This window comes from Homalodisca vitripennis, chromosome 4 (assembly GCF_021130785.1).
Source record: "Homalodisca vitripennis isolate AUS2020 chromosome 4, UT_GWSS_2.1, whole genome shotgun sequence".
Taxonomy (NCBI): domain Eukaryota; kingdom Metazoa; phylum Arthropoda; class Insecta; order Hemiptera; family Cicadellidae; genus Homalodisca; species Homalodisca vitripennis.
The window spans coordinates 125581832-125653920 of NC_060210.1; the positions used below are offsets into that span (position 1 = coordinate 125581832).

The window sequence follows — 72089 nt, forward strand, 5'->3', positions numbered from 1 at the left end:
AAACTGTATAAGGATTGGAGATTTTTGTGGTTTCTAAGTTGATAAGATAGCAATAAAATAAAATAATTTTATTGTATTTCTGGCAAAAACAAGACCTCTTTGTGTGCTGAGGAGGAGGGTTAGTTGTTTGCCTTGTACCTTCATGCGATGGACACCTCCCTAACTGTGTTAACTCGTTAACTCTCACTTGGCTATCATCCACTGTCTATATAAACTGGGATGATTTTCAACTTGATGTGTTATCATATCACTTAATATTGTCTATATATAGCAAGATAAATGGGTTTGGACTTATGGATTACACGTGATACATCTTATATTCACAAGATTTATTGCCAACTATTTTAAAACTCAAGTTTTATTATGATTATTAAAGTCATTGTATTCAGATTAATCAGTTAAATAATCAGCACTAGTCCCAATCATTATGGAGATAGGATTATGTTAATCAAGGATTGTCTTGGAGAGTGCATATTGCTGCTGTTGAATATCCTGTATACACTGGTGGTAAGTTTTTTTTCACATTAGTATAATATCAAAGTGTTGTCAAACATCTGTGAATGGTGAGCTCATTACATCATAATGTCAGACATATACTGGATGGTCGTTTACAACATTATGTCTCTGATATTGATCACTATGTTGATCTAAATCAATCAATCAATCAGTCCCTTGGCTGTTACAATTACACCCACATATAATCAGGTGTAACATATAACATGACTCATTCAGTCATGTTGTAAAGACTAACTGAGGAACTTGTAGCATTTAGCATTTGTGAAATAAACTTGGCTGTGGAGGGGGTGAATCTGATTTAAGAGCACATCAAACCAGAAGTATGGAAATTGGAGTAAATCTAAATAAGAAAAAATGATATTGTTCAAAATAAAACATTTAGCTGCTGTATTTGAAAAAAGTTGGGTTACTGTTATATGAATTTTTAAAATTTTGAAGGCTCTTGGGCTTGTGGGAGGGGAGTTTTATCTCATACCATCACAGTTACACTACTGAAATGTCATAAGATTATTATACTCAGTTTGTTTACTAATTTGTTTATTATATGACTGTCTTGTTGCCATCATGGTTATTCATAAGACCAATATAAAAATGTTCATTAACACTCAGCCAAATATACCCAAAAATACTTATGTATCACCTGACACTAAGTAGTATATTAAATTAAATAACTTATTAGTTACATGTGTACTATTTCAAACATTTCAGAATGTTTGGTTATCCATTGATGTATGTAAGCTTAAGCAATCCAATTACCAAGATATTAAAAAATGTATAAAAATTGATCAGGAACTATGAATAACAAAATTCTTTATTTATATGAACATTGAGTACATTGATGGCATTTTGAAAGAGTCAGGCATTTAAAAGTTTTTCTGAAGTATAAAAGAAATTCTGTATCAGCCAGGTCTCAAGTGATTTCTTGTCTTCTCTGCACCTTTTTAGGTCATCTGGGAGTTGATTGAACAGTTTTCTTTCCATGTAGGTCAATTTCTTTTTAAAGAAGATCAGTTGGTGTGTAGATAAGGAGTATTCATAGGAGTTTCTAGTGTAATAGCCGTGTTTGTCACCTATGTGATCAGATTTCAGCTATTGTGAAGGGGGTGGCCTCACAGATGTAAAGCGAGACAACTATCAAGTAATAGTGAGGTTTATGATTACTGCTGGTATGGCTTAAATAAAAAAAAAATTAAATTCTTACCAGAATTAATAATTTACTTCTCTAAGTCTTCCATTTTGGTGGGTGTATAACTCTACTTCCACATCTTGATAACTCTATTGTGCAAGGGTTAATGTACCAATCCAACACAAGACACTGCATATATTTTCAAAATGGCAGAGATGTGAGTATGAAGTTTGCTAAAATACTTTAAAGAGTTGAAGGGTATCATTAACTTTAAAGTTTGAAATACATTCAAAGTACACTATACTTTTCAGAATTTTATAAAATAATCTGACAAATGTTAATCTTTACAGTGCAAGGTTGTCAGTATCTAAAAATATTCAAAACTCTCAATTTCTTCTCCGGTTGTAATATTTCAGTTTTATGTTCTTATTTATGTTGTAAATTTTTAGTGGATTTCAGCAGTCTATTTAAGTTGTAAATTTAACGTAATATTATCTGTATGTTATAAAAACAATGCCGAATCCTTCAGCTTTTTTCTGTACCCATTAATTTGAGCCCTTTTACAGTAAATTAACTATTTATATCAATTGTTTAGTTTTAGTATGTAAAAAAGTATCATCAAACAATTTTTAAGTTATGAGATCAATTAGATCGTAATTTATAATACGCCCTTTTACAGTAAATTAACTATTTATATCAATTGTTAAGTTTTAGTATGTAAAAAAGTATCACCAAACAATTTTTAAGTTATGAGATCAATTAGATCGTAATTTATAATACGCCCTTTTACAGTAAATTAACTATTTATATCAATTGTTAAGTTTTAGTATGTAAAAAAGTATCACCAAACAATTTTTAAGTTATGAGATCAATTAGATCGTAATTTATAATACTGTATAATCTATGTTGACGTGTTTGTGATTGTCAACTTGGAAAATAAAATTAAGGCATGTCTGTGCTAATGGCCACCTTAATTGTGCACCGAGATATCTTATTTTGAAGATATAATGAATATACATCTTAATGCTGTTTAGTGTTTGAAATATTACTATAGAAAAAAATCCAATACGTTTTTGTAGTTCATTGTTTAAATATTCAAAAAGTATACACTTAAAAAAATTTAAAAGTGCATGGTTACATATTAATTGTATCTTTAAACTGAGACTTCTCTCGTAATGATATGATCAAAATTAAGGATGTAAAAGTGTTTCAACTACAACATCATTCTTATGAGGAAAATCTCAAGGTCATTTTACTACAGATTGTTCTTAATATATATATATATATATATATATATATATATATATATATATAATATATATATATATATATATATATATATAAAACAACATTTTTCTCATGATTTATTTCCTTAAGAAATTTAATCTAAAGTTCGGATTCAATTTAATAAGTCATTATTTAGTTATTAATTTTATTTTTGTTTGGTGGAAAACATCCGGTAAATAAGAATTAATTGACCTTTAGTTACCATTTTTACAGAAGTCATAATATTTATGTTTTTTCAGTAGTAGTTTGCTATGGCTAACACAGTTTAATTCCTGTGAAATAGCAGCACTCTGGTAGTTTTATGTAAGTTTGTAACATTTTAGGCAATACTTTTTTTGTAATCAGGATCAAAGTTTATTATTATTCATTGATTCTTTAGCTTCTCTGTGATGCAGCTGTTTTTAAACCAAACTTTACTTTAAAGAGTGGTTAATATAAAAAATCAAAATATACATTAATTTACTCCAAAACTTATAAAAAAGTTTATATATGGCACAGGTTGTATGATTTAAAAATGTTACTTTATCATGTTAGGTGATCATTTAATTTGAGTAAAAGTAATGTAAAACATTGTACTTTTAATGAAAAGACATTAATGATTATTAATCAAATTATAAGCTCTACAACAGTTGTTAAAATTGTAATCTTTAGAAAAAAGTGTTTTTTTGCATAATTGGTTTAAAAATCCAATCTTATTGCATAGGGCTTTGCAAAGTTTATTACATACTGAAAGCTCTTATGATATTACCAGCAAACTTTATATATATATATATATATATATATATATATATATATATATAGAAAATAAAAAGTAAAATATTTAATGCAGTGCAAAATCTTTCAGATAGTGTGTGATTATACACACAGTTGATGGGTAATTTCTTGTTATTTAGGATGATCAAGTAACAGCGTTAATAATTACTATTTCTAAGGATAGTTGGACATTAAATATTTCATGTGGAAATTTAACAGTTAAATAACTTGTAAACAACTCCCAGTATAACAAATTTAATTTGATATAGTAGAGTGATATCCCAATTGTGGATTGTGAAGTTATTGATTTTACTAGTTAAGTGAATGTTAATAATTTACTGCTTTAAAAGGAAATAACAATGGAGAATTATAGTGTCTCTAATTTTGAACCCTGACGGAGATGGAGACAAAATTTTAGGCACAGTAATCTATAAAGAACAATAATTTAATTTACCAATGATCTTTAATTAATATTATTAAGTAATAATATAAATGGTGTGATCTAATCTTTCTAAATATTTGGAAAAATATCTACAATTATTGAGGTTAAGTGGTAGAGAGGATTTTATAGTCCTAACTTCGCCTCTAGGATTTTATAGTCCTAACTTCACCTCTAATAAAGACATTTTTCATTTCATTTCATTATAAGTAGTGAAGTAAGAATAAACAGAGAAAGTCACCAACATCTGGGTTTCACCAATAGGAGCATTAAAGTCTTACAGTGTTGTGATTTACAGTTGAATCAGCAAATAAATAGATAGTTGCGTATGAAATGTAACCAGATTATAAATATCACAACGATAATCATGAAATAAACTAACAATATATTACATTTGCTCATGTTGATGCAGTTTTATCTTCCACACAGATAACCTAATTATAACTGTGAAAGTTGTAGTGGAATTTCATAGAGATTCAGTTTGCTGTTGTAATTGTGATGTGAAAGCATAGTCAGCAGTTGGTATCAGGTGAGCAGCTGTGGTACTAGTTTTGTGCTGTCGATACAACATAATACATTGTGTTGTATCGACATACAAGCGTATTTTTATACATGCAGTGTTTTTGTAACTGTCCATGTGCTACAACATCAATGTGTGAACATTATTTTATTTGGATTTAGCTTATACTGTATAAACTTATGATGAATCTTTTTTGTAAATTAACTTGCATAAGTGGGTCTTGAATAATCAAAATGATGTCATAACTAATGCATCTTGTCTGTATGGACAATAATTTTGGTTGAAAAATTTTCAGTTTGAAATTTTACACTGCTCTACTTGACAGAAACATTTTAAGTTTTCTTAAACCCTTTAAAGTGTTAGGAAGCTTAGCTTATCTATATTGCCCTTCCCATTATAAAGTTTATCATACAATAAATTACTATGCAAGCACTTCAAAGTGTTGAAGCAATATAGTGCCTTAATCCTAGCCATGAATTTAAGACGGAAAGTATAGTTCAGTTACAAAGTATCTTAACCGTACAATTTACCCTCACTTGATTGTTGTTAAACCAACTTTTGGATGAAAAAATCCCTAAAAAATTAGAGAAAAAATCTTGGTTGATAAAAAAATCAAATGTTTCTGTAGAATCATAGGAAATTGTGAAGTACTGTAGTTTGCTTCCAGAATATAACTGATTGAAGAGATTTAAAGTGATTTTGTAGTGACTGGTGTTCCTTGTGTTGATATTAGAGCTTGACCATGGAAGGAGCGGTTGAGAGAACACTTAGGCTGCCTGACTATTTGGTCATCACTGCCACTCTGCTGGTGTCTGCTTCCATCGGAGTGTACTTCAGACTCAGTGGTGGGCGTCAGAAGACCACTAAGGTAAGAGTTCCGGCCTTCCACAGGATGGCCGGAATGCCAATAGATTTTTCAGATGAACTTTAAATTTATTAAGATTTTCCAATTATCATTGTCTTCAGGCTTCTGTTTTTCTACTTAATGTTGTTTAGTGTATGTATATAATTTCCGTTGTAGGCTGCTTTAGTAGCCTTAAGGTTGTGCCACTATTTGTAGAAGATGAAATTTTTATGACTATTGCAACTGTTATTTAATTGTTACATTGGATGATTATTTGATTAGGTCAAAATATTATTTTAATGGCTGAGCGTTAGTGAAGCCTGTTACTTAAGGAGTTAAATAAAATTCTGTTCTCTATGTCTTTCCGCACCATATTTCAATAACAAACTAACCTATAAACTAAAAATTTTTTATGAAGTTTAGTTTCTATATAGATAACATTGAATTAAATGATGGTGCACATCAGTCCAGGGGATTTGGCTGTGTGTTAGTGAACATTTTTATACTGATCTTATGAGTAACCATGTGGCAACGAGAAAATCATTAGGTAAACAAATTTGTAAATAAATAGAGCACAACCATTTGATACGTTATTAACATGACATTCTAAACTTGTTTAATGAGGTTAATTTTTTAAATCGGTCAGTAAGACTTTCGTTATGTTATGTTGGATCCTTCAGTACACCGTTGTATAGATATATTTGAATACAGACAAGATAGCAGTAGATAACCGTGCATGTCCCTCCATGCAATTTGTGTAGTCAAGGATATTGCTTAGCGTGGTATCTAAGCAATGAATTGACATAAAACTTGAAATTTAGTGTATTTTGCTTAGTTGTCACTAAGGGTTTCAGCAAAATTTAGATTCTATCTATTTGTCGAATTTTTTTCAACTTTAACATAGGCAACGTTTTATTAATGATGAGCATGTTTGTCTATGGGTTTGGCGTTTATTTTGCCTAATTTTTTACAGGATACCTCAAGAAGAATTTAATTTTTAGACTTTAAATTTTATATTATACTCCATTTCTATAGGGACAAAAATGAGTTTGATAATGGTGCATGTCTATCAAGGGATTTGACTAAGTTTCTTTGAAGTCCATCACTCAGTAGGCTGGCAAAATATCTTTTCTGTCTGATTTGCCTGTCTGTACACGGGTCATTTTTATAATGAAACTAGCTGCTTCCCGCGGCGCTTTGAAAACTATTATCTTTGGCAACGCCACCTGGAGGCCAGTTACATCAATAGACATAGCATAAAAACCTTCTTCGTGGAAAAATACATATACATACAAATTTTCGTAATGATCGGTCAAATAGTTTACGATTCCATAAAGGACAAACACACAAACATTCATTTTTTATATATATATAGATTTGAGCTATAGACTTGAAATTTTGTATGCAACATCAGTGAAACATGTTACCTGACTTGTAGTCTTTCATACTTCTACAATCTATTTAGTAAATTTAGCGAAATAAAAAATGTCAGTTGTAGTTATGTTTAATTTTATACTAATGACCACACAAGGAGATCTTATAACACTCCGATTATTATTTTACCAGACAATAGGCGCTATTACTTAAGTAAAATGTCTCTTCAATTATCATTTAGGTGGTTCTATTTATAAATAACTAGCTGTTTCCCGCGGCTTTGCACGCTTTTTGTAAGCTTTGCCCGTGTATGTGCACTTCTGGTTCAGGTGAATTATATTTCCAACGATGATGTAGAGTTTGTATTGTTGCCACGATCAAGAAAATCTGATCTGTCCAAAGTGTATGTTTATAGCCATTGTCTACGTACATGCACTTTATTATAAAGTGGTCTAACACTCAAACTTTAAGTTCAAGCAGAAATGTATTTTGAAGACAAATATACATCAAAGCTTAGCGCCTTTAAATAGTTTTTCGCTATTTAATATACTTAACTGTCTCGTAATTGCAGTTTATAGTGTACAGGCGCTTTAAAAACTTTTAACTTTTGCAGTGCCACCTGGTGGCAAGATACATCAATAGGCATAGCATATAAACCTTCTCCGTCAAAAAATACATATACATACAAATTTTCATAATGATCGGTCAAATAGTTTACAATTCTGTAAAGGACATACATACAAACATTCATTTATACCGGGTGGGACAGAGTGGACTCCCTGATTTGATCGGTTAACTGTATAAAAACCATACAAGATTATTAATTACAAAAGCTTTTTATTTCTGAAATCTACATGCAATGCCATTTATTTTTTTATTAAGTTTTAAAAATGATATCGTCCAGGTGACGACCTTGACGAGCGATGCACATATTCAGCCATTCAATGAAGTTTTCAAAAACTCTACGCAGCATATCTGGCGTTATTCCAGTGATAACATCAACAATTGCTTCCTTAAGGGCTTCCAAGGTCCTTGGTCGAACTTTGTAAACCTCAGATTTGAGGTAACCCCAAAGAAAATAATCGCATGGGCTTAGATTGGGGGAGCGAGGGGGCCATGAAACATCCCCTCGTAATGAGATCAAGTGGCCGGGAAACTGTTCTTGCAGAAGTTGGCGAGAGCGACAGGCGGTGTGAGCCGTGGCACCATCCTGTTGAAACCAAAAGGCTTCCATATTATTTTCCTCACCATACTCTTCAATTCTGGGGAAGAAAATGTTCTCCAACATCTCACAATAGCGTACAGCGTTCACAGTAACGGTTGCATCTTCCGATTCAAAAAAGTAGGGGCCAATTATGCCTATGGAGGACACAGCACACCACATAGTCACTTTTGGTGAATGAAGAGGTTTTTGATGAAGAGTTCGTGGGTTTTCAGCTGCCCAGTAATGAAAGCTTTGCTTATTTACTGTGCCCGAGAGGTGAAAATGTGCCTCATCACAAGACCACAGAATAGTGCCGGGTTGTAAATAAGCCAGTATTGCATTGCAAGCATCTGTATATTTAACAAAATCTGCTGGCATCAATTCTTGAACAACCATCATCATATACGGGTGTAAATGAAGGTCTGAGTGTAAAATTCACCTCACCGTTCTGGCCAACATTCCAAGAGCAGCAGCATGTTTCCGCGCAGAGCGCGATGGAGATTGTTCAATAGACGCTCTCACCGCCATTATGTTCTCTGGTGTCCTCACACTCTGTGGTTGTCCGACTGGTTTTCTAGGCAGTGCAGATCCTGTCGCCCATACACTTTTAATCTATTTCCTTATGGTTTTAGCATCAGGAACACTATCATGACGATTCAAACCAAACCGTCTACGAAATGCACGCTGGGTCGCCACCACACTATCCTTATTTTTAAAGAACGTTTCGACTACAAAACCACGATGCTCGCCAGTCCACGGCATGGTGACTACTAAAAATGGCGTCTTTCCCCCCACCAAATGAAACCACTCCGACTCCGGTAACTCGCGCGCGCGCTCTTCGGCGACTGATTGAAACTAGGGAGTCCACTCTGCCCCACCCTGTATATATATATATATATATATATATATATATATATATATATATATTAGTTAATGTAATTTGATAGTTCACATACTACATAATATTCTTTCAAAATATTATTTTGAAAGAATTAACTGTCAGAGTAAAGCATTAAACTTGTATATGCAGAAATTTAAAATAAATAATTGGAAGTAGGAATAGGAAATATGTAAAACAGTGTACAAGAAAAAAGTGATATTACATATATTTGAAAGTGACACATCTATGTGACTATTATGCAATATAGTCTCAAACGAATTTAGGTACTTTTCGTAGTGGTGAACTAGTTTTGAAATTCCAGTTATATAAAATTCTGCCACTTGAGACTTCAACCATGTAGTCCCCCGCATTCTTTACCCTCTCGCAGTTCCACATCGTCCTGAAAGCACTGCATCGCAAGCTAGGTCTTCATTACTAGAAGCAGATGGTAGTCGCTGTGTCCAAGGTCCAGACTGTAAGGCAGATGTGGAAACACCTCCCACTTAAAAGCATGCAGGACTTCTTAAGTCTGATTTGCTGTTTGTTGTTGGTACCAACCCATCTTGCACAAAATTTATGGTAACCTAACTTCTGTGTGACAATTTTATGTAACAAACTCCTTGAAATTTGAGGAAAAATAAGTGAGTGTTCTGTTATTGTGAATCGGCAGTCTTCTATAATCTTCTAATCGATTTTAGAGACAATTTCATCAGGCATAATGCTTGCTTGGCTGTCCACTTCGTTCGTCATCATGTATATTAGTTTGGCCATTTTTGAACATAATGCATCACTGACACACACCCCCTTCAGTAATCACATTGTTCCCATAAACTTAACAGAGTTGGCTGTAAATCTCTATTGGTTTATTGTGCATAGCCAATAAAAGTTGTATTACCAGCCGCACTTGACAACTCACGAGATTTTCAATTGCGTCATATATTTTAAACTGCTATTGTGAAGTAACAAGGAGCAACAGTAACCTCTTACTAGCATGGCTGGATAGGTACTGAACGGAGAAACACTCTGACATCAAAATGGTCGTTATAGTCCCGTCCCTAGTGGCTACAGAGTGAAAAGTAATCTACTTTCTGGACAGTCCTCGTATGCAATGGCTAATTACATAAATGTTTATTCCCTAATCATGTACAGACTACCTATTTATATTACGGTGAAACTGTGAAATAGAATCAGCTGATTGCTTTTGCTATTTTATTGTTTTGAAAGAGAATGGTGAAAATCCCCAGAGAATCAATGAGGAATTAAAACTGAAAAGAAACAGAGAAAACAAGATTTTGCAACTGATAAGGTATACTGGAAATTATGTGAAAGTGTTTATACTATTCACTAGAATTGCACTAGAATGTATATGCATTCAGATGAACAGTTACAGCTCTCCAAACAATACAGAGAATATTATTTAGTGACAGCAGATCCTGCAGAGCGATAAGGATTATTGCTAGTGGCATAATATGTGCTCTTGAGTAAAATGCGAGATCACTAATCAAGAAGTTAACCTTTTTCTACTGAGTTGTTTCAGTGAATTGTTGAATGCAATGGTTAAATATAATTATTTTATTTAGTTGGCTCTCAGCACACCAACTATGTGTATTTACAGGAGTACCTGTTGGGTGATAGAGACCAGAGTATGATTCCTGTTGCCTTCTCCCTGATGGCTAGTTTCATGTCAGCCATCACACTACTTGGTGTGTCTTCAGAAGTGTATATGTTCGGTACCATCTTCTTCATCATCAACTTTGGCTATGTGATCTTCGCCCCTATCGCTGTGCATCTCTACCTCCCTGTGTTCTTCAAACTGGAAACTACTTCAGCTTATGAGGTGACTTTTTATAATATCAACTTAATATTCTGTTATGTAATTAAATTCTTATTTATAACCTATTGTTATTATATACATCTTCAAGGAAATCAGAAGAAATTAAACATAAAAATTCTCTATATTTTGTCTAAATTACAAGACATTTTCAAGATATATTGAGGTGTATACATACTAACAAAAATAATAAAAAAAACAAACTTCATACATTAATAAAACTGATTTTGAATTACAAGGAGTAAATAATTTTGCGTTATACAAGGAATATAAATTTATAAAATAAGTGTAGTTAATGTGTAATTTAATCAAATTTAAAATTGTAAATAAAGTGAACATTTCTTCTGAAGACTCAATTTAGCATACTTAAATAAAATATTTATTATTGTTAAAGTGCTTCTTTTATAGCTGCGAGCACAGATTGTCAAATACACAGTGAGTGGAAAATGAACTTTTATTAGGAATTTCACAAATGTGACTATGCAGGTAGTTTTGAAGTGGAAGTCAGAGTTTTATGTAAGGTTACAGTCATCTTAACCTGACTGTGAAGTTTATTCTATCATTCAGTTTTAAAATACACCATTTCTATTAAAATGTATCAATAAGTTTTGAGGTGTATGGAAAATGTAAAATGGATATGTACAAACTAAGACGTATTGTGAAACCTATTTAAGCTCTGGCACATTAATCCAAACTTCAAACATGAACTGCTCTTATCAAAGAACATCATTCAGCTTCATGTTAATGAAAGTTGAAGGATGCTTTAAAAGTTATTTCTGGCATAATGTTACAGTATCTTAACCTGAGGTATTGAGCTAGGATCCGCTCTCACTGGCCTGTCTCAGGAACTGTCAGTGCTACTGGGGGGACTTGTTTGTATGTTGTACTCTATTCTGGGTGGCATGATGTTGCAGTACCTGAATCTGAGGTTTGGAGCCAGAGCCCGCACATGTGCATCACTACTGTTCTCACTACAGATGGTGCTATACATGGGTATAGTGGTGTATGCTCCAGCTCTAGCACTAGAAGCTCTCACTGGCTTGTCTCAGGAGTTGTCAGTGCTACTGATAGGAATTGTTTGTATGTTGTACTCTATTCTGGGTGGCATGATGTTGCAGTACCTGAAACAGGTTTGAAGCCAGAGCCCGCACATGTGCATCACTACTGTTCTCACTACAGATGGTGCTATACATGGGTATAGTGGTGTATGCTCCAGCTCTAGCACTAGAAGCTCTCACTGGCTTGTCTCAGGAGTTGTCAGTGCTACTGATAGGAATTGTTTGTATGTTGTACTCTATTCTGGGTGGCATGATGTTGCAGTACCTGAATCTGAGGTTTGGAGCCAGAGCCCGCACATGTGCATCACTACTGTTCTCACTACAGATGGTACTATACATGGGTATAGTGGTGTATGCTCCAGCTCTAGCACTAGAAGCTCTCACTGGCTTGTCTCAGGAGTTGTCAGTGCTACTGATAGGAATTGTTTGTATGTTGTACTCTATTCTGGGTGGCATGATGTTGCAGTACCTGAATCTGAGGTTTGGAGCCAGAGCCCGCACATGTGCATCACTACTGTTCTCACTACAGATGGTGCTATACATGGGTATAGTGGTGTATGCTCCAGCTCTAGCACTAGAAGCTCTCACTGGCTTGTCTCAGGAGTTGTCAGTGCTACTGGTGGGAATTGTTTGCATGTTCTACTCTACTCTGGGTGGCATGAAGGCAGTTATCTGGACTGATTTGTTTCAGGTATCTTTTATTTTTAATATGAATGATAACTAAGTTGTACGTACTTTGTGTTACAGCCAGTTATGTGAGTTAGAATTTTATCATTCTAGTTGTCAATTAAATGTTTTTAAACTGCAGCGGAACTTAAATATGAGGTCAAACATTTTCTTTCATCAAGTGAGCTTTAAGTAAACCTATCACTTGTAAGGCTGGAAAAATTTCATTTCTGTCTGTCTGTCTGCTTGATATCTCGAAAACGAACCGACCTAAAGACTTGAAATTAAGGATGAAGCTTCATTTCTTTATGAGAAACACTGAGTGATTATGGTGCATATCACCCCATGAGATTTGGCTGAGCATTAGCGAATATTTTTATATTGGTCTTATGGGTAACCATGATTGCAAGAAGAAAGTAGCAGAGTAGATAAATTTGTAAAAAACAGTGTATTTATAGGATATTTTAACATGTGACATATTACAAACACATGTATTCTAAATATACCTCCACATTTTACGTTGTTTTATGGTGACTTGGTGTGTAGACTTTTATTATTTAAACACGGACATCAAACACAATTTAATGAACAAATGTGACTTTATCAAGTAGCAAGAAAGATTTCATCTATAGACAAGATTGAGTTCTAATATATTGCGTGTCTATTGTCCAACCGTGGAATTTTGCTCAGTGCCTTTGAAGCTATCACTCAGTAGGCTGAGATAATTTCTCTTTTGTTTGTCTTTTGATTTTTTGTTGTTTTTGTATGACTTATTCTTACCTTTTCATGTGAATAACGTATGTCTGTCTATCTGTCTGCTCGATATCTCGAAAATGAACTGTAGACTTGAAATTAAGCATGAACTTTCATTTCTATGTGAGGAACACTTAGTTTGATTATGTCACTCCAAGGGATTTGGCTGAGCGTTAGGGGTTATTTATACATTGAACCATGATGGCAACGAGAAAGTAGTAGAATAAATAAATTTGTTAGCAGGACATCTCGAAACTGAAATGAGCTGTAGATTTTAAATTTTGCATGCAACCTCAGCGAAGCCTGTTAAGACACATGGTTTGGTTTACTTGTAATAAGCATTTCTGATAGGATTTTTTAATCAAATTCTGTGTTATCCTTAGTCTTAAAGGTATCATGACATAACAGGATGTAGTTAAATACCGCAGTATCTGGATATTTAACTCAGGGATAATAGAAATTTGTAATACAGATTCCTTATTTAGAATCTATGCCATCTATGTTTTAAAAACACCAAATATGATTCCTAAACATGGAACTTCAGCGTTTTCATATACCATTGGCTGTACTAATCTAAATATAATTGCTTTATCTAGATCTGTAGACTTGGTCAAAACTATTGCCAGACTTCTCTTATTTCCTATCTTCTTGAGCATAAACTTGTTCCTAATTTTTTATCTTTACTATTTGTTAATGAATCCTATTTGGTAATTTCCCTTTGAAATAATTTAAATTGGCAATTTACGATACTGTTGGTTCACAGTCGCTGCTCATGTTTGCAGCTGTGCTTAGTGTGATATTTGCTGCAGTTCTGGACAAAGGAAGTTTGCAGGCCATCTGGCAGATTGCTGTGGATGGGGGTCGCATCAATTTCAACAAGTGAGCACCTAGTTAATGTCTTTCCAATTAATTAGGATTTCAGGTTGTGGAGGTTAAGGATGTCTAATGCAATTGTTATATATTACCACCGCTCATACCTAGAAAGGTAATTCTGTTGAATTTTCTTCAAATTATAGCTTTCAACAGCCAGATCTGATTTTTGAAATTCTTCCTCACGAGGTTGGAATAAATTACAAAAAGTTCTTTGGTTTTACCTTAGCAACAAATAAGTCTTTGTCCTGGTCTTTGTACCAAGAGAAGTCTTTGTCCTGGAGGTTCAGTCTATAAGGATTACTTCCTTGTAGATAGAGGAGGTTACACTGACTATTGTGAAGGTACTAATAAATCATACCTGGTACTGGAGATAATTAGATGGAATTAGTGTCTGCCGATGAGTACATTTTCCAGTGAACCACTACGACGGATCACACATAGTCACATAATAATACCAAGTGATGGAATAATATGCAACAAAAAGGCAAATTGCAGGCATATCATACAGAAATGGATGAGGAGGTGATAAACATGCTCTTGTATTGCAAAGTTAAGTTAAAAGTCATAGAAAATACCAAATATGCGTGGAAAAATAATTTATTACCAGAATAATAAATTAAATTAGTATTGGTGGTCAGGTAACTAGATTATGTGAGTGAACAAATAATAGTAGTATATAAACACATAAAATCTAATAAATAAGTTAGGAAAAATAAATCTGTTGGAGAAATTAAATCTGATTAAGGAATTATGGATTTATCTGATTAAGGAGGTTTTAGTTTGTAGCGAAACAACATACTAGTTGCACATTGGAATATAAAAATTAGTGTTATAAGGGAAGAAATGTAATCTTTATCATTAGTTAGAAATGTGAATTGTTGTGCAGAATTATTTATAAGATGCTTTTATGCTTACATATATATTTAATGCGTATCTGAGAATTAAGTTGAGATGAAATACCCTGACTTACTAATAACAAGTATATAAAATGTAAGGGATGTGACAGGACCTATTTAGTAAATGAGAAATTGAGTTGTTAAAGAATAATTAGTAGGTACAGGAAAATGGTTGTGTGAGAACCAAGTGGTTAAGAATTGTTATCAAGTGATGGCAAGTGATAAGGAACTGCAGGTTAGCTACTCCACACTATCTTGACTGACTCGACACAGACCAACTATAGGTACTTAAGACGGGCTGAGTGTTATATATTACTATTACTTTAAACTCTGTCAGTCTTAGAAAGCAGACAGAGATCAGCATGTCTTTTTCTGACATCTGCAATAAACGGTAATCTTTCTCAGATTCTACCGGTGTCTGGAAATGCAGACTGTCCTTAGCATATCTAGGTCTAGCATCTACATGAGGTTAGGCCTAAAATAATTATTTATTTAGGGTGTGTGGACCTTACAAGAAAATGTATTAGACATTCAGATGGTTAAGAGAACACGAGGCGATAAAAGAATCTGACAAACACCATCATCTGGGATATCAGTTTGCCAGAAATAAACTACTGTCTAATGAAAACCAATACTCCAGCAATTCCATCCTGAGAGGTCACACGTGGTGAACCAAAATTATTACCAGAAAAACCGAATAATAAGCAGAGGAAGCCCACAGGCTGAGCCGTGAGAAATCAAAAACTAACTGGTGTGCGTTAAGCTCCACCTCCTGTGGAGAAGGAAGGCACCAACCAAAAGGCATATAACCAAAAGTTAGTAAAAAAATCTTAAGTTTAGCTCTGTGGTTTTAGCTCTTTCGAGTTGCCTTGTGCCTCGTTCTTGGCTCTGTTCTTGCTCTTGCGCTTAGTCATGTTATTGTCTAAGTCTTGTAGTTTCAAAGTTATAGTCTTGGTCATGATGCTGTTAGGTCTAATGATATGGTGCTGGGTAAGTCATGCTATCCCTCAGCTCTAATATCTATCCAGTAATCTACTTAGCTTTTGCCATTTGGAACAGCTAAAGCTTATATATAAATTAATAAACATTAATTATTATTCAGTAGTTTCCAAATGTAATCTGCTTTTGCCAATGGCAAGCCTCTCACAGTTATCTCAAAAACAGGGTTAAAACAAAGGAGCCATTAACAACGTTAAACTAGTAATTAATTGCTACATAAATTGGTATTCGGTTAAACTTACCTAATAATAGCTATATTATTAGCATTGGTAATCCATTTATATTGTTTATTTAGTTGAGAATAAAACAATATAACACCCACAAAAATGAATAAACAATGTACAGGTTGAGATATTTCACATGGTTTTTACCCTGATGATGGCTACTGCCGTACTGGAGTGGAGGGGGAAGTTGCAAGCTGTCTGTAAGTGCTTCCCCTCCGCTGCCACTCCCCCTCCTAGCCAGCCACGGGTCCCCTCTCACACATCTAGGAGACCACATGGAATCTCTCGGCCTGTACAATAATTAAATTTAATGGATGAGCTATAATTACTTATTAGTAATCAACTCGAAAGAAATCTATCACTGTTTATTGTGTTTTTGCAGCAGCTTTCTTCCCTATTATTGTCAAATATAACTTCCTCAAAACCAGTTTGTCACAAAGCAAAGTGTCTTCCTGCCTCTCCAAATAATCTAGCAAACACTCAACGTTATTTATTGCTGCTCCATGAGTGACCTTGGGCTTATCCTCCTTGACCTTGGGCAAACCTTCCTCCCTCTCCTCACACCCTTCCCCATCACTTTCACTATCAAATATTCCCTGTACACGTCTCACAATTTCATGATATTCATAACTTTCAAAGGTCGGCAAGTCTTTGTCAATATTTAATCATTCAGGTAGTGGACCAACCGGACAGTAATATCTCTGAAGAATCACAAATATCAAATCGGGATATATCTATGATGGATGTGACAAGTAGCTCTCCGCTGGATCGTGATGATCTTGCACCATATCCTTATTCATCTAAACCAAGTAATTCATACGCTCTGTCTCAAAACATTGATTCCCCTCAACCAACTAAATAAATTCATAATTCTGACTATCCGCCTTTAAGACGAACTACAAGAAATACATATCTTCCAAAATACTGAGAAGACTATTTCTATATCAAGGAGGGGTGAATGTGCCAAATAATTAATTAATACAAACTATCATATGTTTACATCACATGTGTTTTGTCAAAACTTATTTTATTCTGTATTGTTCAACTGTATTAATTTTCTATGTTTGTATTGAGATGATTAAAACCCTTTATTCTGTTATTTTATTATCTGGGTTTTATTTTTCATTACAAACTACTTGGTTTTTGAAGCTAAGAACTATTTTGTCATGTTTTATCCATGGCTTTACTGAAAATGTTCATAAATTGATTTGAAAATTTATGAAATATATGTATAAAACCTTAATGAAATTAATAGCAAATAATTACACTATTTCACTGATTTTTACTTCATAGTACCACAGAGACTATTAACACAGTGATCTAGCAGTTAAACTTTGAACTGTGTTGCATAAGATGTTAGATAGAGAACCTTTTATTTTATAACTGAGATAATGACATAATGTCTATAAATAGGACTGTACTATGCAAACGGAACAGTCTGATGCGTCTAGGCCAATGGGTTAAAGGGGTCTGGCGTAAAAAATTGTACTGTTCTACCAAGGATAAGACTTGGTGCAGCATTAGAAAATTCTTTGGACTGGTCCTAACTACCAGTGAAGTATCTATGTTTAGATTGTCTTTGCTATTAATGTTTCTTAAACCAGAGTAATAAATGCCACCCTACATCTTCTAAGTAGCCAAGATTGATGAAAAATATTCCTCCCAGTAAATACATAATGATGTGTACTTTTCTTGACTATTTTCGTATATCAAGTTTTCTTATTGTTACAGAAATCATTTAAAAAAATTTCAAAGACAGTTTCTCACTTTCCATATCCCAAAAATGTTTACAACATGTGCCATAGCTACTGTAGATGATATTGTATAATTCCTGTAAATAGTGGATAATGTTTTTGTACAAGACAATCACATTATCAATACCTTGTGCTGTCTATCATTTAGTAAGTGTTGTGTATGGTTTTGTATTCTTTGTAGTTCTTAAACTAAACTATACACTTTTGAAAATATCTTGTAACTATAAGCATTCTATTACCTAGCCCTGAAGCTTAAAATAGTGATGTGTCAGAAGTCAAATCCCAAATCTCGAATCCATAGAATCTTCAACAAAGATTCGAATTTATGAATCGATTTACAGGATTCTTCAGTTAAATCTGAGGAGACTCAACACGTCATTAACTATCGACTAATCAGCAGTAAAGAAATTACTGATTGCCAAAGTGTTTTGGTCGTAATTTGTATTTGTAAAATCATAAATAGATGACCTAATTACTGTACTTTCATAAGTATTTTTCTTTCAGTTACTACTTATCTATATTTACATTTGTGTATCGCCCAAAGTGCGCTGCGTGTTTTCCAGCAGAGAAACAGTCAACTGATCGGCTTTACACAAATTACTGATCGCTAAAACGTGATTTTGTTGTGTTGTGTGTTTGAAAAATTGTAAATAGATAACCTAATCAACGAATTATCTGAGTTTTGTAAGTGCTAAGTTTGCAGTTGGTATTTTCCATATTTATGTTTGTGAATTGCTATGAGTCTGCTGCATCTATTCACCAATGATAGCTGATCGTCATCACACAAATTACCGATCATGAAAGCGTGATTTTCTTGTGTTGTTCTTTGTGTATGAAAACCGCAAATATTCATGTACATATAATAGTCAACAAATTATCATGTATTTGTCAATAATATTTTACTTTCAGTCCATATTTTCATAATTTATGTTTGTGCAGTGCAATCTGGCTGCTGCATCTATGCGCGGATTTCTGCTGCTCGACGGGAAACAAGCTCTGTATTGTTAAAATGTAATATTAAAGGTGTAGTAGTAGAATAGAAGTTCTAAAAGCAAAATTTTATTGCAATGTGTGATGTACAGCACAGACCTCGACCCAACTGTGAGACACTCTTATCTGTCACTACTGATCGGAGGAGGGTTCACGTTCATGTCCCTGTACGCTGTGAACCAGACGCAGGTGCAACGTTATCTCACCATGAAGGACTTAAAGACTGCTGTTCGCTCGCTGTGGCTTTCCATCATCATCCTTCTGTTGTTATCAGGTCTCACCTGTTTCTCTGGACTGGCTATCTACTCCAAGTACTACGGTTGTGACCCTGTTCTGTGAGTGTCAAGTTTTATCAATCGTTCATGAAAAACTCTTTATTTGTGAAAATATATTCTAAAATTTGTGAGGCCAACATGGTGTAGGAATATCTCAATTTTATAATATATTTTACTTCTTAACAATAAATAAAGTCTTAAATGGTTTTAAAAATCGTAAAATAATATTTATTGATGATAACATTAAAGTATTGCACTAACGTAGTGTAAATTTATTGGAAATCAAATTATAGAGCTACAAACATGTTTTTTTTAGGAGAAAGTCTTAGACTCTGCACTGAGTCCTTAAAGGACCTTTGTGCTTCCCCTAATTATTTTTAATCCTCAAATCTAAGACTTTTGCAAAGGTCTATGAGATTTCAGGGCTTCTGTTCTCTGATATTCTTTGTGCTCAAGAGATAAGCTCCTAGGAATTTTTCCTGGTTTTGCAAATAGTGGGATAGTTTAGCCATTTGTGCTCCACTGATTCTTCTGACTCTCCTCAGAGTTTGCATTAATCAGTGTGGTCTAGACCAACATACATGGTTTAAATTTTTTATTGAATATTATGGTGTTAAATACATTGTTTCAGGTTTCTCTTAGATGTTTTTTTAGTACTCGATTGGTAATTTGTCTCGGATATATTGTATGTAAATGGTATTGAACTTAAACCTTTCTTTACACTCCTATGCTGGTGACTTTCTGTTTGAATTATTGATTTATGTGCTTTGCTTGCTTCGTGCGCTTTGCTCATGTATGAGCACTTCCAATCTCAATCGAATGGTGATCTTTGATAGTAACCTCATGTATGATCCAGGCAAAATATCAGGGCTAAAGTCAAGTCAGTGTTGAGATTTTGGTTGCATGTAAGGTAGATTTGTCACAGAGTTGAGGTGGGCTTAGAGAATTCAAAAGATTGTGGAATCCATAAAGCCAAAGGTTGAATTGGTTTACTCTGTGTTCTTATACCAGTAATGAATGAATTAATACTTCAGGTTTTTAGGGAGTGTATGACACAATAAGATGAAGTTGTGACTTAGATTACCAAACAGAGCATTAGTATTTAAAAATTTATATACTTACAGTTTTATAAGAACTGTACTACATAATTAAATGTTATGAGCTGGCTAAGAACTACTTTTTGAAGAAATAATCTTTTACTCAGACCATACCATTTGTCTATATTGGGTTTATCATCAAATGTCCTTATTTCAAGAGGAAGCTTGCGCCACACTTGTGCGGTTTGGAAGTGCTCTTTGGGCATGATGCTTTTTTGAACTAAAAGAGCAATGTCGGACTGGAAATAATTTAATTTGATCTTTAGATCCCAGATATACACCATAGTGAGTTTTAAGTTTCTATCTCATACAATATTTGAAAAGAATTAATGTTAATTTAGATATGTATTGTGTTAATTTAATTATTAGTATTGTTACACTTTTTGGCTTGAAAAACAAAACTTGACAATAAGGAGTTATTTTTATTCTATAAATTTACCAGGTCCGGTAGGATTGCACGTAAAGACCAGCTTTTGCCATTGTTTGTGGTAGAGACTATGGGAGACATACCTGGGCTGTCTGGGCTGTTTGTTGCCGGCATATTCTCTGCCTCTCTCAGCACAGTATCGGCTTGTCTCAACTCTCTGGCTGCCGTCACACTGGAAGATTACGTTAAGGTGGATTGGTAATAAAACTACAATCATTAATTAAGTTAAGTGGATTTTAATGTCTACCAACCACATTCATGACACGCCCATAGAATAGTGTTGTAATCCAGCTATCCAAAGGCCAGATGTGTAGGTTTTTACAAAATATTCTCACTCTGGCCAAACATCTGCATGCTGATTTTGTCCAATGTGGACAAAAGAAAAACTGTGCCTAGATAACATGAAAACAAAAAGAAATGATGAGGGATCACATGTTTATACATCAAATTAAAAATTTATACAACTTGATGAAGTAAAAAAGAACTCAAAACGTGAACCCAAAAAGATAACCGATGTAGAATATGTAACATTTATCAAGACTAATATAGGAGCTGAGAGCCAATTAGCACTGTGTAAATCAATAGAGGAATTTCTCATAAAAATGAAATCAATAGTCAGCTGCACTAGTTATGGTTGAGGTTGACATGGAAGTGCAGCAAAAAAGTTAAAAATATCAAACGCTAATTTTTTCTCAGTTCATATTTTTCTTATCTTCACTTAAAACAAATCATCATAATCATAAATAATAGTTATATCACAATCAGACAGCTAGGTAAAGCTACTGAAAGTTGCTACTTTCAGCATTTGTCCAAATACCCACCCTGTATGGCTAGCTGATGATAATTTAACTTTGAACAAATTTTGTGTTGTGATTGTGAAGTATGCTATTGAATGTTTTTTATAGTGTCGTTATTTCTTAACAATTTACTAAAAGAGTTATGGTGATTAAGTGTCTAGAGCCAGAGAAAATATGTTTGCAATGCTTGCATTAAAAAAGTCTATGTAGGCCTATTAAAACCTGAACTATTTTTGTTATGGTATGGTTTTGTTAAGATGGAACTTTGTCGAAGTATGTAGGTGGGTTCATGTTGTCTCTGATATCTCTGAACTGTATGTAAGGTAGATTAGGGTTTGTATATATACTGCTCAGCTTATCTCCTGGACAGTGCCAGATTTGTTCAGGATAATACCACAGTGTAAGTTTTAATAAATGTATTGATTTGTTGTAAGTTTCCATTACTTAATAAAATAGAACTACACTTGTAATTAGTTTCAGAGTGTTAGAAAAACCTATCACTTGAGAAGCTGTAAAATTCTAATTTCTGTCTCTGTCTGTCCACATGATAATTCTAGCACAAATTAACCTAAAGTTTGAAACCTTGAAAAACCTTGAAATTTTGCACAAAACTTCATTTCTATTTATGCAGCATCACGTTTTATGGTGGTGGATGTTCCTTCGTGGGATTTGGGTGAGCCTTATTAAAGCCTATAACTCAGAGTGGTATCTCGATAATGTACTGAACTATAAATTTTAAGTTTTGTATATTTTTTTTAGGTATCACTAAGAGTTTTGGTAAAATTCCTCTTCTGTCTCTGAATAAGTGTCTGATTTCCGTTAGATATCTCAAGAACAAATTGAGATTTGACTTGAAATTTTGGATATAACTTCATTTCTACATAGGCAATGTCGTGTTTGATAATGGACATGTCCCTCTATAAGATTTGGCCGAGTGTTTATGTTGGCTAACTAGTTGTAAGATATTTTGAGAAATATTTAATTGAAGCCTATCACTCAGTAGGTTGTCGAAATTTCTCTTCTGCTGCTTGGTACCTTTAAAATTTCATTTCTCTCATTAGGATATCTCGAGAATGAAATAAGCTATAGTCTTAGAATGTTGCTTGCAATTTCATGTTACATGATATGTGGTGCACCTCGGGATAATGATTTACCTTTAGTCACAAAGATTACAGCTCCGTTTTGGCTAATGAACTATTACTTGTAGCCTCTGTATCGGCTCTGGACCGATTCTGAGATCCCAACCTCACGTTGTGCCTTCATCTCCAAGTTGCTGGCCCTCACGTATGGTGTAGTCTGTCTGGCCATGGCCTTCCTGTCTCAACTGCTTGGAGGAGTCCTGCAGGCTGCTCTCTCCATCTTTGGCATGGTCGGAGGACCCATCTTTGGCGTGTTCTCATTGGGCCTCTTCTTCCCCTTTGCCAACGAACCTGTGAGTAATCTTTACACCGTTGTAAATTTAAAATAAGTACCTCTGCCATTTAAATAAGGCGATATTAAACATTTTACATAAATCATAATTTAAGATTGTTATATTGGATGGACAAGATTTTCACTATTTAAAAACAAGATTTATAAACTCTTTTTCAGTGTTCCATTTCGTTTTAGGAAAGTGTCTCACTGAAAAGAAAACAACATGGCATCTGTTTGTGGCAAGTCGTTTACCTTACACATAATTTGTTTAATCAGATCCTTTATTTGTGTAGTTTAAAGTTTTATCTTTTATTTATATTGTTTTGTTTTGTTGAGAGGATTGTTACGGACATAGTTTTCTATTGTTAAGTGTTTCTATGGTAAAACAGAAACACTACATTGAATAAATATTTAACAATGGTGAATGTGTGTAACACTTTCAAATCCTTTATCATTAAATAATAAAACTCAGAAAAGGAATTATCTGTGTTGTTTTATGTATGTAGCATCCTGTGTTCAAATCATAATGTGTATGTTTTGTGTGTAACACATTGCTCGTGCCATTTTCAAATTGTTTTTGCATGTTGTTTGGTTTTGCTGTTCCACATTCTACCATTGCATAGTATGCCATATTGTGCTTGTTGGCTGTTTATATTCTTTGTAATATAAATGTACGGTCTAATTAATTTTGTCGAGAATAAAACCCTACTACTGCAGAACCCTACTCTGTAGAAGCCAAAATTACTCGAAATTTCAAGAACCTTCCATTTATAACTGTACATGAAGTAGTAGGAGTCTTGCTCATGAGCTACCTCCTTTTACTGCTATGGTCAGAACTAAAGCCAGTGGTGAAGGAGAAGTTAAGACGAGTTTGGGGTGACTCTTGGTCTCGGACGGTGTGCAACAAGCTGAGAGCCATAAAACACACAGTAGCTCCCTGGGGGACAGCCATCCGTGAGAACCGCAGAGAGGAAGTAGTGTTATGTCGGTTGCGAATCGGTCACACGCTGCTGACTCACGGGTACCTCATGAGCCGTGGGGATCCCCCGGAGTGTGCACGTTGTGGAGTGGCTCTGAGTGTCGAACATATTTTGGTCGAATGCCGTGACTATGCAATGCGAAGACAATCTTGTCAGCTCCCAGCAAGTCTAAGCAATCTGTTGGGGGATGATGAGTCAGTCATTGTAAAACTTTTTGAATTCTTAAGAAGAACGAGTCTTATCTCAAAGATTTGATCAAAGCGAGTACCTGTTAAGTTGTATAAACTTTTGTCCTTCTATTTATTTGTTATTAGTGAGGGGGTCCCTTTACAACCTACCTTCACTAACTTACCTTGTTTTAGCATTAGAAATTTGTTATATTTATTATCGTTATTATTTATCTGACATATTTTAACTATTGGGCCCCTTTACAGCCTCTCGGTTAATTTTTGTTATTTAGTTTTAGTCCTCTGTTCACTGCTGTTGTTTTTCTCATTGTCTTAATGTGATAATTTTCTTTGACACAGCGATCCGCTGTCTATTCCTTGCACTGATAACGTGACACCATATTTTAAAGTGTAGGTGTCCGTTAACCCTACGGGCATTGATAACCGTGTTTTATGCCCTTATAAATAGTAAAAGAAAAAAAAATTGTCCTATCAATGAGCTACTTAGACTTTTCTCTCAGTCATGTTATGGGATATTAAGATCATTTTGCTTTACCTTTCATGTTGAACTGAGTAGTATTATTAAGTGAAGGAAATTATGAGTATAAGGATTCTATGAAACTCACATTCTCCCACATCTCTTTGTATTATTTATATATATCATCATTTATATATATATATATATATATATATATATATATATATATATATATATATATATATATATATATATATATATATTCTTATATTATAGTATAGTGATACATTATCCATCAATATAGACGTAACATAATCCAAGGACTGACAACTAAATTACCTCTATTGGCAGGCCAATTTTTCAGGTTTTGCTAAGGTATTTTATAAAATAATATATACTAAAAGTTATTTGATTATGCATTGTAATATATAAATTTTTCATAAAAGTCTGTTTTCTTACTATGCATACTTTTATAAGTAAAGTTTTTTGAAAATTTGAAACATATATTTTTTTAGGGGGATGAGATCATACCAACAGAAGTGGTATTTTTGTACTAAATCAAAATTCCAAAATATATAAATTATTGATACACATCTCTAGTTTCAGAAAATAAATAGTTTGATGGACATATTTCATAAACTTTTATTTTTATATTTTGATACAAATTGACATTATCCTGGTAACATGCTATATTACAACAATAATAGTTTCACCGTAAGTGAAACAGTATTATACCACATCAAGAGTTAGCAATAACATATTATTTCTCAAGTACAAAATTATGTTGCAAGTAACCATATTTCTGAATCCGGTTTTCTTATATGCATACATTTTCTTACATGTCAAACATTATACCTTAAAAGTTAAAAGCAATTTTCAAATTTTCTTCTTATTTTGAAAAAGTAAAATTTAATTTATCCACTAAGCACGTTCTGTATAGTGAACACATATCTCTAATTGTTATAAAAATGTATCTACAAAAATGTACAATGATAAATCTAGTTTCGGTTGGGGCACTGACATTGTACACTAGGCCTAATCAGATTCACTTTCGCTGGAAGGTTTTCTCTTCTGTCCTTGATAAGTTGGCATCCATCTGTGTTTTAGCTTACTAAAACATTCCTTGTGTACATGATGCATGTTACATGGTGGACACCATTAGGTAGTCCTTTTACTAGGTCCAGTAGATGCAGATGGACATAATACACAAACACACAGTTTTGTAAATGTTCAAGGCGGTTTCCAACTTCTTGATTTTCGCAATCAGCACTTTGTTGAGGCTCAGTTTTACACTAGGATTTTGCAAGTTCTAGCATAAGGTTTTTCTGGACATGGGTTTTTCAGGTGCAATTTGTTTTGTGTACAAAACATATGCGTTGGACATGGACACGTCAAACAGGTTGAAAAATATCTGTCTCCTGTAGCATATGGTGGGCCTGGCAAACGTGACATGGTATAAACACTTATCCTTACAGTCAACTTCTCCCATTAGTTTATTGTAGTTATCAATAAAATAAGTAAAGGTTTTCCTGCTTCACGACCACTACGAGTGCGGACCATTTTCGGTATGATATGCTGATGTAAGAAAATATATATAGGTTTCATGTTTAGTTTTTGTTTATACCACACAAATTTTTCATATTTGTAATAAACAGATTCCTCCTTACCTAGTTGAGTTTCCAACACTGCCTTAGGTAGTCCTTGATGGCTTTTATTGACCGTACCAGTTAGGAATGTTTAAGCAGACAACGGTCTTTTCACCAAAGGAATTTTTGTATAATAATTATCAGTAAAGATTATATCCTTTTCCAAACAGGCCTAACTTTTCAAGAAGATCCACGACAACCTTTTCAGTGAATGCACCTGGCATATCTTCCAAGTAGTCGTTGCCAAAGTACAATGAAGTATGTATGACATATAGGCTTTGTGCATTTACAACCAAACTTTTATATGCCATAACATGCATGGATTTTATTAGGCATATACCGCACAAAAGAACACCTGTTTCGCATCCAAATCATGCTTTCATCAATGCTCAGATGTTGATCAGGAACATAATGTCTTTTGAAAGCATTGTTTATAGCATCTAATAAGGGTCTGACCTTTATCCTTGGTTATAATCAGGATGCCCCTTAGGGTGATCATTCCTTGATATAATGAAGCATAGCATATAAATAACAGCAAAGCAATGACGAGAATGAAAATGAAATACTATATTCTTCGTCTCTCCGACTTTTATCAAAGATCTAAAAGTACCAAACTCCATACTAATCGATACATCGATTTACCCGCTATCAAATGCTACCATTCACTTTTGTCAAAAAATATTATAGTTACTTTACAAAGTGAATTTTTCAAGGCGTTGTTTGACCGTCACTGCAGTGATTGTCACCAGTAGTTGTGTTGGTATATTTCATTACTTACTGAGTATTTTCAAAGCAAAACTGTATCTTAAATAATTACTGTGGCCTTGACTATTTATAGGGTAGAAGGATCAGTGTAAAAAAGACCTGTCTTAGAAAACTTTAGGCAAGAATGCAAATTTGAGAAAAAGTTACTTTGCATAGAAATGTTGGTAAGTAATAGAAATGTATTACCTACCAAACCTTGTATTACTGAAATGTATTACTTCAGCATTGTGTGAAGTAAGGAGTATTTTTTGTCTACCCTTATATTATAAAGAGTTGTTCTATAATTTATTCATTGTTGAGCATTATCAGAACCACACACACTCCAATAATGTTGACAGGGAGCATTAGCAGGGCTTCTGACTGGACTTGCTATAGCACTGGTGATGGGTTTTGGAGGACCCAAGCCCCCAAACTTTCCTCTCGCTTTACATATTGACAGCTGTCCAGCTACTGTGTCATCTACAACTCTCCTCACCTCACTGGCCTCCAACGTTACTACTACGGGACAGTAAGTATCAAGGAGGTGTTATTACTATTTTAAATTTTGATCTAAGCAAATATGCAACTGCTTTACAACTAAAAATGGAGACAAGCCCACTATTTAAAAGTTGGGTGTTGAAGTAAGTAGGAAAATCTAAAATTCTCACATGATTCAAACCACTACTAGGTAGGTATTGTTTTCCAAAAAGTCTACAAACTTCTTGGACCATTAACTGTTACAAGATGTTGAGTTCTAAATAATTTGTGAGCGTAAAACACTTGATGAGAGTAATTACTGTGATTGCACAGTGTACCTAATTAATCATTTCTTTTTGATACCTATTCTTTAACCCTCTCATTTAAAAAAAATAAACATTTATTTTCGCATTTGAATTTCTGTAAAAATGTATCATAATGCAGGGAGCGGCAAAATATTTTACTGTTTTCATTTGTATGGATTTGAACAGTCACTTCGTGAGAGGAGGTTAGGGGTAGCTTATTCTTAAGCTTGTATGGCACCATTTCATGAGCTATGGGGCATTGGTTAAGTGCAGAACACGTGTTTTTCATTTAGCACATTTTTAAAGTGTTGATTCTGGTATTGTTAGATGGTGAGTTTTGTTATAGTAAAATAATTGGTAAATGGTGAGTTTTGCTACAGTAAACTAAGAGCACAAGATCTTAAAATTATTAGAATGATTTTTTACCTCTGAAATAAAATAGGCCAATAATAGCTATACCAAAATTTGCAGGATTAAATTTTCTGTATTCTGAATTCTGAATTCTTAATGTTGTCTAATTATATATCTAGGTGACAAAGCTCCTGCATGTGATTTTGCTGTAGTAGCTGGTGATTTTAACATTTTGTTATTTTCAATTTTCTTAAGCCAAAATTGTGATGTGACAACAAAAAAAGAAGGTTTCTGTCATAGATTAATCTATTGACTAATCTTATTTATAATTTTTTTGAGGGTCTAATATTTTTATACTACTGTAAGAACATCAATTACTGCACATCCCACTGTAATGCCATTAGACTAAAGAATTTTAATTCAGTATTGCTTTTCATCTCTATACAATAACTGTATAAAAATTTAATTTTTCAGACCCACAGAATATTTCTACCTGTTCAGAGTGAGCTACTTATACTATATAGTGATAAGTTTTGTGGTCACACTATTGGTCGGCTTGGCAGTCAGCGGCTTGGTGTCCACTCGGGGTCGACCCTCGAAGGACCTGAATCCTGATCTCTTTGTTCCTCCTCTGGCCAACTACCTTAGGAAAAAAAAGTTGGAAAGAGAATTAGTGAGTATTTGTATTTATAGTATTGATCCCAACTACTTTTATCAAATGGCAACCATTGACTTTTGTGTTGAAAAAGGAACAACAATGAATGAAGTATTGAGGTTCAATAATTCAGTTGCTAAAGAGTTAGACCAAATGTTTTCAGATATGAAGAGTTGAATTTTAAACATCTTTGAGAGCGCATAGCAGCTGGATAAAATAGTGAAATGACCATGTATCTCTATAAATTTTAATTTAAATAAAAGACATGGTTGCACAAGGGAATTTTTAGGCTGACTGGTAACCAGAAGTAACACTTGAATAAGGCAGAAACTCTTAGTCACCTAAATGTAAGGCGTAAGTGTAAAGTGTAAGGTGTTATTGTGGAATATTACTAAACTAATGTTTAAGTCCTACTCAACTCTTAACAAATATTGTTGAGTATACAAACTTATGAAAAAAGGGAAAGTTTGATCTTGATGGTTTTGTCCTAGTTTGATTGCCTTCATTCTTAGTTCAATACTGCTAAAGAAAAGTCTTTATATTTAGTACCGTATTTAGCATTATTTGACAACATTGTCAAGTCAATTTTTCAAAGATAGAGTATGTCTCTGTGTGTTCATAAAAACAACAAAAGCCATTCAATAAATTTGAGATGTATAATTTGTAAGATACAGAGTTTTCAGATAGTTTTTTTGTTTGTTAAATCTTTTCATTTTAGCAATCATAAAGCAATATGCGGTTGTTTGATCTGTTGTATATCCAATCCTCAACCTCAGACACAATCAGATTTTTTTGGGGTAGTTTCCGTTGGTTGGCATATTTAGGGTCATTATCTTTATTATCAAATTTCACCCTCATCCAAATTAAATTCAGAATATTTTGAACTATGAAACAAAAGAAAGTTTCACATCTAATTAATGTATTTGCAATATCATAGTAAAACTGAGAAATTATTTGCTTATTTTTGAGATAAATCAACAGAAACTGGGAATAATCATGGTGTAAAATATGTTTAAATAAATCAATGATGATCACTTTGAATGCTTTGCAATACACTAGTAAACAAAATCAAGTCTTTTATCAAATCTGATTGATTCTCAGACAGTTATGTATGAGTGATATGATTGGTGCAGGATGTCTCTGTAGTTTGTATCTTAACACTTTTATGGAGAATCTTTTTACATCTTTTTATATATAAGTTCATGTTATATGTAGCGATTTAACTTTTTCAATCATACAATGCTATCCAGTATTTATAATTAAATTCAGTGGTTGCAAATTAATTAATTAAGTAGGTTGTCTAATTCTAAGCTAATCCTTACGTAATTTTCATTAATTCCGACAAATCAATTTCGTAAGAGTCAAGAAAGTCAGTCATACTATGCTATGTTGCATGTCTTGTCTATATAGAAAGTATATATTCACTAGCATTATATTATATTTTGTGCTACAGTATACATATTCACTTTTTGTTTCCATATTTTATTTTGTTAGTTAAAATAAAGTTAGAGTATTTTAAAAATTCTTCTTCTTTGGTCAACAGGAACTGAACAGCCAAGAAAAGCGTGAAAATGACAGTAACAATGTCTCAATACACTTATGACGTAATCTTCGAAGATTCGCCAACAGTACATTCCAGACTTTTAATTATCTTGACTTACTTTTTAGTACTTTAGATGTAAGTATTACTCTCAGTTCTTATAGGTAGGTTATTTTTTTAAATATTTATCCTGTTTTTTAGACATCTTAACAGCTAAGACTTTGTACAAAACTTGATAGTGTGTGCTCAATTCCTCCTTAAACTTAGTGAGACTTTTATAGTGGGTGCTACCTCGTGTCGTCACAACCAGAAGAGAGGGGCGCATTTCCAGAGGACTAATTATTTATTATGGATCCGCCACTAGATTTCCTCTATCCAAACGTAACCAGCTTTGATGAGAATAGTATACACTAATAAATTAGATATTATTTCGAACCTTCCCTAATTATAAAACTTGGGATAATTATCTACACGATAGCTGTACAACGACTCTGATACAACATCCGCTCTCTGTTTGCCTATTGTTGGTAGGAATATGCCTATCAAAACCTGTCCCATAGTATTCCAGATAATAGGAGGCTCCCATTGTAAAAATTACAACTAATTGATCGGCCCAGCTGACTATCGTGTTCGCTGCTATTGATTTTTGGCACTTGCCGCATAGATCATTATGCTTGTTTAGTTCAGAAATTTGTAATCACTATTTAATGGCACTATGGATTTCTGAAATAATAAGGTTTACATTACTTTGATAAAACTAATCAGTCATAAGTAATCAATTTCAAAGAAACTCGTGAGGCAATTTTTAATTTAGGGAATTTTCAATTTGGATTTTGGTTTGTTTGTCTGTTATGACATTGTAGTAATTGTTATCATTGAAAATTATTGCATGAAACTGTATACAAGCGCTTTTACCTTTCACATCATATAGCCTTACTTCTTTTATTAGTCATACTTACCAATTTTTTAGGAAAATGTTCCACTTATAGCTATAATTATAAGTCGATAGTTCACAGTTTATGAAACCAGCAATTAGTGTTAGTGTGTCTGTGATTGATTTTCGAAGTTGCACGTGATCAGTATTTTAGCAAGCTAATCATTAGATAAGTTTATTAATCATGAAAGAAGGTTTTCATACATGAGCATAAAAATACAATGGATAGCAGTTTAAAAACTTCAATTTTTTCTAAATGTTGGGACATGTATTGTATTTGATTTTTTATATCTTTTAACAGTAAAACTGAAATTTGCTACTTGGACTTCTTTATATGCCAGACTCAGAAACAATTTTTTTCCAACAGAATAAATTAAATAATTAATCACTCACAAAATAGTGATGTCCGGTTTTTTCTTATTTTTAATTTGAAAATTGTGGACTATTTTTTGCTGACTAAAAAATTTTTCAATGTTCCCATTACTGTAGAAAAATATACAGCCCCGTGTGTTTTTCACAAGTTTTAGATTGTGGTTAATAGTATGGTTAATTTTGTAAACAGCCAATCCTTCTATTATTTGTAGAAACACACATTTAATTCTTTATTTTACACATAGCATTCAATTTCCTACTGTATCTTATAAGTAGCAAGCTCATGTACTTGAAGATGGCAATCTAAAAGATGTTGGGGTTGCCATAAAATTGTGATGTTAGGTACAGAAATAACTTGTAAGAATTAAAAAACAAACTGTATTATGAATCTTTCCAGTCAAAGAAATGATCCAATCACTAAAACTGTGCCTTATTAGTATAGTAAAAGATGTTTTAATTCAGATATATAGTTAAGTAGTGATATTGTTTTTGTTATAGTATTTGTAATAAAATATTATTAAAATCAATTGAGTTCATTGGTTTATTTTATACCATTACCTTGGATGTATGTAGTTTTTGCTTCTAAATTAAACGATTGGCTATTCACTCAACAAGATGTAACTGTGCATCTGTTTTTCTTAAGTTAAATATTTAGTTGTAAACCTGTTTCATCATGTAAATTCCATATTGGCCACAAATACTTGTATATGCGGTCAGATATTTCTGGAGTTAATGTTTTGATTATATTTGTTAAAGCAGAGAATGGAAATAAATCATTATTTCATTATTTAAGTTATAAGTATTAATGCACCCTAGTAATCTAGATGTTCTTGAATAAGTAAAGTGAGGAAAGATATGGCAAATTGGCCAATGTGTAATAACTAAAAAGCCTTGTCATAAGAGTTATGTACTTATGACATTATGCTAAATAGACATTATGACATTATGACTAATGGTATCACTGGCCATAGCATCAAGATTGTTTTTCAGAAATGTTACTGTAACTGATTTTTCACAGCAGCATTGAAAACTGGTATGTTTTTTATTAAAAATGTGTCCGAGAAATCAGTAATATAGTATTAAAATTTATCATTTTAATACTATATTACTGAAATAAATATTGCAGTAATATTCACTGAAAATGAAGTGCTGTTATGCTTTCTCTCTGAACTGACACTTCATTTTTGCAGTTCACTGCCCAAAAGTTCCAAATCACTTTGGTGCTAAAATAAATGAATCCTTTTTGTTATTTTATAATAATTGCTGAAACTTTTCTTTGGTTATTTAACATATTTCGTTTAAATAAAAAGTATATTATGGTATATTATCAATTACATTATTAATTAAGCATATTATTAAATAAAATTTTTGAATAAACTTTTCAATTATGTTAAAAAATTTTTTTATTCAAACTTTAAAATTTTTCCCTTTAGCATGAGAACATTTGGATTTTTCATTTTACTTATGTTAGAAACAAGACATCAATGTGGTTGAGCAAGGCATCAGTGGCAGGGAAACAGAAGTGGCCCTTTATATATACGTCCGTTTTTACGGATGTGTATAAAAAAAACTACCAAAAATGAAAATTAAGTGTAATGTTTGCAATATTGTTGTTTTTGATAGGTCTGAATTTTTTCATTAAAGAGATTATATTTGAATAACGTGTGCATGGTATATCGTTTGTTTATAAATTACTAGCAGTTACCCACAGCTTTATAAAAATTTATAAACTAGTTGTTGAGAAATGTTTCTTGGACATTGAGCTATTAGTACGTGACGTTTGCTAAGAAACAGTCAGTCTTACCTACCAATATGCTACAGCTCACTCACATGTTATTGTCCCTCTTAAATTACATTCAAAGATGTGTTTGTATCTAACTCTGGTGATGTTTAAAAACTTCGGATCCAAACAAATACGGAAAACAACGTATGACAGCACAAAACAAGTGCAACACCAATAACTCTGTATGGTGGTCAAGCTTTCAAACATTGAAATGATGTGTGTTCAGTAGCATAAACATTTACGCAATACTGTCATCATTGCAAACTTATGAATGTTGTATTAGCAAACTTGGATATGGTAGATTGAAACTGGTTTTTAAATGTTTAAAGTGTCCACCTAAACTTTGATTTACACCATTGTAACAACTGATAATACAAAAGGTAAATTACTGATATAGGATAATGTGTTTTCAATATTTATATCAGTAAAGCAGTAGTCTGTTACCTGAAAAGTTGCAATTTCTTAATAGGTAACTCAAATATTTTGTTTTGGAAATATTGTATAAACTTGGGTTGAAATGATCAACCATGTGGATAGAATATCATCTGATACCAATGTCACAACTGTATATTTTGTCACCAGCACACAAAGATATTTCTGGATCAAATTTCAAAGTGCATCACTGAGGTAGTTGTCACATAAATATAAATAAAAAAAAACTCTAAATAAGAAATGCAAAATATATAAAGGAGTATCAAAGTGTTGTGAAACCGGTCAGAACATAACAAAAGTCTCCAAGTAATTAGCTTCATCACATTTTATGTTAATTACTTCACATGATAAAAATGTTGTGTAATGTACTCAGCTAATTTACAAATTTGTTTATTCGATAACTTCTGTTACCATCTTAGTTACTCATAAGACAAGTGTAAAAAGTTGGAATTTTATTTTTATTCTCTAGGCCATCCTATCCAGAGTTATCACACTGATCACAGACAAATAGATGAACAAAGAACAACAAAAAATTTTCTACAATATTTTCTAAAAGGCCCTGAAGAGTTCTTCACAATGGAGTTGCTTGTTTCTTTTGTGATAATATTGATATAATTAAATTAACTAGTCGAAATCATAGTTTCTTCTCTTGTTCTCACATTTTACATAGAATAAGAGGTTCAAATCTATGTGTAACTTTTGCAATTAAATAAACACAAGTAATTTTGTGCAAGGTTATGCTAACTACAAAACATCGTTATGACGATTGTTAAGTTGTTATCTAGCTTTGAAGCTTACTCAATACCACCGATGTACAATAGAACTACATTGATGCTCAGTACGAACTGCAATATAAAGCCGGAATGTCCGAGTATAGTAGATAATAAGTAGCAAACATTATTCTTATATTTGGCAGTTTGACGGAAGTCGTAGATAATAACACGTGTTTATCACTTTTAACATCTGTTTAATATTATCAATGAATGTTTTTTAAACTGTATGTGGTAAATGTAAACTCACAACCATGTCCCTGGAACATTTTTTATTACTCAATATCACTTTATTTATTATACATAAAACGTGATATAAACAGTTTTTTTAACGATAGGCACAATTATTAACAAGGAACATAGCATAATGTATCGATAATTAAATAAAAATGGTCTTATGTGTGTGTATGTGTGTTTTTTTTAGAGAAAAGCAGAAACCTTATTAGATTGCAATCTGATAAATTCCTCAATGGGTTGAAATCTGTTATGTGGCTCCAACTTTAATTTATTTTAAATACAGCTATTTAACACTAAAACAATTTCATACATTATTCTACAGTATTAATTACTACTGAGAATCAGTTTTACAGCGTTATCAGTAAAACTATCATATCCCATCAAGATGAGGCTTCTTTCAAATGGGCTTCTTTTGTAGAAATTTATATACTTAATTCCAAGTAAGATGATCTACCGGCAACTCTGTATCAAACGGTAAAACTTTCCTGGCCTCGTGGTTACGGTTGAAGCATCAAATTTATTTTTAAATATTTCTTGATTGATTATCTCATTAATCAAAAACATAATTGTTGTCCAATTTTTATTTCATTTTAATTTAAAAAATTTCCTTCTGTCACAAGATAATAGTCAAAGTGTTGTCTTTTAGTCGTATATTTACAAGAGGGATCATCTGTTTTCTTCCATCCTTTACTCCTTTCTCCCCTTCCCCGCCGACAATATTACAGGCCTCCAAAATCATCTGGTTCACCTGATCAATTTTCTCTAGCACCAAGAACGAGGAGAAAGTAAGCGACCAACCATGCTAAATGGCACAAGGTACAACTCATTGTATTCAATTTATTTAAAAAATATATTAAAACAACTAGTTTTTGTTAGCATGAAAATGTTTCAAAGTTTACTGGGAGGGATCATCTGTTTTCGCAGCACTTCCATCCTTTACTCCTTTCTCCCCTTCCCCGCCGACAATATTACAGGCCTCCAAAATCATCTGGTTCACCTGATCAATTTTCTCTAGCACCAAGAACGAGGAGAAAGTAAGCGACCAACCATGCTAAATGGCACAAGGTACAACTCATTGTATTCAATTTATTTAAAAAATATATTAAAACAACTAGTTTTTGTTAGCATGAAAATGTTTCAAAGTTTACTGGGACCAGCGTTCCATATAAATCCAATCTGTAATTTAAGACACATAACAACATTGAAAGCATTTTCTTACTTTCAGACCCGTTAGCCAAGTAAGGCATCCAGGTGGACTACCCTAAATACTTCACACAACAGGTACTCAGCTAAGAACAGTAATTCACAGAGAAACGAGAAACCACCGCCAGATGCTACTTCAAGTGTATTCAGCAGGTGTAACGTGTTTCACAGACTGAGCAGGGTTTTACAGTGTAGGAACGCATTATTGTCTCTCTGCCTCATTACCACCCTAAAGACTACACACAACACAAACAGGATCTTCCCTTTCTGTTTAGTAAGTTGTTGGAGAATTACAACAACTCCTTTCCGCTTTTGTATTAACAACATTGTTAGTTGTAATTGTTTCATTTTAATTCATTTCATTATTCCATCTACAAATTCATAACATATTATGAGTGCCTTTAATAAATTGTAATAACAAGCTAGTTGAAATTTTTTATTTATTGAGATATTGAGACTAGACTGTATATTACTTTCTTAACAAGTCCTTACAGCCAGTTGTTATACAGGGTTAATAAAAAGTTTGGAGACCCCCGACTAATACTGTAAGGGCTCACACGAGAAAAACTAAACTCGCCACACATTTATGTTATATTATGAGGTACTTTTTTGGCATAATTACTGCTTTATTCATAAACCCAAAATGGGGGATTTTGGGGGCAGCTCAAAAATTTTAAATGTAAAGCCCCGTCAAAGGACCTGTCATTTTCAAGCCCCTGATAAAAGAAAGCAAACAACCCAAACTAGAGGTCTCTATCTTAACCCAGTAAAAAATGACTGCCAATTGAAAATTGTATAAGCCAGAATAAACTACTTACAAAATAGGAATAACTAACTTTTGGGGCAGCTAAAAACTGTCACTTTAAGCACTACTTAGTTGATCTCTCATTTGTTAGGTATTCATAAAAGATACAAACTAGGAAAAGTGGAGAATTCTAATGAAACCCTTATTTTTTATTGTTCCCTATAAAGGAAAAGAAGATATATTTAATAAGAGTTTTCTAACATCGTTATGTATTTTTTAAGCAGATACTCTGTCATTACTTACCAGCTTAACGTTTCACAAGAAGTGTTCAAATTGCTTCCCCTCAGCGGCTTGACAATGCGCTAGTGTGGTGTAAACATGTGATACAACTCGCTGCAATGTTTGTTGAGGAATCCCATGTATTTCCTGTACAACTTGATTTCTCAGATCATCAATATCTCGTGGATTTGTTTTGTACACTCTGTCTTTTACATAACCCCACATGAAGTAGTCGAGTGGTGACAGGTCTGGTGATCTGGCGGGCCACTCAATAAACCCACGTCTACCTATCCATTGATTTGGGAAAACATTATCCAAGTAGTGGCGGACTTGCCGGCTATAATGTGGAGGTGCTCCGTCTTGTTGGAACCAAACTTGTTCAAAATCATCTCTGGATGCCTGGATTGCTGGAATTATTTGTTGTTGGAGCATACCTAAGTACACATCACCAGTGAGGTTCCCTTCAATGAAGAATGGTCCAATAATTTGTCCTCCCATCATACCTACCCAAACGTTAATTTTTTCGGGATGTTGAGTGTGTTGTTCTTGCACCCAGGAAGGATTAACATCACTCCAGAGACGAGAATTGTGTCTATTTACTTCCCCGTTTAGCATGAAGGTTGCTTCGTCACTGAATACAATATTATTTAAGTTTAATGTCTGGTTATCTATTTTGCTCATCATTTCATTACAATATTGTAATCTTTGATCGAAGTCATCTTCGTTCAGCTCGTGTATAAGATGAATTTTGTATGGCTTGTATTTATTTTCATATAAAATCTTACAAACGGATCCCTGAGAAATCCCCACTTCTCTTGACAAAGCAGTTGTTGACACATGCGGGTTTTCAACAACAGACATCAACACCTCCAGACAATGGTCTTCAGTTCTTGCTGATCTCGGTCTTCCAGACTTAGGCCGATTCTTTACTGAGCATGTTTCTTCAAAACGTTTAATTGTTTTTTCAACAGCAGATTTTGATATAGGGTTTCTATCAGGAAATGTTTTATTAAATAAATGTCTCACTTGTTCATATGATCGAATTCTATTACCATATCCACGCATCATTAACAATGTAATACGTTCCTGTTCGCTTATCTCCATGATAAAATTAAGGAATAATGTGACTCAAGTCAGTACGGCAAGACACTGATGGTATTGAAAACATGAAACAATGATAAGACTAGTGTAAACAACAGATAATTCGGGACAAAGTTCATAACTAGTGGAATGTAGTCCTCCTGCAGTTAGGAATTCCCAATATTTCTTTTAACTTTTGTTATTTGCTAGGTTTGATATTTAAACCCATACTTCGTTTTGAGATTGTTTTGCCTTTTAATACGTAACAAATGAGAGATCAACTGAGTGGTGCTTAAAAGTGACAGTTTTTAACTGCCCCAAAAGTTAGTTATTCCTATGTTGTAAGTAGTTTATTCTGGCTTATACAATTTTCAATTGGCAGTCATTTTTTACTGGGTTAAGATAGAGACCTCTAGTTTGGGTTGTTTGTTTTCTCTTATCAGGGGCTTGAAAATGACCAAATCAAATCAAATCAAAACATCCTTTAATAACATGTTCATTGAGAACTGAAAATGGTGTCAATTATACATAGTCATAATTCAAAATCACATAGAGATACAAATTATACATTTGTAAATGAGTCAGTGAAATGTTTTAACAGATATAAAGCGTTCTTTGGAATCGGTTTAGTCATGTTGAAGGAACTCGTTGATGGAGTAAAATGGACGTTCGGCCAACCAGCTGTGAAGTCTTGATTTCAGCTTGCTTCCACTTCCTGTTCTTATGTCCCTTGGTAGACGGTTGAAGAATTTAGCACCTTTATATGTGGTTTTTTACTCATATTGAAGTGAGGCGATGTGCTGGGAGGTTGTAGAGGTTGGCATTACGTGTGCAGTAGGTGTGTAGATCCGATCCTCTCAAGAGATCTTCTCCATCCACGTACATCACAACTTCTTTGATGTAGAGTCCAACAATCGTTAAGATATTTAATGATTTAAATGCTTCCCTGCAGCAGTCAAGTCGTTTGCAGTCCGGCTACAGTTTCTGACTGCCTTTTTTTGAATGACCAGGATTTTCTCGATGTTTTCTGCAGAAGCTGCACCCCAGACGGCAAGGCCCATACCTTAAGTGTGTTTCGAAGAGTGCAAAATATGCAGTTCTTGCTGTTGCTAGGTCACTAATGGCCTTAATTCGTTTAATTGCATAGACACTAGTGTTTAATTTTTTTACAAAGATTTTCTATGTGTGGGGTCCAGCATAACATGTTGTCTAGAGTTATGCCTAGAAATTTCACTTGGCTTTCTAAGGTGACGCCTGGTATCTGTGGTACATCTTCGTTTCGGTGCCCAAAATCCAACTTGGTTAGTTTTTGTAGGGTTGACGACCAGGTCATTGTTATGGCAGTACTGATAGGCCATGTTTAAGAGCTATGTATGCGGTAACGCTAAATTTATCAGTTGTTTTGTCATTTAGTAACAGTGTCGTATCATCCGCATACATGATGGTAAAACAGTGGTCCTGAAGAAGTTGGGGCATGTCATTAGTGAATAAAACGAAGAGGACTGGGCCCAGCACAGAGCCTTGAGGTACGCCACGGGTTACTGGCAATGTATTTGATTGCACAATGTTTTGGTAATGCCATTTTCTGTGTGCTTGAGCTCCACCAGTTGGTGTCGTCCAGTTAGGTAGCTTTTGAACCAGTCTTTGGCTTTCCCTGATATGCCTAAGGCTTCCAGTTTTGTTATAATGAGGTCATGGCTCAAGCAGTCGAATGCCTTTGAAAATTCTAAAAAAAGTGCAGTAGAGAGTTTTTCGCTGTTCGAGGTCGTCAATAACAGATTCTATGAGTTTAATCATGGCTGTTGTTGTTGACTTGCCCTTAATAAAGCCATGCTGTGTGCGTTTGTGAGGAGACAGTTTTCCGTTGCAGTTGTCAGTATGTCAGGAGTCTTTTAAGGACTATTCTTTCACATAGCTTTTGAAAATGTTGATATTAGGGAGATCGGTCGATAGTTGCTAGCAGTGGCTGGGCAACCCTTTTTGTGTTTTTTGGATACACCTTGGAGATTTTCATTCCTGATGGAAAAAGTCCTTGATCAAACGATTTATTGAATTATAACTACCAGTGGTGTGCTAAGTTCATTGATACAGTGCTTTAAAAGTTTTGGTGATATTTCATCATTGCCGGAAGAACTTTTTGGTTTGAGATGTTTTACTATTTCTTTAATTTCTTGGTCAGTAGTGTGAGGCAGGGTTGAGAATGTGTGTGATTTAATGTTTTTTTTGTGAATGGGCTATTGCATTTGATCTCTTTTTATTACTTTTTAAGGTTTCCTCCGCGATGCTGGTGAAGAATTTGTTTAGGTGGTCTGCAATTTTTCCTGCAACTCGGACTATTTCAACCTTCTATTTGGAGATTTATTTCATGTGACTGTTTTTTTCTTGACTCTTTACATTGTTTATAACATCCCAAACAGCCTTGGACTTGTTGTCAGAATCATTAATGTAATTTTTAGATGCCCTCCTTTCTTAATGACTTAAGCCTCAAGTCATATGTTTTTTTCACTTCAGCGGCTTGTCTCTTGTAGTTAGGGTCTCCTGTTACTTCATAATGATTTAGAGCTTTTAGGTAACTGTTTTTTAGTTTTAAAGCTTCTGCATCTGCGAAGTGTTTGGGTTTAAGTCTGTGTTTTTGCCTTTTCTCTTTATTTTAAGGGCAGGCCGTGTTGAAGGATAGGGACAGTTTAGCGCTAAAAAATATTATATGCTTCTTCTGCTGTCGGGGCATAGATGACAGGTTGCCAGTCCTCTTCTTGAAGTAAAGCTTCCAACGTGTCAAGATTTCGTCGTTTTTAAGGCATCGGTAAAGTATTTGTGGTCTTTGTGGTTTTCTCCGGGTAAGTTTATATTGCACATTTGGGCTGTGTGGTCTGAGAGGCCAGCATTTATTACACTTGCATCAACATCTGTCCGAGTCAAGGTTAGTACAAATACAGTCTATGGATGTTTTCAGAGTGAGCTGTTATTCTAGTAGGAGGTAAGTCCACCCTTGTCAAATTATGGAGAGCTAAAACTTCATTCAGTTTAATTGTTCTTTATGTCAGGGTTGATGCTGTCAATGTTGATGTCACCCATAAGGACTAATGGTAAGTTCTCAGTTTTTTGTTTCCTCAATTACTTGTGAAAGTATGTTTTAACCCATCATCCAAGTTCCCCGCTGGTGATCTGTACACTCCCATTACATGAATAATTCTTCTGTCTACCTTGATCTTTATCAGCGCAAGTTCACATGCGATTTCTTCACAGTACTGGTGTATGTCAATGGATTCTGAATATTCTTGTAAGGTTTGATTAACATAGATAGCTACACCGCCTTGTTTGTGTGTTTTCCTGCTGAAATGAGCCTTTAAACTGTAGTTGGGAATGTGGCAACATCCTTCGATTTGTTCTTGCTTAAGGCCATGCTCTGTCAAGATTATAATTTCAGGATTGGGTATCTTCTATTAGATGGAGAAGTCTGTCTATTTTATTAGAGACACCCTGGATATTTTTGGTGAAGGATACTTAATCTGGTTTGTTTAGAGGCTGGCTTGTCCTCTAAAAAATAGGTGGATGTGCTGGGATAGTTGACATTGTGTCCAGTAGACATGAAGTCTTTATTGGTATTGGAATGCAGGCTAGTTGGTTTATTAAAGGAGTGGTTTATTTTTGTGTAGAAATCAATGTGTTTCCTGAAAAAATCCTCCAGGTCTTCGTCAACGGGTCGTATTCGTGCAGTTATTGGGGTTCTTTCCCGGTTCTTGAAGGACATGTTGACACGTATTGTTCTTTTATGTTTATTGGGGGGGGGGGGAGTTGTGATTGTCTTGGGGGTTTTGGCCTTCAGTAAGGTTTTCTGCATGGGAAGTGGCGGCTTTCATCTTTTGCACTTGAAGGGAGACACTGAATTTGTTCTCTTCTTTCTTATTGACAACTGGTTTTTCTTGCATTATTGTGGTATCTTTTATGTTTGTGTGAGGGGGTTTTTTTGAACGATACGTGCATTCCTCTGCATTTTTCGTAAGTGTTAGGTTCTTTATTATTGCTTCCAGACTTTTAAACTTTTCTTCCATGGCATTATGGCTGTTTTTTAAGAGTCCGATTTCCAAGAGAACTGAGGGGAAGGTATTATTTGTTTGATAGTCAGGGGCCAATGTTTGAGTTTCCTGTAGTCCTGAGCCTCCTGTCAGTTTTTTTCAGGTGTATGTTGCTGCAGTGTCATAATTTACTCTCTAATTCTTCAATCTTATTTTCATAGTCTTTAATAAGTTTGATCAGTTTTCCGTCATGACAGGTCACTTGATGGGGCTTTACATTTAAAATTTTTGAGCTGCCCCCAAAATCCCCCATTTTGGGTTTGTGAATGAAGCAGTAATTATGCCCAAAAAGTACCTCATAATATAACATAAATGTGTGACGAGTTTAGTTTTTCTCGTGTGAGCCATTACAATATTAGTCGGGGGTCTCCAGACTTTTTATTAACCCTGTATAATTAAATTTAAATTAATATTATGATAATTTCTTTAAACTTTAAAAGGAAAATAACTGCAAAACTGTCCTTTATTAAAAAAAAAAAAAAAAAAAAAAAAAAAACAACTGTACAAATCTTAGACAAGATTACACCATATCTGTTTTCATATACCTTTGATTGAATATATTACTAACTGCTATTTAATCTACCAAATAAAATTATAGTTAAAATATAACCATGTGCATATGGTTATACGTTCTTCTAGAGAGAATATATTGTGAAATATACTTGATAATAGATCTATAAATATCTTACAACTATGATAGGTTAAAAATTGATGTAGTAATAATAGTATAACAAAATAATAATCCCTTAAGGAGCTTAAAGTTATATGATTGATTAATTTTGTTAAGATCACTAATTTTCTTTCTGTTCTAAATTATGTGAGTTTCAGTATCGAACTAAATGTTACCTATGATGTTTATTAAGGTTCACTCGGGTCCAAATCCCATCCTTGTCATCAATAATGTACAGTTAGATTAAGGTAATGTACTGAAGTTAATAAAAGACACATTCAATGAAACTATTTAGCCTGTCAGTATGTACAAGCTGGTGAAAGACATGTTGACTATTAGACGATACAAGCAGGAATCTTATATTATATGAACATGGAGGCGAGGGAGTCCCATAATTGATTGGTACTGATCTAATACTGATCTCCTAATCACAACAACAATTAGCTTTAAACAAAATATTCTTCTACTGCCAAGAATATTACTTGATTCTCAATCTCGATAAAATGATCCAAGTTCAAAGTTGCTCAAGATGTACAATAGCCAGAAGGAGCATAATATATTATTACGGCTAAGTATTTGTATCCAGTAATAGAGACTGGACCGTTGTACATAGGCTCCTTTTGGTTCATAAAAGAACTCTATTGGTTTTAGGTTTAAGAGATAAACGAAAGTTACATCATATTCATATTGTTCTTATAAGTACCAAAATACAAATTACGCAGCTAATTCAATGTGAATGTTATTTGCAATGAATAAAATTCGCATAGGTTAGGTTTAAATCCAGTTAACCCTCCTTTTACGTGAAACATCAGAAATTTGATGCTGTTGCAGACTTTACTCCTGAAATCTGGAGTCGTGTTCATCTGAAGGGATCCAAAAATAGTCGGTCACAAAGAACGAAGAATTTCAAAATGAACCTCCCCCTCCCCCGGCATTGTTTCGGCATCACAGACACCCGGACTACAAAAAGTAGTGCCAATGATGGCCATTGGAAGGAGCTCGTATCATTCCATGTTGAAAGATTAATTTTAAAAATCACTCCCTAGAAGTATTACTCATGTACATACTGTAGAAAAACAGTTTCTATTTGGGTCTGTTTATGAAGTTCCCTATTTTAGGTGACTAATTCCTCGTGGAGTGATCAAATATTTATATGTTTTCAAGTTGAATTAAAAAGCTATGATTTTAATTTTTTATTGTTCCTATAAAACAATTCCTCTACCTTTTCCATGTTATCAAACTAAAACGCATTCAAGAACCCTTAAAGGGATAATGAGATGAACCTAAGTTTACCTCATTGTTGAAATGTTGTGTTGGCTAACCTGATATTATATTTGTTTTTCTTTGGTCTGAATACAGTCTGTTGGCTGTTACTTCTGCTTATGTTATTGTTTCAAGTGTCAACTATTTCATTTCAAAGGTTATATTCTGTGGGAAATGAGTTGTATTTATAACTAGAAATGTCTTTCTACATCTCCTATCCTATCTCACTGCACCAGGAATGATGGTGAAGTAAAAAAGTGGCATAACCGGAAAACCGAACCTGCTTGACTAGTACTGCGCAAGTCTCTAACTCAACGGATGAGATCTGAAAATTCTTGCCTACAAAAGAGAATACTATTTGGAAATTGGTGTGTTCTCAAACATGTCTGAGTATCAATAGTTATGGGGAAAGTTCCCATTTTTCGTCTGTTATCACCATATTTAAATTTTGCAATTATGGGTTGTACTGTACCCATACCCATATACGATGCAATGTATCCAGCAAAGACAAACCCATCTCAGATCCTTGTTTCGTGTTGTTGTACGAAAGTAGAAAGTAGTGATTTTAATATTGGTAGTATTAGGAATCCTAACAAGGACGGAGTGTTCACATGATTCCACAAATCAAAAAATGTCACCATAAGAAATCCCCATCTATCTTTTCCAATCCCGTCCCCAGTCATTTCAACAGGCGAGACGTGACAAAATGAAGACATTGACGTTGGGTGTCCACTGAGGTTTAAAATTTCTCCACTTTCTTGCCTCCTGGAATAGTCAAATCATTTTATGTTAACTAAATAAACACAGATCTTTCACTGTACATTAGCAAACCACTAACTTTATTTTAATTAGAAAATTCTAGGGACGAAGCAGTTCCTTTATAGCCCGTATCGTATCTTTAGTCGTTATAGAACATTCTCTAGGAATTGTTTCTACAGTCACAAAAGTTATGGTTTTTTTATGATTCTCTATGGTCTTAGCAGAATAACAGCGATATAACAGCCATTAATGTCACCATACTTCTTACTTGAATAGCATTCTTATAGATTGGGAATGAAAACGGAGAAGTAGAAGTAGAAGTAGAATATATGTAGTTTTAAATTATACAGTTAACCCATAAAGGACTGGAATTATTTTCTGTGGAATTTGAAATTATTTTGTATTTAAACCCTTTTCTATAAGCTTTTTTGTTATTGGAAAAATTATTGATTTTATTCTAGTGATGTATCTATATCGAAAATTTGTGTGTGACCATATGGTCACAGTAGGCTTTTAAGATACCTTTTCCGAATAAATAAACAACCAATCGCATTATATGAAACTTTACTTTATTATTTACTTTAAAACCATTAAACTATTAAGTAAAGTAAAATCAGATTATTATAAAGTTTTTGTAGACTCCAGAGTGACATATATAGTAGCCTACTGCAGTTTGTGATAGTTCTCGAAACATTTTACACACACAGGCCGACGTCACATTTTTTGCAAGCTGTTCTTCCTACAGAACTGCACAATCTATTTGCGCACCTCCTGCGCTTTTCTGTTGGTATTACATAGTGATGTAGACCATCGTAGCGTAGACTATTTTTTATTTTTTTTGCAACGAAGACCTTTCTTGAAGTACTTGGGCCGGAAGAGCTGGAGGAGTCTTGTACCTTGTTAAGTAGCATTGAACTATTTCTCTTCTAAATGTCAGTTTTGTCATTTTGTTCCCTGACAATCTGAGAAGTCGCCAAGCATTAGTGGTGGCCCAGATCTATAAGCCATGTAAACAAAGGCCACCACCACTTCTTTCCCTGATCCCAATTCTGTGGGTGCTTATGTCCTCATCCATAAGGTCCGTCCCCTCCCATGTGGTGATTATACTGTTTTATCACAAAGGGTTGTTGAATGTGGAGATATTTCTTTTCTGAACTGAGAGAAGCGCTTCACACTAGCAATAGGCTCAATACCATATGATGTCGATGCGACTGTAACAACACTATTGTCTTTCCAGCGAGCGACAAATATGCCATCTTCTTTTTCTATTTTACATTGAAAGCTTCCTCGAGGATTCATTTTTGCATATCTTTTTTTGATGAAAGAGGGCAGTCTTTTGGCAATCTGTTGATTCGGACAGTTCCTGTAGAACCATAACCTCTATCTTTTCAGATGTTTCATCAGTGCTGGACTTGTAAACAAATTGTCAAAAAACAACTGGTAGGGTAACTCATCTTGAGGTATTTCATCCAGCATTGATACAAGAGGAGCTGCTGATTTCCCAAATAGCTTTGAATATGTTTCATTTGTTGTTGTGTTCTTCCCTTGAAAAATCTCAAAATTGATCAAGTACCCAGTATCAGTATTTAGGCTCCAAATCTTGTAGCCAAAACGGATAGGTTTCCCTTTCAAAAATTGCTTACATCCATGTTTGCCATAGTACTTTACCATGGACTCATCAAAACACAAAAACTCAGATGGTACAAAATTGTCAAGACATTTACATTTGAGTAAGTTCATAAGTGGCCTCATTTTCCACATTTTGTCATTTGGAATTGTCTCAGAGTTATCTGCACAGTGCAAAAAGCGCATAATTTGAATAATAAATCTATCACGTCTCATTGCTTGACAGACCATTTCATTTTCATATCTAGTCCAGAATCCCAATAGCATTTCTTACCAGGCAGTTCATTGTATCCTGACAGTAACAAAATTGCTAAAAAGCATTTCATTTCTTCCTCCGTAACCTTTGGGTCTGGGCAGTTTTTGAATAAAGCGTACTTGTTTGTATTTTTAACTAGCAATTCAATAACACTGTTGTTGATGAATAGCTCAAAAAGTTCAACTGGGCTTAAAGAACTGAAACTTACTGTAGTTGTATGCTTGAAAAGCAAGAGTCTCTGAGCTTCATGTCGCCATCAATCCAGGTTCGATGTTTTTTATCTTGTAGTTCCGTGCAACTTGATTCAACAAGATTACAAAGTCTTCTTACTCTTATTTCTGCGGGAGCTGATATAGTTGTCCACCGTTCAAATTATTTATGGTACCACCTTCGTCTTCTGGACCAGAGTCTTCATCAGTGAGGATATCATTTTCTGGGGGGGCAATAAAGATGTCAACGTCTGAGGTGTCGAGATTCCCGTCATCAACAAAGTTTTCAATTACATCGACAAGCTTCGGCTACAGTAAATCCCTCGGCCAGTGACAGTTGTGTTGCCTAAAACAACAAATGAAGGATAATAATGTAATATATATACCTCACAAACATGAGAGGCGAAATAAAAATTACTGGTAAAACATATTCAATATTATTGTTTTTGTTCATATGAAAGCCTACTGTGACCAATATGGTCACAGTAAAGTTTGAGGTGGCCTATGACATAACCTAAAACTGACATAGCATTTTCTTTTAAAACATAACCAGTTAAAAGCTTATGAAATAACATAGGACATATTTCAGATATGTTTATCTTATATATAAAAAAAGTTATAATACTTACAACCAATTGTTGTCAAGAAAATCAGCCATGTTGTAACATAAGTAAATTTAATACTTTACTGTTCCTCACAACTGAAACCAACCATCAAACAATAACACTACAGGTGAAGAATAACTCTTGTTCTGTCAGCTGGCTAAGAAAAAATCAAATCAAACCAGCTTCATGAATCAGGCATACCAACCCAAAAAATAAAATACTGAAAACTGTGACCATATGGTCACAGTAGTCTCTTATGGGTTAAAACAAAGTATTGTTGTGCTGAAGGTTTCTTGGTTGTTGAAATTGTAGATTAATTTGTTTTGTGGTTTAAATCAGTGTACAAGGAGTGTTAAAATTCAATGTTTTAAAATACCATGAATGTAGAAACAATGTCAGTTATTCTTTTATTAAAATATTACTCTGGATATAAAACAGGGTATCTATATATACTAATTATTTTTACTATCTAATTCAATATTGTAGTATTTCTCTTGTCTTTATTAAATGCAATTGTATTTGTTATTTTCGTGAAACCATAAGTAAAAATTGATGAAAATAAGAGAAAGTCATTCTTGTCATCATGTAAAGTTTCTGAGCCATATTTGCCTCCTATCAGGATTAAAAAAAATCTTATTAACTCTCAAAGCTTAAATATAAAATCACTTAACCATTTTTGCATACTCATTCATGCTTTAAATGGTTCTGTGAAAAGTGCATAGCTCAATTTGTCACTAACAACAATTTCCTCGATTAAGGAGACATCATTCTATTTATTTTCATAAAAGACTTTACACGGAAAGACACTTGGTGTCACATAAAACCTGTTGTCCTGAGGATAGTAGTAAGTTTTAACACAGCTCCTAAATGTTCAACACACAACTCATTATGTTTGTTTGTGCTGCGAAAGGTCCTGTGTAGCCATATCAACATAGAACATGACTGTAAAGGATGTGGTTAATTTGACTTTATAATAGCCGTTGTTCACCTCAGATTGAACAAAGTCGGCTGTCACTTTTCATTTATGGTAGAGTGAAATAAGCAGACCTGATTTTTATATTGATATTTATAAACGATATTGCAAACCTATATTGACTAATTAATTTGAACAATTAAATTAAGCCATATGTACCAACGTAAACAGATTTTTTGATTTTAAACATAGTATTTGCTAAATGAATATTAAAATATAAATATTAGTTAACTAACCATAATAGTAAGAGTACACGAGAAACAGAGTTTTCTTGGTTTTGTTTTTATATTTTCTTTATATTTGAAACAAGGTATTTCCTGTTACCTATTCTAATTGTTTGTTTGATGGATGTGGTTCTTTTATTATAATTATTTATGAAAATGTGTCATTGTGTATATTACCTTGAATCTTTGAATTGAAAATATATAACCTTTATTTCGTATTTTAGATATTTTGATTTCGATTGTTAGTTCTGTTATTCGATATATAAAGTAACAATCATAGTATTATTCGAGCCCGCTTATTATACTCTTCCATAACTTTACTATAGAACATTTCTTAATATCTTATTCTTATTGGATCTACTTGCAAAAGCAGCCATCTTTTTAACAAAAAAATTAAAAAAAACATCAGTTAGTAAGGATAGTGTATAATTATTATTACACGGTAGTCATTGAATATTTTAGGATAAAACATCTATGATAAGGCTAAGAAATTTATCGATTAGCTTAAATATGTTAGTTAACATTCGAATGGTTGGCATAACAATTTTGAATTGTTGTTTATTATTATTTTCATTTACGGGGTATACGCTAATTCTTCTCTTAAGAAGTAAGTGTTTGCTTTTTCAATTTTGAAAATGTGTTGGAACATTATTCCTCCGAACTTGATGGGACCACAGTTATTCAATTAACAATAATTATTTAACATTGAATAGTACATGAAATGGTCCCTTTTGTAGCAGACAGGACTATTAAGAATGGTATACACCTTCATAGTCATAATGAAGATACATTAAGCTTTGTTTATTCTAAATTTTATTGTAAGGACATTATTTACTGCCTGAGTATTATCGAAGTCTATCACTTGAGAGGCTGAATATGTATAATCTGTCTATCTAGCTTTCTGTGCACATGAATAGTCATCTCTAAAACAAACTGACGTACAATTTTGTATGAAGATTCATTTTTATGCAGGCAACATTAAGTTCGATTGCGGTCATGTGACGATAGGATTTGGCTAAGAGTTAGTAACATTTTCACATTGGTCGCATGAGTAACCATAAAGGCAACAATACAACCGTAGAGTAATTAGTTTTGTAAACAAACTGGGTACTGTAACATAGCATTATAACATGACATAGAGATACATGTAGCCTAATGAAATAAGCTTTGGGCTTGGAATTTTGCATGCAATCTCAGTGTAACGCACTCCTACCTTGTTAGCAAAATGAAACATTAAAAATTATATTTTTGGCTCAGAATAAATTTGGCTAACAGAAACTTACGGTCAATCAGGTTTCAGTTTGTGAATCAAAATTGTGGTGTGTAAGTTATCGATTCAACATTTAAGTACATAATCCAACTCTTAAATTGAGATTTGATACCACATTTTAGGATAACTAAAATATTGCATTTTCATGTCTATGCTCGCTTGTTAAAAGCACAGTTTACAGCCAATTCATTTTAAGTGAAAAAGTAAATCATTACCAAAGTTTATCTTCCATAGAATATTAAAGGCAAAATAATTAGAGGGGCGTGTTCGTAAAGTTAGTTAATTAAGGGAATGCTGTGATAATATCCACAACAATGGACACCAGCCAACTGACTGTGTACTGTCAACTGCCAAATATCTCTCACATAACAGAGTTTTATGTGACCAACACGTCCAACACAGTACATTCCCAGAGCTGTTCATATTAGTGACATCACGACGCAGAACTTTACCATTGTATGCGGCGGTTATGACGTGGCGTGGTTATGTTTTGATTTGTTAAACTGTTTTTCATCATTATTGTTTTATATGAATATTAATGATGAGATATACTATGCATACCACTGCCACCATTCGTATCTCAAAAGAGACGAAATTTACAGGAAAGTAAAATATGGGATCTTCACCTACTTTGCAGTATTAGTTAAAAGTACAAGTTTAAAAAAATACACTATTATAAACTTTAACTTTAGAGTTCCAACATTTAGCTGTCATCTCCAATATTGTTGTCAATTTATGATTATTATTGTTTTTACTCTTGGAAATTTTCTATTTAACTTACTTAGGCTATTTAGGAGCTACAGGGTAGTTTTGAACACAATCTGACTTGTTAGGAACATTTGTGTGAGTAATTTGAAACGTAATTAAAGATATGAAGCCAAACGCTATGAATAAATGGCACTTTTTTAAAGATACCAACGTGAGCCTTCTGAAAATAGGTTTGCTCTCATGTCTTTATATAGTTACAGCATAAAGCCACAACAATAAACACTGGATACAAGGAACAATATGAGTTCAATTTTCAAGGTTGATCCGTTTGAGTTGGATTTGCTCTCCTAAGAATAGGAACGTTTAATTTTATATACTATTCCAACTTTCTTTTGTCTTAAAATATTCTTCTGACACCTTGTGACCCGTCCTCTGACATGATGAAGAATAACATATTTGCATCAAAAAGTAAATATTTATGCATATTATTGTTCTTTAAAGTTTGAATGTTTTTTGCAATGGTTCGTAAAATATAAAGCCGTTCTCACACGACTTGATTAGGTTGGCTATTAATGGTGATAACTATTTTTGTAATATTAAGTTTTATACTCATTTTGACAATTTATTTACTACACACAGGTTATATTACTAATTCTGGACTCGATAATAATAGTGTAGTTGACAATAACGTCATTTTTAATACATTTGATATCATTCACAAAATTGTTCATAAACACGTCAAAACATGTAACCTTTAAAACATTTAGTTTTTAAAGGAGTAAGTTTAATAGAATATGATCAAGAATAAAAACGTTTTAAACTGTTGTTTAAATTTTCAACAACATTGATATATTACTTAGAATACTGAATTACTCAACCACGTAACAGAGAACTTTTAATGACAACCGTTTATCGTACTATGAATTGCTATAACTACTCCGTATTGTACAAATTGTCACTGAAAGGAGGTGAAGTCCCCAATAATTTAACTCTTCTCTAAATTTTGATGTTTTTGAGATACTAATAATGGTACAGTTAAAATGAACATCCAGTATATTATTAACGCTACATTTAATTTATTCGGAAATAAAATCCAAATTAGTTATCTTTACAAAACATTACTATCTGATATTTTTGAAATGGTTGAGTAAGACAAAAATATGAATTAACAAGTGAGGAAAGAGATTCTTTACCCATCCTACCAGAGCCATTATAAGCTACTCAAATACACATTATTTTAATGAGCTAAGATGGAACTGAATCCTAAAAGAGGTATTTAAAGTACAAGGGTACTTAAGGGTACAAGGGTTAAGATATTGTGATACAACTTCTCCATCTGAAATTTATTGAGAAACAAGTCTTAAAGGTCATTTGCATGAAGGTTGTATTTTAAACTTTTTAGAATGATTTTGAGATATTTTGTTTTTTATTTATTTCTCTACTTTAACAAAAATAATTTTGTATTTGTATTTATACTAAAAAATCTTGGCATTGAATGACATTTGTGAATAAATAAAGGACTAGTTGTATGTTATGCTAATAGATTTTAAATAAATAATCCAAATTTGTATTTCACATTACATACTCCTACAACACAAAGCATAATTAAAAAAAATGAATACAATCTATTAATAACATTGTTATTAATAGTATGTACTACAATTTCTTCATATAGTATTAATACGTTAAAAGTACTGGATCTAGATATAAAAATCTATCATGCACGCTGGATGAAAGCAGGTATATTGAGTATGAATACAGCTCGAAGACTAACCCTCAACTAAAAGTTTAAACAAAACGTAAAATGGTTCTTTCATTTTGAACAGTGAGTGGTTTAACTTCCTTTAACCGTTTATAAATGCTACAACCTCAACCAAATGCAATTCACATCCATATAAAGCTTTGGTTGTATAATATTATTTATACAATTATAATTATTTATTATTATATTTACGATTCTGGAAGATACCGAAATAAGGCCTACATACAAATGACCTCATAATAATGCTGTATTATTATGTTTATACCTCTAACAAAATAAAACCGATACGGGAAAAAATGACATTTATTTTCGGTCAGACCTAAAAATCAAATTATGACTGTCAAGAACAAATCTCTGCCTTATCTCACTATATCATCGAAAAAATTCACTCCATATGATAACGCACTCAACTTTAGTAAGCTCAGTTGAGTTATGATGTTACATGATGGTGTGATGGGTTGGAAAGAGTGGAGGAGCTGGAGCCCTACCAAACAATCTCGTGTCTTATCTCCACATGTCCTCAAATGTTGTGACTTACATTCTAAATATCATCATAGCATTCACTACATCTAATAATGCACTCATGGTTTTACGTACTGGTTATATAGGCTGGAAAGAGAGGAGCTTCTGTAGCGCTACCAATTAATTAACCTCATGACTTCCATCACTCTATATTATCAGAGTATTCACTCCATATTATGTGTTATCAACTTTAGAAGACTGATGCCTTATGATGTTGCATGTTAGTGTAATGGGCTAGGAAGGAAGGAGGAGCTGAAGCCCTACCAAATAATCAAGTGTCATACCCTTTTTATGTCATCAGAACATTCACTAGATATGATAACGCGCTCAACTTTAGAAGATTGTTACCTTATGGTTACATAATGGTGTGACGGATAAGAAAGAGTGGTGAAGCTAAGGGTCTGCCAAATAAGCTCGTATCTTACCTCATCTATGTCATCAGAACATTCGAACACGTTCACGCTCTAGAAGGCTCAAACGTTATACACAGGCTGTGAGTACGTCTCTAGCATATGAAGTTTAGTATAACATCTATTTATTAAATATGTCTATTCTTGATGCCTACCTGTGTATTTATTTATGTACATGTGATTTAAAACATTCTATTTAATCTACTACTTCATTTCTTGACCTTGAAGAAACCTTTAAAATGATCTGCATGTGTGAAAAACATTTCTGACAGATTTTAAATACATTCTAGAACTGTTTTACAAAAGTGCTAAGAGTGAAACGACTACCTTATGTATTCTTAGATATTTTCAAGATATATTATCACTCAAACCATTATGCAATAAATGAAACATTTGATCATTTATTAAGGAATATATAATAAAATTGAATGTAACGAGGTTGGATATTTTATGGTTACCTTATTACAATAAAAGACAGGATTCTATTGTTTTTATACCGATAAGTTATTATCAATAAAACAAGTTTTGTCGGTTTTACCCAGCGTAGTTTCTCTAGCACTGAATCGGGGAGTAATTGCCTGGAAATGTTTCGTCTCCAGTAATCCGAGCGACACTTAAACTCGAGATTTATTATAGTAACAAACGTTTTGACTGCTTAGTGCTTAAGTATCTTTAAGGTGTTGCAAGCAGTTTTCAGTTAGGTGTTTTTATTTTGAAGATAGTTAATATTTATTTTGATCATTCAATTATGAGTTTTAAGCATTTGAAACAGAATTCAGGATAGATAAATAAGTTGACCCAATAAGCTGTTGAAAATAAGAATATAAATATTGCAGTATGAATATGAAAACGAGAGTTTCAAGTTTTTTAACTGCATAAAATTAAATATTTTAAGAAAACTTATTATTATACGTGTCATTTTCCTAATATGTATATTTAATTGAATATTGTAATTTTTCTTGAATCATAAATCATTTAAAACATATCACTACCGGAAGCTATAACACGTGTACATGTCGTTAACATTTCACGTATTTTAACGTTTTATTTTGGCCGGTTATAAAATTAACCAAACTATTTAACGTTAAATTATCTTGAAGATTAGCTGAATTTCCCCTGCTTTATATTATTTATTGTGTTACGAATTAAACATAGTATAGGCGAAGTAAATGATTTATTTAGATCAATTCGCAAAAGTTTTGGGTTTGAAAAAAAATATATATATATAAATTAAAGAGTAGTTTCCTAAAATTAGCTAGGGACTTTCCCCCACAATATTTCGCGTTAAGCAAGAGTTATGTTCCTTAAAATCATAATTAATCATAATACCTTTTTTTGTTTTACACTTTTCTAATGATTGTACCAATTAGTATGGCCAGGTATCTAATAGTTCATTAGAAATTTTTTAATTTTTAAAAATTCCAATTTGTTTTTTTAATCTTACTTAATGTTATGGGGAAATATTTATCACTGACACCTTTATGTCAAATACTGTAAGTATAATTATTCATACGATAATAAATAAAACACAAACCAATCTGTAAAGAATATACGATAGTTACACTTTGCCCTTTAATTAGTATACATTATGTCTATCTAAAACTCGAATTATTCGAACGCTAACTACGAAAGGAACACTATGTAAAGTGTAGAAATAGAACAAAAAATAATCTTCTTTCTAGTTACACACGATATTTTTTAAAGGTTGGCAATTCTTTTTGGTTGGCTTGAACTATGAAGACTGTAACGTTAGCAGGTGTACCAACGTGAGAACTGCGTTGTCACAGCACATGTGAAGGTTTGAGGTTTGGATCAGTGCCATCTGATGTCTAACATTTCCGATATAATAACATATCGCCTTTATTGTATCCTCTCCTAATATAAGCAATTCGTATCTTCCAGGAGTTTTGGATGAGTTAATAAAAATATTCACTTAAATCTATCCATTGAAAAGTATAAGCATTAAAAAATATTTTATGTTACGTACCTGTATATGGAGGTTAACTATATATTGTATTGCAATATTTTGCATATAACTCAATATAACTACGAACTAATGATATAATTTAAAGGCAATAGACTTAACAATTGAGCAATAGAACATTTCCAAACGAAACTGAAGGTATCTTTTTTAAGTATATTGATGAAATGTTACTTAATGTGTTTGTATTGATAAACTTAAAGAAATTATACAATACAAGGGAGTGTACATTAATTAATAAATATTAGTCCTAAGAACTGATAGTAATCACTCTAATGTTATATACTAACAATTTGCCTGAAACAACAATTATTGCTGTCCTAATTCCTAATGTCCTAATCATGAGCAATAACTTTCTGATATCACATACTCCGCAATAACTTTCCGCGTAAAAATACTTCTTTTGTAATTGTACTATGCATGTTGGCTCCTCGGACGCTGATGACCGTACAAGCTGATAACTACGAAACCATCATGACTACGAAGATATGGCCACAAAATGTTTCTGCTATGAAACTTGAGGACATTTTGACCACCAAGAGGCGACCACAAACCGCCTAAAACAACCCCTAACTAATTAGCTTTAAGGAGAGAAATTAATTAATTAAATAGACACCGCTTCACCAGATGGGTTAAACACGTCTATCTAATGCCGGTTTTGTCAAAAACAAAAAGGTATGAACTGAACTACTTTAATTATTTTCTGTATTATTCATTGGTATTTAAACGAGACTTTTGACTTGAAAACTATTATTATATACAAAGTTAATACTTACGAACACAGATCGCAAAAATTTAATTTTTATAGTTCACAATAACGTTTTCTAACTGTTTATATTATATTTCTTCTTATGAAAATTGAATATGATAATACAGGTTAAGACATAGTGGAGCCAATAAGTATGCACAAAGGAATATAATTAGATGAAACATAAAGGGAAACTTCAGCATAACAACTGTATACAGATCGACGATGGGACCAGAATCGCAGATAAAATTTATTGTTGTTACTTATACTTTAATCTTATATATATATATTCATATATTTCATCAATTTTTATTGAATATTAGAATATTAGCGGATTATATGTTTATTCGTCACAAATGAGAAACATTTTAATTGCGTAACACATTTTAGTTATGTGTACAGTAAATTATTATTAAAAACTATAATGTACAGGGCTAAATTGCATAAAATAACGTTTACGATGCACAATATACGATGCAGAATGTACAATAGTGTTTTACATTACCTGAAATAAATTGAAAATTATGCAAACTCATATAGGAAGCAGCATTTGACCGACAAGCGCAAGTTCTGCCAACCCGACTAAAGCGAAATGCTGCAATAAATTCCAGTTTCGCGTTACTCTCGAGTTGTAACCGTGAGCCGCCTGACAGTTACATCGCGTCTTGGCTGTTATACGAGATAACGAAGTAAATGCTAAAGGCACAACTGTAATATGAATTACGGATTCTGTTTACTTGCAGGTAATATAGTTCTGTAATTTGCCACTTTTAGTATTCAGTACAACAAGGATTTGTGTTGTTATAGTCCAGGAAATCGTGTAAAAGAATAGAATTACTCAAATGACCCTAATATGTTTTGTTTTTTTTTTTAAATAAAATCAAGAAATCCTGTAAATTACAAAGTTTACGTTTTATAATAACGCTGCAAACTATAATTAAAAACCGCTTAACGGAATGAATGGTTTGTATAATTAAGTAAAAGTCCTGCACTATTAACTAACGATTTGAAATCGGTTTAGTTTTGGTTTTAATCGTGTATTTTAACACAAAACGCTAAAATAATATACACAATTTAGCCCTGTGATGGCAAATTAAATAAATAAAATCTTTCCCTTTAAACTCGAGTTGTAATAGATACGTTTACCGCCAACAAGAATTCTTTTTAAAAGAACTACTTTAATTAAAACATTTTGTAAAGATAACCTAAATATATTTTTCAAGATTCAATTAAATTTTAAATTGCATATCTTTCCAATTATAATATATGAGAAGTTCAGTTTGCATTTTACGCAGATTCTCGTTCATGGAGAAGTGCAGGACTTCATTTTTTTCCCTGCCCTTCCTAATAAAATATTTTAAAAATAAAATACAATCTGTGAAGTAGTCTATGTGTCAACATGGTAAAATCTTGAATAAAGTGGTAGGTTATTTGTAACAAATGTAGTGGCACATCTTGGGGCCTAAGAAAGCTGAATATCATATTAGAATAAATTTCATTTTGTGTAAGGCAGTCTGGTGGGGAATTTCCTTCCTACACAATAACAGTATATATTATAAACATTTTCTCAAGGCAGTTAAGGGGACTAATTCAATTCAATTCAGCTCAATAAAAATTCGTTCAATAAACGTAAATTCAATAATTACTAACACTCAGTGGTAGAGAATATCAACCCCACGTTGACTACTCATTATTTTGGTGGGAGACGGTTTCTACATAACATTTACTGGTAGACAGTAATATAAAGTATATTCAAAAACTTGATAATTTTATAATAAACAGTAATAGGCCGTTAAAAATCGATTTATCTTTGCCTTATATGTTAATAACTTGTTTGCATAATTCATCTATTTCTAAGTAGCATATTTGCTCGTAATAACAATTCAAATAACACATAAATTCATCACTTAATCTTCAAAAAACTTTGAAATTTGATTTTCTTAAACGTAAGGAATAAACATGAGGCATTTCAAACACACAAAAACAGAGGGATCTGACGGTGATTGCTGTTGTACCTGGAGGCGTAAGTTAAATTTAGTCCTCTGTTTGTATTTTGGTGAAAAGTTCAGATGAAATTATCCTGTTGAAACCAACTTCTCCAAATTAAGAATTTATAATTTGAAACTTATATATCACTCTCTTATTATGAAGAAAATCGTTACATAAGTGCGGTGAACCTATATATTTACCATAGCGTATGGGGTATTGTTTTGGAAAGCCGCTCCAAAGCCAAACTTTAGAAATGTTCAAAATGCAAATGAAGGCGCAAATTAATAAATTCTGGTCTTGCCTAATTTCAAAATTTTGTTGTTCAGATTTTCAACTTAAATATTTCGGATTATTTTCACACTCACATTATGCAAGAAATAGAAGTGACCATTTACTTTTATTTTATGATCATAATTGAGATTTAATATGTGCTACATACCTTAGTCTAAAGATGTACAATGCTACATTTTTACTATTATTGTAAGTTTCAAAAATAAACTGTACATTACCTTATGATGCAGCGATTTATGTTATTAAAAATTATGTAGAGGACTGCGATCGAATTACTTATTAATAGTAACTTTGCCTCTCGTGGGAGAATTAGATAAATTTTGTGACAGCTGAAATATGATTTCTTCATTTTAAATGGATTTACATGCACTCATAAATTTCTAACACTACTCGAGATAACTGAAAACGGTATATTACAAAATGCTTCTTAACCACTTTTTATTTTTCCTCTAGGTTCATAAATAATGAATCCCTATGATAATGGAATGAAATTGTGTACCAAGCTGGGCAACGACAATAGTTAAGAAGGTTATAAGAGCAATTTGTGTAACAGGTTTGAACTTATTTCAGCGTTCTTGAGCAGTTCTGATCAAAAGATTGTTATGAGAGTTGGGGAATGTTTATAAGTTTGAACGGCCGTCTATAGCTGGCCAAAGAGCTTAGCCGAGATATTTATAAAACTTATTTTTGTACACAGTTTAAACTTATTGTGCTTTACCAATCGGCTGATTTTTTATCCAAAATTACCTAAACTTTCATTCAATAATGTTAATGGTCTATATATTTAATTATTATAAATTTAAAAAAGTTGTATTGATTGATTATTTCCAAAAAACCCACATTCTATTATATACAGTAATACTTTTTCTTTTTAGCTGTTTCTCCAGTTTTTTCTTCCATAATCCAAAACCTATTATCACGAACGTGGAATGTGATGGACGAGCCGATATTAGAAGCCTGTTATATACAGCGGTTTCTATGGAAAGCCTACATAGTTATATGTAGGCTTTCCAGTAATAATCTACATACGTTCGTTTGCTACTTCAACGATGAGATGGTTCTTTAGGTGTATTATTACTTCAAAAATTGCCTAAACCTGTAGTATAATAATTGTTAGAACTTTGAAAGTATTGTATGCTAAATTGTGGGCAGGGCAGAAATAGTGTTGAAACGTTCAGCCTCTACTCACACCAAGTGTCAGCTTGTACTGTTATATAGAGACTACGAATTGCTCCAGAGAAATAAGGGAACAGCGTACTTATAATAAGGGGAACTCAGTAGCTAGTCTATGTGTTACATGTGTTACTATATCATAAGAATGTAATCAGTTTGTTTACTAATTTAATTGTTCTGTGATGTTCTCGTTGCCGTCATGTCTACACAAGAAGCCAATGTAAAAATACTTACTGAAATACAGCCCAATTCCATGAAATGAGGTGCACTATCAACAAATTTGATGTTGCCAAAATATCAAGTCTATAGATCAGTTCGTTATCAATGTAACGTGCGAACTGAAATGAAATTTCTGTAGACCCTGGAGTGATAGGCTTCGCTTACGCTGAACCACTGATATCCAAGGGCAGACAATAAAGGCAGAATAAAGTATAAACACTCTGGTGCCAGGACTGTCCGTAGTTCTGTTTCAAAGTACTTAAATAGGTTAAGTAACAAAATAGTGATTTTGCTTAAGACAGATTTTAATGTCGAACAATTACATAATTAATTATTACTTCTCTCGTGACGATCCCATATATCGTATTAATCTGACAGTTATTGGCGTGAATTTTTAGTATAATGTGTTCTACATCTAGGTAACTAATGATACTCGTCGCTGTATTATCCTTAATAGCCTTTTAAATTTGATTATGTAACACATGGCGCACCTCATATTGTACAAGAATGGTGTGTACAGGTGATATGAGATCGTTCGTCTACCTGTCCACGTGTGGAAGTCGAGTGACAATATTGGACACCAGCGTTGTTTGTGTGTATCCTTTACTGGATTCTCTCCGTTCTACTTTATTTATCTCACACCATTTTTATAGATATAATTTCTAGTGTAAAAATGGCGATAAATGGTTTATTCTATCAAAGATATTACCTATTCCTCATTTGTCAAATTAAAAACGTTTTTAAGTCGTAATTGTAAGTTTTTACGGACTGACTATCAGATTGCTGGGGGAATATTCATACTCGATAAATATCATTGGTACTGAAATTAAAATTTCGTATTTAAAGTGTGTCAACCACCATTTTTGGAAATAAGAATTTAACTTGTGTTTGGAAAATTATGTTCTATTGTGAAATTCAATCTAAGTTTTGAGTTCGTATGAAGAATTTTGTTATAGACAAATAAGAATATTAAGCATTCAAACATTCAATATTCATCAATAATTGGTCTAAAAGGACTTATTTTCCTAAATACTGTATAACCCACTCAGACGTGTAGCTTTGATCGTAGCAATAAATAGATCATATATTAACATCGATCATGTGATCGATCAATGCCAAAAAGTATTTCACGCTAACAAATGCCTATATTCTTGTGAGCCTATAAAGTATTTTGTATTTAACTTATGATTGAGAGGACGAGAATGAGGATCGGCCAGACTGCTAGATGATCAGCTCGACAAGCTAAAGGTTCACGCTGAAAACTATGATCCTTATTACACCTATCATAGTAATCCCAACAAACCAAAGACAGAGATAACAACTATAAAATGCAACCAAGACGCTGGATGGCCACAGTTTCAGGAGACTGCCTTCGCCGTCAACAATTATATGTCAAAAGTCACATAGGATATAATTTTTACATTCGTTTACAATACAACATTCAGACATACATGCATACCACTCACTCATCAATTCTCTTCACCGCTAACGCTATTGTTCATCTTCTAGATTGGAGCACTTCCAACTATAATCCAAAAACTCGTCGATACTATAAAATGCCTTTACACTATAAAGCGTTTCAGACGAGTTTTTATCGTCTTGGTCGTTTGTTCATTTTATATGGAGTCGGGCAATTTGTTGATGAAACGGTCACCTGCCTACGAGGGTAGGGTCATACACTACCGTTCTCTGTCGCCACAGTTTGGTAGTTGTCTCTCGTTTCATACCCATGTACGTCTTGGTGCCTAGTCAGTACACATTTTGAGAAACAGAATAAAACTTCTTCCAAGATGTAGACACATGGCATAGTCAACATATGCAATTGTTTTGAAGCTGATTTGGATCTCTGAGGTTCATGTTAGCGATACTGATCGCTTTCTTTTGAAGCTTGAAAACTCTTGATTGTTTGAGCAAGCTCTCCACAAAAGTAGGAAAGGTGTGATCAAGCCGTAATACCTGACGTTGGCAGTATTGGGCTAAAGATCTTAAAACATAAACGTTAGATGCTAATTTTGAACAAACTGAATCAATGTAAACATTTCATATCAAACCTCGATCAAGGTATATTCAAGGGAATTTAGAGGAGTGCAACCTCTCTTGCTCTAAGGACCTGCCTCAGGATACTGCCTCCACCGTAGTTGCGGATCCTCCCATGCACTACGGCCCTGTCAGAATACTTTCGTGAAGTATTGGGTAGTACCGAATGATTTTTTTTTAAATAATTTATAAGATTCCCTTTTAGTAGTGAAATTGTATACTCAAATATGTACAATTTCTATGTTGTTACACCTTGTCTAGCTCCCAAAATCCGCTCTACGACAACCAACTTTGTCAACTCTAGTATGTCACTACAAAATGTTTTGCAGCAATCGTGAGATACACGTGCATGCTTTAATAAGGCTATAAATTGTAGAAGAAACGCCATAGAAGAGTGATGTATAAAAGACAACGCGTACAAAGAGAGAAGAGAACAACACTGGAGGTATTGTAGACGGGAGAACGGAGAGATGTATTATGTAGCAAGAGGGACATTGCACATTTATGTGGCGTGTTCCCGTTGTGGTGTATGTCTGAAGTGTCACCCCGTGTGATATACAGCCACAGTAGAGGAGAACAAATAATGTTAAATTGGCTATATAAACTTACTAGTTTTATTAACTATACATACATGTACAAGGCGTATCTTACCTTAGTACTTACTCATAATATATGGTTTATTACTTGTTTTACACTTTTAGGAAGGCAATGTTCTAAGATATATAAATAATATATTGTTTTTTTAGAAAATTATTATGTTTACTACATTATAAAATTAATTGTGTAAGTATATCAATTACCTAACTCGACCAAAATCGTAGACAATATGCCTAAATATTTTGTTTAATTCTCCTCCGTTATGAGTGTTAAAATACATATTCTGTCTGTAACAAATTTAAAAAAAGGTTATTTGTACTTTTAATTGTCTCAGTGAATCATTATACTATTTTAACTTGGTCAACGTGAAACTGAGATTCTCGTTTTGCTATATTACCCCAAATATTGAACTACAGTTTATTTTAAGCTGCTTATTGTCATGTTTTAGCTCAAAAATCCATCCAGATTGCATTCTATCAGCTTTAAAAAATATTATCCACCAACACAAAGGCGCAATTTTTTTTCTACGTCACTCTTGTTCAAATTTTGCCAGTCGAAATTCTCTTCTTGCAAGTCCTCCCTCTAGTGAATTTTGAATAACAGGACTGGTCAGTCATAAGAAGTAGCTTATTCATATTTAAAATTGTAATGTTTTGTGTACTATATTTTCATACTTACAACACTACCAAAGTTGTGTATGGAGTAGTCTCGTGCAGTCTTGAAATATTTAAAGAATTCGAAAATACTAGGGAGTTTGATAAAACTGGCCATGATATTTTAGTAAAACGAAGACAGCAGGGCTTGGAAAACTTAAAATTTCTTTCAGTGAGAAGTAAAATTTGTAAACATAGTTGATAATTTGTAATGAATTATTACATTCTTATGTATCAGTCCACCCGCATCTTATGGGATTGTGCTGTGGGGATGTTACAAAATAAACATGAGAACTCATTCCTGGTTTGTTTTAAAAATAGTAGTTGTTAGTCTAGTGGTACTTCAATTCAATATCTTTTGATTTAAGACTGTTATGTACAGCTAAGTTTAATGAAAATATTGTCTAAAGATTTATAAAGAATAGTACAAATGTTTAGTTCAATGTAAACCTTCGATGATTAAGCCGATTGTGATCTTGATTTTGTGAAGTTAACAAATCTTCTATCTTTTCTAAGTTATGTGAGCTTCAGTGTTACCTAAATGCTACCTATGATGTTTATTAAGGTTCATGTGGGTCTGGATTCCATTATCGTTACCAATAATGTACAGTTGGATTAACATAGTTTACTGAAGCAAATAACAGAACAAGAGAACTCATGTATGGTTTGTTCTAAAAATAATCCAGCAAGGCAGCCCAGTGGTATTTGAATTCAATATCTTTTGATTGAAGACTGTTATGTACAGCTAGGTCTCAAAATCTTAATTGTGTTAGCAATTTTTATATGCGGTTTTTACCGGATAGTTTATAAAATAGTACAAATATTTATTTCAATGTTGAACTTTTGACGATTAGTTCGATAAAAACAATGTGAACAGTGATAGTTGTAAAGTTTCCAAAATGAGAACGCAAAATATGTTTGTGGTATTTTATTACCGGTAAAATTAGTTTATATTACAAAATTAAAGATTAAGCCCCTTTTTCCTTTCGACTTATACTAGCATGGAGGTGAAGAAATGAAAATATCATATCTTTAGTTCTTTCCCCATTGTGAGGACGTCACTGTAACATGTAACATTATACGAAAACTGAAACATCAACAGGGGTTTCCTCTTTTAAATACAAAAATACGTGCATTACATAAATAGGCAAAATCCTCGTTCGGGTAGCATGAAGATAAACTCTATATCCAGCAGAGTCAAAACAATATTGCTAATGCAAGGTAAACAGTAAACAATGGAACAAGCCAATCTGAATATTTCTAGACCAGACTGATAACCTATATTCCTGGAAACAGGTTGCGTCGCCTCGACCAAACAACAGTCTAAAACTACTTCACCCAATTACGTCTTTTATCATTACATTTAAAAACAGACTTTCATTTGTATGATTTTCATTAATATTCCAGAGCCTAAGATACTAGCTAACATAATTAAAATATTTCAAGATTTGAACAGTGTTAATAATGCTGTTTGAACTAGAAAAAAATGACCAGATGCTGTCGTTAGCATAATGCGTTTCATTGAATTTACAAATATCTGAAGTTGGTTATTATCCAGCACAATCAAAATATAACGACTGCACAACACTGCCTAATGTGCAGTAAAACACTGCTTGAGCTTAGCTGAGTATAGCTCTAAGGCATTATAATCTGATAGGTATTGTGTAAAAATATTGATTTAATATATTTTGACAGTAGTCACCAGTTGTTCGGTGGCAACCATGTGCTGCTCTATAATTGGCTATTATTCAAAGGTCTTCTTTGGTGGCACTTCATAGTTAGTTGAGAGTAGGACGGTGTAGTGGCAACTCTCTTTCAAACGCTTGAAGCATAAGGTTTTTTAAATATTTGTTTGATTGAGACAGTCTATAGTTTACTATCTCATTAAGCAATAACATAAGTATTGTCAAATGTTTATTAATTTTTAACTAAATTCCCTTTTGTTGCCGGAAATTAGTGAAATTGTTGTCTTTTTGTAGCATCTTTACTGGAGCGGATCATCTGTTTTCGCACATCTTCAATTCTTTTCTCATTCTCCCTCTCCCCCACCATCCATATTATAGGCCCCGAAGACCATCTGGTTTATTTACCTATTTAAAACCATTTTTATTCGCGTGTAAGTGTTTTGAAATGAATTTGCGAAACAACTGTACAGTAAGCACGGTTAGCCCAAACCACAATTTAAAACATATATAAATTAAAGGCGGTTGCTTACTTTCAGGCCCGTTAGCGAAGTAAGATATCCAGGTGGATTCACCTAAATACTTCACTCAACAAGTACTCAGCTAATAAGAGTAATTCACAGAGAAACGAGAAACCACCGCCAGAAGCTACTTCAAGTGTATTCAGCAGGTGTAACGTGTTTCACAGACTGAGCAGGGTTTTACAGTGTAGGAACGCATTGTTGTCTCTCTGCCTCATTACCACCCTAAAGACTTCACACAACACAAACAGGATCTTCCCTTTCAGTTTGGTAAGTATTTAGGGAATTGCAACACCTCTTTTCCGCTTTTGTATTAACAACATTGTTAGTTGTACTTGTTTCATTTGAATTAATATCATTTATATATCTACAGATTCAAAATACTTTATGAGTGGCTTTGTTTAATTTGGATTTAGACGATATTTTGTTTTCTTTACAGGTTCATAGAGCCAGTTGTCATTCTCATACAATCATTCAATTTTATATATATTTAAACTGAAAATAATATTGTGATAGATGCTTTATACTTTAAAAGAAAAATAACTTCATTAATACCTTCTATTAACAAAATAATGTTCAAATCTTCTTATGCCAAAATATCATATTTTTTACATAAACGCCATTTTTACACTGGAAAGTATATTTATGGAAATTTAGTGTGGGATAGATAAAGTAGAACGGAGAGAATCCAGTAAAGGATAACAGGTATTGTGCTGGTGTCCAATATTGTCACTTGACACCCACATGGGGACAGGTAGACGAACGATCTCATATCACCTGTACACACTATTGTTGTACAATTTCGAGGTGCACCATGTGCTACAGAATCACAAGGTTGTTACGGATAATATATTTAGTCACGACCACTGTCAGTTTCCAAGATGTAGAGCACAATGTACTACGAAATCACGCCATTAAACGTCAGAGTAACATAAGAGAGGATCGTGAGAAGAGAATTAATAATTGAGCAAAATCACTATTTCATTACTCAACCTAACTAAATCTATTTTGAAAAGTATTTCGTACGCAAATATTTTTTTACAATTTATATTATACAAGAGTAAGTTATTCTATGTAACTAGGGAAAACACCTACTCGTTTCGCGGATAGTTCTGGCACCAGCGTGTTTATTCAGTATTCGGCCTTCAGCGTCTGTTCTTGATTGAGCGTAAGCGACGTCTATCACTCGAGGTTCCCGAGAAATTTCATTTCTGTAAGTCAGTCCGCACGATATATATGGAGAAATAACTGATCTAGACACTTGATATTTTGTCAACATGAAATTCGTTGAGAGTGCATGTCATTTCATGGAATTTTTCTGAATTTCAGTAAACATTTTTACATTACTTTTTTTGTTTAGCCATGATGGCAATGAGAAAATCACTGAAGAAGTTAATTAATAAATAACTGATTACATTAAAATGACGTAGTAACACGCGTAGACTGGCTATCCACAAGATATCTAATAGAAGATTTCTTCTGCAGAGTTTTAATTTGAAGTGAAACTTAATTTCTACATCGAAAAGAATGGGTTTAATTGTATGGGTAATCCATGAGAATTTGCAGAGTGTCTTTAAGCCTATCACTGATTAGTTTTGGCGCAATTCCACGTGCCGGGAGATATAAAGATTTTATTTTCCGTATGATTGTCTGTCTGTCTATCTGTATTTCCATAGACATGTCAAGAATGAAATGAGCTACAGTCTGAAAATTTAAATACGATCTCAGTGAAGCCTATTACGTGACACATGGTCTAGCATACGTTTAACTTGTTCTAAATCAGTTAAAACCAATGCCTGTCTTACTGTTCTTGCTTGCTCCGTGACATCTGATCGAATAAATGGTAGACTATTTGCTACAGTGTTACTTTCCAGGAACGAGGTTTTACTTTATAAATATTTTTATAGTAGATCCATTTATTTATATTTTAAGCATTTAATTCAAATTTAGGTAAAAATGACGCTTCATATTAAAATCATAGCTAAGCACTACGGTTCTATAATTATTATCTCTTATTTCCTACTACCCTTGATCATAGAACTATAATATAGGCTACTACGCTGTTCCCTTATCTCTCTGGAGCAAGTCGTAGTCTCTATACCTGTATAGAAGTACAAGCTGGACACTTGGTGTGACTAGGGGCTGGACTAATATCATGTTTCAACACAATTTCTACCTCTCCCACAATTTAGCATACACTACAAAGTACTTAAAATCATTATACCACAATTGTTAACAATTTTAGGAGTAATAATATCCCTAAAGAAGTGGGGATAGGAACAATGAGAATACCCCTTTCATCACTGAAGTAGCAAACGGACGAATCTAGATTATTGCTGACAAATCATTATATCTCTGTGGATAGTAGGATACTAATGTCGGCGCATCCATCACATTCACCCCCTTGATATTAGGCTTTAGATTATTAAAAAAAAAAAACTGGAGAAACAGTTAAAAAGAAAAAGTATTACTATATTTAGCAGAAATATTTTATAAATAATCAATAAATAAATATTTTTATATATTTTTTAAATCTAAATTAATCAAAAATATATAGTATATTAAGTTCTCGGCTACGCTCTTTGGCCAGCTATGTACGGCATTTACTTTCAATATGGTGGCTGTTCAAATTTATAAAAAATCGTCGAAACAATCTTTTGATTACCAAGAACTGCTGAAGAACGCTGAAACGAGTTCAAACCTGTAACACAAATTGATCTTATAATCTTCTTAACTATTGTCGTTGCCCAGCTTGGTACACCATTTTATTCCATTATGATGGGGGTTAATTGTTTATAAACCAGGAAGAAAAATAAAAAGCGGTTCAGGAACATTTTTATATACCATATTTTGTTTTCTCGATTGGTTTACGAAATGCATGCTTACATGTAAATCCACTTAAAATGAAGTAATCATATTTCAGCTGTCACAAAATTTACCTACCTCTCTTGACTGATCCAAATGGATTATTATTTAGTAATTATATCGCAGACTTCTTCCTAATTTTTAATAAAATAAATCACTGCATCATAAGGTAATGTTTGAAACTTACAATATTAGTACTGATTTATCATTATAAATCTTTAGACCAAGGTATGTAGCACGTACTAAATCCCAATTATGATTACTAAATGAAAGAAATTTGTCACTTCTATTTCTTGTATAATTGTGAGCGTGAAAATAATGCAAAGTATTTATAATGAAAATTTTAACAACATTTTTTAGATACTCCAGACCACAATTTATCCTGATCGCCTTTATTTGCATTTTGATAACCTTCTAGAGTGCGACTTTGGAGCGGCTTTCCAAAGCAATCTTTATACGCAAATATGGTAAATATGTAGGTGCAATGCACTTATGTAAGGATTTTGTTTATAATAAAGTAGACGGATGTATAAGCTTCAAATTAGAAATTATTAATTTAGAGTGTTGGTTACAATAGGATAATTCCATCTTTTTTCACCGAAGTAGAGACAGAGGAATACATTTAATTTACGCCTCCAGGTACAACAGCAATCACCATCAGATCTCTCTGATATTTGAAATGCCTCATGTTTTTTCCTAACGTGTGAGAAAAACAAATTCCAAAAATGTTTTGAAGATTAAGTGATGAATTTTTTCAAGTTATTTGAATCGTTATTACGAGCGAATATGCTACTTAGAAATAGATGAATTATACAAACAAGTTATTAAATTATAAGGAAAAGATGAATAGTTTTTTTTTGGAATCGGCCCATTATTGTTTATCATAAAATTATCAAGTTTTTGTGTATCTTTTATATTTTATCCCTAACAGTCAATGTTATGGAGGTCTCCCACCAAAAGACGTGTAGTCATCGTGGGGAAGATATTCTCTACCACTGAGTGTTAGTAATTCATTGAATTTACGTTTATTGGATGAATTGTTATTGATCTGAATTGCGTTGGATTAGCCTCCTCATCAGCTTAGACAAACCATGATATACATACCATGGTATATATTTTTTATTTTATAGAAAGGTCAAAAATCACCCACCAGACTACACAAAATGAAATTTATCCTAATACAATATTCAGCTTTCTTAGGCCCCAAGATGTGCCATTACATTTGTTACAGTAGCTTACTACTTTATTATGTCACCATTTAATCACGTAAGCTAATTCACAGATTGTATTTTATTTTGAAAATATTTTTGTTAGGATGGGCAGGGAAAATCATTAACGAGAATCTGCTTAAAAGACAGAATGTACTTCTTATATCGTATAATAGAAAGATATACTATTTAAAATGCAATTGGATCTTGCAAAATATATTTATGCCATTATTATTACAAAATGTTTGAATGAATGTATTTTTTTTAAAGAGAATTCTTGTTAGCTGTAGACATAACTGTTACATCTCGAGTTTAAAGGGAAAGGTTTTATTTATTTAATTTTCCTTCACAGAGACAAATTTTTGTATAATTATTTATAAATAACTGCTTATTATGTGTTAAAATACACGATTAAAACCAAACTAAACCGGTTTCAAGGTCTGGTTAGTAGTGCAGGACTTGTATTTAATAATACAAACCAGTATTCATTAATTTATCATATAAAACCGGTGAGCGGTTTTTATTTATAGTTTACAGCGTTATTATGAAACGTAAACTTAGTAATTTACCAGATTTCTTTATTTTATTTAAAATTATAAAACATACTATATGGGTAATCATATATGTAATACGTAATTCAATTCTTTTACACGATTTCCAAGACTATAACAACACAAATCTTTTGTACTGAATACTAAAAGTGGCAAATTACAGAACTATATTACCGGTAAGTAAACAGAATCCGTAATTCATATTACGGATAAACATTTACCTTAAACATTTACTCGTTATCTCGTATAACAGCCAAGACGCGATGTAACTGTCAGGCGGCTCACGTTACAACTCGAGAGTAACGCGAAACTGGAATTTATTACAGAATTTAGTTTTGGCGGGTTGGAAGGACAGTTGCTTGTCTGCCTAATGCTGATGCTGCTTCCTATACGAGTTTGCATAATTTTCAATTTATTTCAGGTAATGTAAAACACACTACAGTAACTTCTTTGTAATATGTATAGTAAACGTTATTTTATACGTATTTAGCCCTGTACAGCATAGTTCTTATTACCTTCCTTTGTTAATCATTAAAAAGCTGTCCTATACATCATAGTTATTCCTATTAATTTACTGTATAAATTATTATAAGGTTTTACGCAGTCAAAATGTTTCTCATTTGTGACTAATAAACATATAATCTATTCATTTTCTAATATTCAATAAAAATTGATGAAATGTATGAATATCACATTATTTATATATCTAAATAAGATTAAAGTAGAAGATATAACAATAATACATTTTATTTGTGGTTCTGGTCCCATGTTCGATCTGTATACAGTTGTTGTTAAGTTGAAGTTCCCTAATATGTTTTTTATAATTATACTCTTTTGTGCATACTTATTGGTACTACTGTACTTATCACATTACATTTTGATAAGAAGAAATATGATATAAAACTTTTTGCAATTTTCATTTTAGAAAAAGTTATTCTGTAATTTAAAAATTAAATTTTCGAGATGTGTGTCGGTAAGTAATAATTTTGTAAATAATAATAGTTCTCAAGTCGAAAATCTCGTCTAAATATTATTACCAATGAATAATACAGAAAATAATTAAAGTAGATCAGTTTATACCCTTTTTGTTTTTGACAAAGCCGGCAGTGCAGTTGCACGTGCTTAACCCATCTGGTAAAGCAGTTTCTATTTAATTAATTAATGTCTTGTCTTAAAGCTATTTAGTTTTGGGTTATTTTAGGCGGGTTTGTAGTCATCTCTTGGTGGTTAAAATTTCCTTCAGTTTCTTAGCAGAAACATTGTATGGCCGTATCTTCGTATTAATGATGATTTCGTGGTTATCAGCTTTTACGGCCATCGGCGTCCGAGGAGCTAAAATTCACAGTACTGTTACAAAGGAAGTATTTGTATGTTGAAAGTTATTGGGGAGTATGTGATGTGAGAAATGCATTGTTAATGATTAGGGAATTAGGAATTAGGATTCTAAATAAAGGTTTGTCTGTTAGAACGTAATTCAGCTGTAACTATAGCTTGAGGCAACATGTTAGTATATTACATTAGAGTGATGATCATCAGTTTTTAAGGTTAAGATAGATTTATTAGTTTAACACCCTGTATGGTATAATTTCTTTAGATATAATAGTACCCATAATGTTAATTAATATTTCATGTGTATACTTTAAAAAGATGGGTTAAATTTAATTTTGAAGTTTTCTATTTTATAATTGACCATTGCCTTTAAATTATATAATGATTTTATAGCCATATTGAGTTATATACAAAATACACAGGAATTCGAAAATATTACTATACAATACATACTTGCCCTCCATCTACGTTAAATATAACTACTATAAGCAAAATTACCAGTGTCTAGTTTTAAGTGAATATATTTACTAACTCAGATTCAACGCCTAGAAAGAACAAATCGCCTATATCAGAGAGGATACGGTAAAGGCTAATGACATATCGGGGGATGTTAGACATCAGATGGCACACGTCCAAACCTCAAACCCTCACATGTGCTGTGACACCGCAGTTCTCACGTTGGTACACCTGTTACCGTTACAGTCTTTATAGCTTAAGTTAAAAAAAGAATTGCCAACC

The 72089-nt window shown here is 33.1% G+C and overlaps 1 protein-coding gene across 2 annotated transcripts; it reads left to right on the forward strand.

Annotated features, from left to right (window-relative positions):
• The first annotated feature begins 223 nt into the window (after positions 1 to 223).
• On the forward strand, positions 224 to 32172 carry LOC124360129 (putative sodium-dependent multivitamin transporter). 2 transcript variants are annotated; one of them, XM_046813477.1, is made up of 11 exons: positions 224 to 507; positions 5375 to 5509; positions 10559 to 10780; positions 12299 to 12523; positions 14015 to 14130; positions 19080 to 19322; positions 20802 to 20976; positions 22791 to 23015; positions 27371 to 27540; positions 28619 to 28817; positions 30343 to 32172. In XM_046813477.1, exons 1-11 carry the CDS (start codon positions 442 to 444, stop codon positions 30400 to 30402), a joined length of 1836 nt encoding a protein of 611 aa, XP_046669433.1. In that variant the 5' UTR covers positions 224 to 441; the 3' UTR covers positions 30403 to 32172. The 2 variants fall into 2 exon arrangements, with proteins under 2 accessions (XP_046669433.1, XP_046669431.1); XM_046813475.1 differs by lacking the exons at positions 224 to 507; positions 5375 to 5509; positions 10559 to 10780; ... (1 more) ...; positions 28619 to 28817; positions 30343 to 32172 and adding an exon at positions 23192 to 23366 and having other exon boundaries at positions 11917 to 12523.
• Positions 32173 to 72089: the final 39917 nt, after the last annotated feature.

Bases quoted from the DNA above. Each gene is read 5' to 3' on its own strand.
- LOC124360129 (XM_046813477.1), top strand. From the start codon at position 442: ATGTTAATCAAGGATTGTCTTGGAGAGTGCATATTGCTGCTGTTGAAT. The intron at 10,781-12,298 runs GTGACTTTTTAT...ATGATGTTGCAG, and splicing joins AAACTACTTCAGCTTATGAG to TACCTGAATCTGAGGTTTGG. The intron at 23,016-27,370 runs GTGAGTAATCTT...TAATGTTGACAG, and splicing joins TCCCCTTTGCCAACGAACCT to GGAGCATTAGCAGGGCTTCT.